This window comes from Oncorhynchus mykiss, chromosome 12, assembly GCF_013265735.2.
Source record: "Oncorhynchus mykiss isolate Arlee chromosome 12, USDA_OmykA_1.1, whole genome shotgun sequence".
Classification (NCBI taxonomy): domain Eukaryota; kingdom Metazoa; phylum Chordata; class Actinopteri; order Salmoniformes; family Salmonidae; genus Oncorhynchus; species Oncorhynchus mykiss.
In genome coordinates, this window is record NC_048576.1 from 17,967,426 (window position 1) to 18,039,514 (window position 72,089).

At 41.6% G+C, this 72,089-nt stretch overlaps 2 protein-coding genes and 1 long non-coding RNA gene across 12 annotated transcripts in view; all 3 read left to right on the plus strand.

Annotated features, from left to right (window-relative positions):
- Positions 1–1,160: 1,160 nt before the first annotated feature.
- LOC110539122 lies at positions 1,161–2,083 on the plus strand. The gene is made up of 2 exons (XR_005035292.1): positions 1,161–1,319; positions 1,561–2,083. It is a non-coding gene; the product is annotated as an uncharacterized LOC110539122 (long non-coding RNA).
- A 27,293-nt stretch (positions 2,084–29,376) lies between these two features.
- LOC110537111 (SH3 domain-binding protein 2) lies at positions 29,377–56,394 on the plus strand. 6 transcript variants are annotated; one of them, XM_021622893.2, is made up of 13 exons: positions 29,377–30,305; positions 39,032–39,171; positions 41,171–41,273; positions 44,277–44,394; positions 49,804–49,871; positions 50,153–50,238; positions 50,343–50,414; positions 50,674–51,358; positions 51,523–51,643; positions 53,266–53,321; positions 53,530–53,605; positions 53,947–54,006; positions 54,139–56,394. In XM_021622893.2, exons 2-13 carry the CDS (start codon positions 39,036–39,038, stop codon positions 54,274–54,276), a joined length of 1,719 nt encoding a protein of 572 aa, XP_021478568.2. In that variant the 5' UTR covers positions 29,377–30,305; positions 39,032–39,035; the 3' UTR covers positions 54,277–56,394. The 6 variants fall into 6 exon arrangements, with proteins under 6 accessions (XP_021478568.2, XP_036793000.1, XP_021478569.2 ...); XM_036937105.1 differs by having other exon boundaries at positions 30,292–30,406; XM_021622894.2 differs by lacking the exon at positions 29,377–30,305 and adding an exon at positions 33,443–34,069.
- A 1,769-nt stretch (positions 56,395–58,163) lies between these two features.
- Positions 58,164–72,089, plus strand: part of LOC100136065 (vitellogenin receptor) — a 36,455-nt gene continuing 22,529 nt past the window's right edge. Inside the window, exons 1-2 of one of the 5 annotated variants that reach the window (XM_036936672.1) lie at positions 58,164–58,503; positions 69,480–69,599. In XM_036936672.1, coding sequence (XP_036792567.1) covers positions 58,437–58,503; positions 69,480–69,599 — 187 coding nt within the window. In that variant the 5' untranslated portion in view covers positions 58,164–58,436. 5 annotated transcript variants of the gene reach the window in all.

The following is a 72,089-nucleotide window of genomic DNA, read 5'->3' on the forward strand; positions in this document are numbered from 1 at the left end:
AGTTGATGGAACAGAGTTTCCAAGATGTTTGATATGTTTGACTCCGTTCCATGGATTCCATTCCAGCCATTACAATCAGCCTGTCCTCCTCTAGCTCCTGGCATTTTGGAACATTCTGAATAGGCCTACCACGTGTGCACATTCATGCACTTAAAATGCGAAGAAATAATAGTTTTCTGATCTATTCCATCAGCCTTATGAATTGATACAGCATATGCCTCCACTATACTACTTTGATACACATCAGTGGGGATTAAGAATTGAGTACACAAAATGTCCATTGAAAACAAAGTGGTACACCTGCGTATAGCCTCCATTACACCACTAACTGTACGATTTGAGAAGGGCGCTCCTCCCACACTGCTTTTGCCTTTTCACATCACCTTCCGTAGACCGGTGCACTGCGGTTCAGGTTAGTAGAACTCCCTCATAGGCTGCATTACAAAGGCATCCCAATTCTGATATTTTTTTCACTAATTAGTCTTTTGACCAATCAGCTCTGAAAAAGATCTGATGTGAAAAGATCTGATGTGATTGCTCAAAACACTAATACTTGGAAAAATGATTAGAATTGGGCTCCCTGTGTAACACAGCAATATGTCAGTTTCTACAGCTAAAGTGAGGCAACGCAACAACCAATGGTTGCGTGCCACATCATCAACTGTGTCATCCACTGACATATGATGTGGTTAGTTGATACTTTAAATACCTATCAAGGCGATGTAAGATCTGGCAGACTTCAGCAACATTTAAGCTTTGGAAAGGGTCTGAAGTCTGTTTGGACGCAATCACAAACTACCTCATAGTCTGTTTGGTCCCAGCCACACAGGCTGTGTTTACACAGGCAGCCCAATTCTGACCTTTTGCCCCGCGTTGCTGGCAAAACGACTGACCTGATTGGTGAAAAGACCAATTAGTGGGAAAAAGATCAGAATTTGGCAGCTACAGATGAATGAACATGTATGAAATTGAATATGCGTTCATCAATTGTCTGTTTTTTTGTAAGTTGTTGAACTGAATTTGGTCTCTTTCTTTTGTCGTCCAATTCTCTCTCTGTTGTTCACCATACATCAACGGTTTACTGCACCTAATCGCATTTGGGAAATTGAACCAATGGAAATGAAGTTCATTGACAGCTGACAGCTGTACATAATTAGCCAGCCAGGTTAGAAGGGTCTGGGATTCCTTTATGAGGTGCAACCAAAACAGCTGTTAGAAATAGCAACAGGGATATTCTGGCAGGCTGTCGAGAATTAGTTCTTGAATACTGTTGTGGTTTTGATCACTAATATGGCTGTGACTTTTGGATTCTCTTTGAGGTTAGTTTTTCAATGTTGTTCATCTGGTTGGTTTACCTTGTCTTAAAGTGTTCACTGGTTATTTATGTTTAACTGTCTGACTGTTTTGTAGTGTTTCTTTGATTTGTTGCCTGCTAATTGGAGGGATAACTTGTTTTACACTTAAAGGTGTGTTTTGGTTTACACTAAGGTCAAATCACAGGTCTAGTTCCGATCCAAATTAAGGCTGGCATTTTACCACAATGTTTTCTTTGTTTCCTAGGTAACGCTCATGGGCATCCTGCCTACACTGGACCTGAACCAACTGGATCCTATGCCCAAGCAAGAGTGGTGTCTGGTCCAAATGCTAAAGCTACTGGCCACAATGCCACGTCAGCAGAAGCTACTGGCCACAATGCCACGTCAGCAGAAGCGTCCGGCCCCGGCGCCTCAGCAGAAGCGACAAGCCTTGAACAGACGGCCCGACCACTCAACTAGGGAGATCATCATTTGGTTTGGCCAACTCCTTGTCTTACACCTGTTACTGTGCCTCTTGAAGAAAAGGGTAAAGGTGCCAACTAATGTGCTTGTTTGAAATGAGGATCTCCTTCACATCATCATGCAAATTGTTTACAGGGGTGGACGATACAATGTTATGAATTGTTTTTAAAACCATACGACTAAAATAGACTTCTGATGTAGTGATATTGCTGAGACACTTTCAGGTTCTACGGTTATGCTTTTGATTTAGCCTGGTGTTCCTGCTACTCTTGCATGATTTGCTCAATAAACCATGACTTTCAAAACCTTGTCCTTAAATGATGTTCTCTTCTGCCTACCATGTGTTTGCTGTTTGGTAACAGACTGTGGGCCTGGAGTAAAAGGGACTGTGGTACACAACACTTGTATAAACAGATTTGTTTCTAGTAGTTCAAATTCTAAAGTTCTCTAAATTGTCAGACCTCCCTCATATGTTCATACTTTAACTATCCCTTAGTGTAGGCTGTTTGATTTACAGTAATCTGCCTTACCACCAATGCCTAAAGAATGAATGCAGTTTAACTCATCGTCCCATTACCTGTCACTAACCTGTCCCAGGGACGCTGAAGTTTCTCCTTGGCCTTATTCAGAAACATTTAACCCACTTGGTGGGAATTGTATTGTGGCTCATATAGCGAGGATCGTTACAAATGGTAACATTGTATTTGTGCCGTTGGGAGCAAGCAAAGTTGTTACTTTTGTGTCGTCTGTTATAAGGCTACAGTTTGATCATATGAGCAGAGTACATCCCGATTTAAAAATCATTACATTGTATAAATTTGAGGTTTTATTAGTTCAAATCTTCTCAGGCACCAATCACAATGGGAATATAAAACACCACATGATATGATTGGTAATTGAGTTACAAAAATCGGACCAATAGGAGGCCAGTTTGAAATGCATAAAAGCATCCTTCACTTCTCGATCTGTAACACACCGATGAAGGCTGATGCTGCCAGAGTTGCAGAATGTCCACTTCCTTTTCACAGGTAAGGTGGAAAGGTACAACATACCGACTTTGCTCTGCTGAACGCATTTCCTACTTTTAACAATAAAGAACTTTCAACTTCCACTGTCCTCCAAGAATTGTTGAATTTCCTCTACACTGGAAAGCGAGGTAGCGGCAGACAGTGTTCAGTTCCCTTTGCACCTCACCTGTGAAAACCATTAGCACTTGGCTGTACCCTTAGTCTATTACGACCATCCTGAAGGGTCGCAAGCTTACTTTCTGTTTCGCTACACGTATTTGGTTAGTATAGGAGGCAAACAAACTACTCATTCCATGCATTGAGGTCTGTGCCATCCAGTCAGAGAGCAGATGCAAGTCACATGATCCGTTGACAAACACACATGCGTTCGCGGATCATGTGACTTGTAACTACTCTGTGATTGGATGGTACAGACTGCAGTTTTCATGGTTAGTGTAGTTTTTTGTGATCTTTGCGCCAAAAGCAAATTGTGAATACGCGACTTCTCAATACAGATTTAAACATTCATAACCATTGGGCACTACATCAACGTATTTATTGTTTTGCAATCTCGGGCAGAAATATAAAGTCTACGTCCCACAGTAATATCGCTATAGCTAATGTTTATTATCACAATGGTTGATTGCATTGATAATTCCCTTTCTGGAACCTCTCGTCGGTGCCCCATGTTGTGTGCCGCCTCATTTGTGGATTCGCGGGCCACTTTTTATTTTTTCATAGACCATGTCGTAGGCCGTTTTAAACTGCTCACGGGCGACTAACTAGTTGTTTGGCAACAAACAACCTTGTCCAGTCATATTAGGCTGGTAACAACATGGTAACTTGACGGCACTGGGAGAAATGGGTCTTGCGGAAATTTTTCTGCTGCTAAATACTGTTTGGTGCTCCTAACTTTTTAAAATTGGTACATTAGCACCACCAATAAAAAAAGTGAATGTATTGTATCTGGTGGTTGTAGGGTTAGGAACAGTGTGTGTGTGTGCACTGTGCAGTGGTGGAATCACAGTTGTCTGGGAAGCTCTAATCTTGGTTAACCCAGAACTAAAGTCTCACGTAACTGGTCAGCAGCTCGATTAAGTTCTGCGTCCAGACGTGTCAAGAGAAGAGATTAAGAGATGCTAGAACGAGGAGCGGAACCGAAAGAGGAGCATCACCCTCTGTCTTTGCTAGTTGTCCCCTCCCCTTTGAAATTCAAAAGATGCTAAATAATCTGTGATGAAAAACCCAAACATCGGTGTTGTGTTACTGATGGTTTCGCAGAACTGATGGCTTCTACTGATATCTTCTATGGCTAGATGGAATACAGCTCCATTTAGTTGCCGCATCGGGGACAATCGTAGAGACAGGTTAAATAAGTATTTTTAACCTTGAGACAATTGAGACTGTGTATGTGTGCCATTCAGCTGGGGTGAATGGACAAGACAAAAGATTTAAGTGCCTTTGAATGGGATATTGTTGTAGATGCGAGGCGCACCGGTTTGTGTCAAGAACTGTCACCCTGCTGGGTTTTTCACGCTCAGCAGTTTCTTTCAAGACAACTGGGAACTCTGAAAAAAACGAATCATGATGATGTCAGTGGTCTTCAGGTCGTAGCTCTAGAAAGCGGCCTGAGTTCCCGACTTACAAATCCCAAGTTGGATGACCGTTCAAAACGTATTTTCCCAGTCGGAGCTAGTTTTTTCCCCGAGTTCCCAGCTGTCTTGAGCTCCCTGAAGTCAGATTTCCCATTTCTGAGTTAACAGTTGTTTTGAGCACAGCAGAAATCATGCTGGATTGACAGAATGGCAAATGTTGAATGTTTGTCATTTTAAGCTTGGAAAAGAGACCCTTAAATCCAGACGTGGGACCACACAGCCACTCCACTGAATAGCAGGCTTGTGATTGCTTTACAGTGCTTGCAGTTAGTCACTGATTCCTTCCAAACCACTCATTGTTGAATTTGCGATTTCCAACTTGTTGTGTAATGCAATATCCAATGGCCGATGAGCACCGATACATTATATCTATAATTCCTCTTCATTATTTCTCTTCATATGACAAGGATTAGAAAGGATTTGCCAGTAGATTGTTGACTTGATTCATGATGATGACAGTGCATTTGGAAAGTATTCAGACCCCTTCCCTTTTTACACATTTTGTTACGTTACAGCCTTACTCTAAATTTGATTAAATTAACTTTTTTGCTCGTCAATCTACACATAATATCCCAAAATGATAAAGCAAAATATTTTTGGGGGGAAATTGTTGCTAATTTACAGTGCCTTGCGAAAGTATTCGGCCCCCTTGAACTTTGCGACCTTTTGCCACATTTCAGGCTTCAAACATAAAGATATAAAACTGTATTTTTTTGTGAAGAATCAACAACAAGTGGGACACAATCATGAAGTGGAACGACATTTATTGGATATTTCAAACTTTTTTAACAAATCAAAAACTGAAAAATTGGGCGTGCAAAATTATTCAGCCCCTTTACTTTCAGTGCAGCAAACTCTCTCCAGAAGTTCAGTGAGGATCTCTGAATGATCCAATGTTGACCTAAATGACTAATGATGATAAATACAATCCACCTGTGTGTAATCAAGTCTCCGTATAAATGCACCTGCACTGTGATAGTCTCAGAGGTCCGTTAAAAGCGCAGAGAGCATCATGAAGAACAAGGAACAGCCCAGGCAGGTCCGAGATACTGCTGTGAAGAAGTTTAAAGCTGGATTTGGATACAAAAAGATTTCCCAAGCTTTAAACATCCCAAGGAGCACTGTGCAAGCGATAATATTGAAATGGAAGGAGTATCAGACCACTGCAAATCTACCAAGACCTGGCCGTCCCTCTAAACTTTCAGCTCATACAAGGAGAAGACTGATCAGAGATGCAGCCAAGAGGCCCATGATCACTCTGGATGAACTGCAGAGATCTACAGCTGAGGTGGGAGACTCTGTCCATAGGACAACAATCAGTCGTATATTGCACAAATCTGGCCTTTATGGAAGAGTGGCAAGAAGAAAGCCATTTCTTAAAGATATCCATAAAAAGTGTTGTTTAAAGTTTGCCACAAGCCACCTGGGAGACACACCAAACATGTGGAAGAAGGTGCTCTGGTCAGATGAAACCAAAATTGAACTTTTTGGCAACAATGCAAAACGTTATGTTTGGCGTAAAAGCAACACAGCTCATCACCCTGAACACACCAGCCCCACTGTCAAACATGGTGGTGGCAGCAGGGACAGGGAAGATGGTTAAAATTGATGGGAAGATGGATGGAGCCAAATACAGGACCATTCTGGAAGAAAACCTGATGGAGTCTGCAAAAGACCTGAGACTGGGACGGAGATTTGTCTTCCAACAAGACAATGATCCAAAACATAAAGCAAAATCTACAATGGAATGGTTCAAAAATAAACACATCCAGGTGTTAGAATGGCCAAGTCAAAGTCCAGACCTGAATCCAATCGAGAATCTGTGGAAAGAACTGAAAACTGCTGTTCACAAATGCTCTCCATCCAACCTCACTGAGCTCGAGCTGTTTTGCAAGGAGGAATGGGAAAAAAATTCAGTCTCTCGATGTGCAAAACTGATAGAGACATACCCCAAGCGACTTACAGCTGTAATCGCAGCAAAAGCTGGCGCTACAAAGTATTAACTTAAGGGGGCTGAATAATTTTGCACGCCCAATTTTTCAGTTTTTGATTTGTTAAAAAAGTTTGAAATATCCAATAAATGTCTTTCCACTTCATGATTGTGTCCCACTTGTTGTTGATTCTTCACAAAAAAATACAGTTTTATATCTTTATGTTTGAAGCCTGAAATGTGGCAAAAGGTCCCAAAGTTCAAGGGGGCCGAATACTTTCGCAAGGCACTGTATATGAATAAAAAAACTGAAATACCTTATTTACATAAGGACTCAGACCCTTTGCTATGAGACTCGAAATTGAGCTCAGGTGCATCCTGTTTCCATTGATCATCTTTAAGATGTTTCTACAACTTGATTGGAGTCTACCTGTCGTAAATTCAGTTGATTGGACATGATTTGGAAAGGCACCCACTTGTCTATATAAGGTCCCACAGTTGACAGTGCATGTCAGAGAAAAAAACCAAGCCATGAGGTTGAAGGAATTGTCCGTAGAGCTCAGAGATAGGATTGTGTCGAGGCACAGATCTGGAGAAGGGTAGCAAAAAATGTCTGCCACATTGAAGGCCCACAAGAACACAGTGGCCTCCATCATTCTTAAATGGAAGAAGTTTGGAACCACCAAGAAATGGCCGCCTGGCCAAACTGAGCAATCGGGGGAGAAGGGCTTTGGTCAGGGAGGAGACCAAGAACCCGATGGTCAATCTGACAGAACTCCAGAGTTCCTCTGTGGAGATGTGAGAACCTTCCAGAAGGACAACCATCTCTGCACCGCTCCACCAATCAGGCCTTTATGGTGGAGTTGTCAGATGGAAGCCACTCCTCAGTAAAATGCACATGACAGCCTACTTGGAGTTTGCCAAAACGGACTTAAAGGACTCTCAGACCATGAGAAACAAGATTCTCTTGTCTGATGAAGCCAAGATTGAAACCTTTGACCTGAATGCCAGGCGTCACATTTGGTGGAAAACTGGCACCATCCCTACCGTGAAGCATGGTGGCTGTATCACATCCGGCCGTGATTGGGAGTCCCATAGGGCAGCGCACAATTGGCCCAGTGTTGTCCGGGTAGGTTGTCATTGTGAATAAGAATTTGTTCTTAACTGACTTGCCTAGTTAAATAAAGGTTAAATACAAATCAAATAAATACATGGTGGTGGCAGCATCATGCTGTGGGGATGTTTTTTAGCGGCAGCGACTGGGAGACAATCGCATCACTCTGCACACTGCCCTATCCCGCCTGGACAAGAGGAATACCTATGTAAGAATGCTGTTCATTGACTACAGCTCTGCATTTAAAACCATAGTACCCTCCAAACTCGTCATTAAGCTCGATACCCTGGGTCTCGACCCCGCCCTGTGCAACCGGGTCCTGGACTTTCTGACGGGCCGCCCCCAGGTGGTGAGGGTAGGAAACAACATCTCCACCCCTCTGATCCTCAACACTGGGGCCCCACAAGGGTGTGTTCTCAGCCCACAAGGTTGCGTTCTGTCTCTTGTGCTCCCTGTTCACCCATGACTGCGTGGCCATGCACGCCTCCAACTCAATCATCAAGTTTGCAGACGACACTACAGTGGTAGGCTTGATTACCAACAACGACGAGATGGCCTACAGGGAGGATGTGAGCACCCTCGGAGAGTGGTTTCAGAAAAATAACCTTTCACTCAACGTCAACAAAACAAAGGAGATGATCGTGGACTTCAGGAAACAGCAGAGGGAGCAGCCCCCCATCCACATCGACAGGACAGTAGTGGAGAAGGTGGAAAGTTTTAAGTTCCTCGGCGTACACATCACGGACAAACTGAAATGGTCCACCCACACAGACAGCGTGGTGAAGAAGGCATAACAGCACTACTCACTTTAAATAATGCCACTTTAATAATGTATACATATCCCACATTACTCATCTCATATGTCTGTACTGTATTCTATACCATCTACTGCATCTTACATCCATATATATTCATATGTACATATTCTAATTCCCTTTACATCCCTTTACATTTGTGTGTATAGTCATTGGTAGTCATTGTGAATTTGTTAGATTACTTGTTAGATATTACTGCACTGCCGGAACTAGAAGCACAAGCATTTCGCTACACTCACATGAACATCTGCTAACCATGTGAATGTGATCAATACATTTAGATTTGATTTGATTTGTACAAAACATTAGGAATATATTGCTAATATTTAGTTGCACCTCCCCCTTTTCCACTCAAAACAGCCTCAATTAGTCGGGGCATGAACTCTACAAGGTGTCGAAGCGTTCCACAGGCATGCTGGCCCATGTTGATTCCAATGCTTTCCACAGTTGTGTCAAGTTGGCTGGATGTCCTTTGGGTGGTGGACCATTCTTGGTACACACGGGAAACTGTTGAGCATGAAAAACCTAGCTGCAGTTCTTGACACACTCAAACCGGTGCACCTGGCAGGTGTTGTAATGTTTTGTACACATAGTCTATGGGGGTCTTCACAGGGTTGTTCATTAGGGAAAGTCTGCAGCAACCGTACACAGTAAAACCACATCTACTAGTAGCTAGCTCCATAGAGACCTAGCTCACTCCGCCACGTGCTCCACTCTGCTGCTGGCTCTGGAAATGTTTACTGAGACTGTGGGAAAAGGGGAAGAAACTCTAATGTGTTCAAGGCCTGGGGTCTAAGAAGATGAGTTATAAAACATTATAGCCGCCTCAAAATAGTATTTAAGGTTTATGTGAAAGTAGTGCATACATTAGTTTGTTTATGTGTTTGTGTGCATGCATGTGTATGTGTATGTGTGCATACGTGCACATAAGTGTGTATATTATAAAATCTCAACATCGCTGGAGGCTGAAGTGGGTTTTTTTTCTAAGAAAAATAGGTGACTGCTGCAATAAAAAAAATCAAACACAGCTACTGTCCTTTACCATTTTGTATGTCCACAATAAGCTATCCCCCACAGACATTCTTCTCAAAGCTCATCCCTTAATACCGACCAGATGGCTGAAGAGGATTTATAGTTATGTATGTGGCTACTGGTCGTGCAGTCTCTGCCCAACCACTGCCACAAGGCTACTAATACTACACCATCATTTTATAGAGACACTCCAGGCATGGAATTGCTTTTTGTCTATTTGCATTGTTATACACTGAGAGTACAAAACATTAAGAACACCTTCCTAATATTGAGATGCACGTAGGGCTGTTACGGTTACCATAGATGGTCATTAGTAGCCTACCAAACTAAGTGCCTGGTACTCAGCAACCTATTTATTGACCCTCTAATCACTGACATCAATGCTAATGTAATCAAAAATAAAATAATTAGTTAGCGCCCATGAGCTCAGGTTGCGCAACATTTCTATAGGTTATGCAATTGCGTGAGAAAACAGTTTTGATGGCCTCTATTACAAAGAGGAGAATCCCATCAGCTTTTTATAGGCCTACTATATTTATTTCGCAACTTTCCTAATATTAAGTACATTGCTTCTCTTTACAACAGGAGTATAACCTTCCTCGCTGGCATGAAAATAAACCACGGGAGAAGTGTACTCCATTCGCTATTTAAGTGCATAGATGACATGTATTTTTTTTGCTTCCCCTGTTATGAGACAGGTGCATGATAATGGTCCATTTCAAAACAAATTTCCCACATATATTATTTAGTATATGTAAAGATAAGATTAAATCAAAAAGAGTCTGATGGGTGACAATAATCTGATGAGTGACACTTGTGAATGATATATTATCACTTGTGGATGATTCCCAGTGTAACATAGACAGTGGGAGTCGAGAAGCAGGTCGTAAGTTTAATACAACAAAGACCATGGAACGATGCAAGTAGCATCTTGACATGAAACACAGAAGCGATACTTGGGAAGGAACCTTGTGAGTGCCAGATAAAGGGGAGGTAATAAGTGAGGTAATAATAATAATAATAATAATAAGTGAGGAGTATAGATCTGACTCATGATGAAGCGGAGATGTGCGTAATGTTTGTTGCCAGGTGTGCGTAATGATGGTTGCCAGGACCGGTTGTTAGTAAACCGGCGCTGTTGAACGCTGGAGGTGGGGAGTGGGAGTAGATGTTGTCACGCCCTGGTCTTAGTATGCTGTGTTTTCTTTATTATGTTGGTTAGGCCAGGGTGTGACATGGGTGATTTATGTGTCTTGTTTTGTCTAGGGGTTTTGTAGTCTATGGGGTTGTGTTCAGTTGAGTGTTCTAGGTAAGTCTATGGTTGCCTGGAGTGGTTCTCAATCAGAGGCAGGTGTTTATCGTTGTCTCTGATTGGGAACCATATTTAGGCAGCCATATTCTTTAGGTATGTTGTGGGTGATTGTTCCTGTCTCTGTGTTTTGCACCAGTTAGGACTGTTTCGGTTTTTCCACGGTTTCTTCTTTTTTTTTTTTTATTATAGTGTTTTCATCTTTCATTAAAGATGTTTATAAATAACCACTCTGCATTTTGGTCCTCCTCTCCTTCCCAGGAAGAAAACCGTTACAGATGTGACATGCAACTTGTGTGCAGTAAGGCAAGAAACAGCGCATCTTTTTTTGCGACTTTTCCAAATCATAGTCGCACACCTCATGTAGCCTAGCCCATAGGCCTAAATGCTTTAAGGTTTGTATCACAACTAAAGTGTCCAAATAACTTCTTAAAATTAAGCACATTAATCCGCTTTCCAACAGGGTGTTGGAGTCTAACTGGCATACATACCCAATGGGTGAGTTTCAAGTTTGGGGAAGATCATTTTTGTCACGACTTCCACCGAAGTCGGTTCCTCTCCTTATTCGGGTGGTGTTTGGCGGTTGACGTCACCGACTTTCTAGCCATCTGTCACGATTCCTACCGAAGGTGGCTCCCCTTCCTGTTCGGGTGGCGCTCTGCGCTCGTAGTCACCGGCCTACTAGCTGCCACTGATCCTTTTTCCCCTTTCTGTTTATTGGTTTCACCTGTTTGTGTTTTAGGCTGATTAGTCTGGCTTTATTTACCAGTAGGCCCACCTGCTCTTTGTGCGGGATTGTTTTGTGTAACTTGTGTACACGTCTGTGGGTTACGTGTCTCCCATTTCGTGGGTTTTGCTGGACAGTTTAAGTCCCTGTGTATAGGGGATATGTTTTGTTGTGCGCCCTGTGTTTTCGTGGGGTTGGCTTATGTTCGCCGTTTTGTGTATTAAATATAACACTACCCTGAACTTTCTGCTTCCTGCGTCTGACTTCTCACCCACTACACCAATACGTTACACCATCACTGATCCATTTTTAATTTTCCATTGGTTTTGTCTTCCTTCACACCTGGTTCCAATCCCATCAATTACATGTGTATTTAACCCTCTGTTTCCCATGTTCTTGTCGGAGATTGTTTGATTGTATGTTTTGTGTATTATGTGTCGGTGCGTGATGGGTTCTTGTGCCCACTTTTATTTATTTGTAATTTTGGTTTTAGAGTTTGAAGTCTTATTAAACGACTCAATTTTACCAAGTTCGATTCTCCTGCGCTGCCACCTACACACACCACATTACAATTTTCACCATAAAAATGTGCCTTTAATTAAAGCATTACATGCATAATCCCATTTTGAGGATCACTTTTGAGAATGGTGTTTTCCCACTAATTGATTGCATTTTTGAACGTTTTCTCTCATAGCTTACTGCCATGTGTGCATTGTTGAGCTTATGTGAAGAAATAGCCTAATAGTTTATCAACATTTATGCTAAATGTTCTGATCTGGTGTGTCAGCCTCATTGCTTTTAAAATGTTATTTTTTTAATGCTAGTGGTTAATTTGGGATCTATCACATCACACAACTGTCCCAGACTATTTTTGAAATATTTATTTCTCACACAGAATAGAATTTGGTCAACTTTTGTACTATGGGGTATAGTAGATTGACATAGGCTAGTGCTTTTGCTGCTCGTTAGGTCTACTCATGTTGTTGGCTGACTAAAAGTAAATGTGGCCCGTTTTCCAACATCTTCAATATGCGCCTCAGAATTCAACAAAGACGCACACGGTTGCATCCCCATTGTGTCGGTCTTGTAGCCTGTGGGAAGGACCAGACCCCGTGATAATAATGAAGATATCCGAGAGAGCCATTTGAGTGAGGCGCTTTGGAGCATGCAGCCGGAAGAAGGGAATAATAATTATTATATTCAGCCCAAGCGCACAACTAGGAAATCCAAGGCAGGTAGCCTAGTGGTTAGAGCGTTGGACCAGTAATCAAAAGGTTCGTTTGGAGAAAATCTCCTTTGTATTTTATTCAGCTTTGTTCAATTGTATTCTTCATACTATAAAATAATGCCAAGGAATTCTAAGTAAATCTTATCTGCTAAATTATCTAGTGTAGCCCACAGCCATATGGCACAGCCAGATCAGGACCTAACATAAGGACAACTCAGAGTATGCTTTGCATTTCTTCTGAAAATAGATTTTCTTCATATCATGTTTCTTTATACCTGTCTAAAATAAACTATGGATTTATTGTGATGGTGTAGGCTATATTGCATTTATAAGACTTTTAAGATTTAGAAGTTCCAAAGGTCTGCATCAGTAGCTTGTTGGTGGAAGCCAGGAGATGCTAAATGTGTTTATGTTAATTAAAGGTCAATTACTGTGAGACCGGCAGTTATTTGCTTGACAATCACTGGCTGACAAAATTTCATGACCGCCACAGTCCTAGTTGCAATCCCCCTTTTGCCCTCCGAACAGCCTCGATTTGTCAGTGCATGGACTCCGCAAGTGGCGAAAGTGTTCCACAGGGATGCTGGCCCATGTTGACTCCAATGCTTCCCACAGTTCTGTCAAGTTGTCTGGATGTCTTTTGGGTGGTGGACCATGCTTTATATCATTTTTATTTATTTAACTAGGCAAGTCAGTTAAGAACAAATTCTTATTTACAATGACGGCCTACCCTGGCCAAACCCGGACGACGCTGGGCCAATTGTGCGCCGCCCTATGGGACTCCCAATTACGTCCGGTTTTGATACATCCTGGAATCAAACCAGGGTCTGTAGCGACGCCTCTAGCACTGCGATGCAGTGCCTTAGACTGCTGCGACACTCAGGAATCCTTGATACACACGGGAAACTGTTGAGCGTGACACACAAACTGTTGAGCGTGAAAAACCCAGCCACCTTGCAGTTCTTGACACAAACCGGTGCGCCCGGCACCTACCACCATACCCCGTTTGAGCCTATTCATCCTCTGAATGGCACACATATACAATCCATGTGTCAATTGTCTCAAGGCTTAAAAATCCCTCTTTATCCCGTCTACTCCCCTTCATCTACACTGATTTAAGTGGATTTAACAAGTGACATCAATAAGGGATCTTAGCTCCTCTTTGATTCAGTCTATTGGTCAGTCTATGTCATGGAAAAAGCAGGTGTTCTTAATGTTTTCTACACTCACTATATACTGTTATGTATTTAGACTGGAAGATAAAGAACAGTGTAATTCAAAATAAATGAGTGTGGTGCAGGCATGCATGTCCCAATGCATATCTCAAAACAGTCGTATTTCCATCATTCCTTTTAACAACTAGCTTTAAAGGCTTGGGTGAGAGCTATTGTACTGAAACGGAAAGCCCATGAGATCCAGTATTGTGCCCAAAACAGAACAAAATTAAACATAACAAAACTGAGAACCAGAGTATGTATATAGTTACTTGAAATAAAACCAAAAGGTTTCTATCACTAGGTTGACATTGATGAAGTGAGTTGGTCTTCAGCATCTCAAACACAAATGAGAAGACAGGAACAAACAAGTCTGCTGAAATGTAAGCAAGAAAGTCAGTAACCTATCTACAGGGTGTGGCCATTTAGCTCAGGCTACTCTTTTCTTTGTTGCATCGTCCCCTCCCTCATCCTGTCATAGTCACTGGAGAGGGATTGACCAATGTGGTAATGGTTAGATGCATGGTCTCAGCTACTTCACCACAGACCCCGATGAGACTGCAGATGAAACTGCATTTGAAACATAGACATAGTTAGAGGATGCAACATTTTATCTGTCACATTATGATGGGCAGCGCCATTGAGGCCATCTCCATTTTGAAGTAGTCCATTTTATTCCTCTACTACTTCTGTGAGTTTGTAAACAAACTGAATGGGTGCGTACTGCCACCTGGAGTGTGTTGGTTGAACAGGTAAAAAGTCAAGGTTGGCAATTTACTGCCAACTACAGTTATTTAACGTTGGTCGTAATTGTCTGATCTCTCCTGATAACCTGAATAGAATTTTGTGATCCTTCCTTAACCCATAGGAAGTCCAACCTAGTTGACTGCTTAAAAATGGTGAAAGCCCTTCATGGCGCTCACCATGCTAAAATGGGATTTTGGACACTAGAGTCCTCTATCTATCTCTAAGATTTGAACTGTAGGGCGACCCAGCCCCCGAAGTGACTCTTATCAACACGCTATGCAAAAGGTTTTATTGTCTTCTGAGGAATTCAGCATTCACTGTCTTACCAACCACCATTGTCAAAACTCTGAGAAGCAGAGGTTATGTTGTCTTTACAGATCTCTAGGTATGATATCTGATTGGATGTTAACTTTACAGTGATGCTATTGGTCAACAACTCAGATTTTGAATAAAACCACTCAGATGTTATAAAGGGTCTTACATTTATTGTCTCTTTCTCTTTTTTGTTTATAAACTGAGCTGGTGAGTAATGTTTTTTTGTCTCTCTCAACCTCTCTGATCATGCTTAGATTAATGCCTTGTATTGCTTGTTAATGCTTTGTACGTCAGGATTTTGTTAATGAGGCCCTTTATCTACCTCCCCAGAGTCAGAAGAACATACCATTTTTATGTATTGAAGGAAGCTGCTAACTGGCGTTAGCGCAATGACTGGAAGTCTATGGGTCAAATACATCATGTCTCAAAAGAGCAAACTCCAAGCTAAATCAAGCACACATTTAATACAGTATTTTGCCCAGGTCTGAGAGGCAGAAAGGAGGTCTGGGCAGGAAGTTCCATTTGTATGTGTGTGTGTGTGTGTGTGTGTGTGTGTGTGTGTGTGTGTGTGCGCGAGGCGTGTGTCTGTCCCTGTCCACGCCGGTGCTCTGTGTCTCTGCCCCCACAGGAGCAATTACAGGGGTGAGTCCCAGAGGAGGGTGAGCCTCACAGCAGCCTAACCCAGCACAGAGGCCTTCTCCCTGGGGAGGAGGAACAAGGAAACAGGGAAATGCCCTTACATGGGCAACCCTGGAGAAAGACCAGAACAGTGACCTGGCATAACAGAAAAATGTGTGGGGAAATGTTGATGCTGTTTTGGATTTTCCTTTCTAAACATGTTGTTTAGAGTCTTGTCCTGGACAGTAATTCTATATTTTTCAGGACATCCTCCATGTTTTGCCCTTTACCTCAAACTTTGTAGTGCACATTCATGTGTAGCCTATGATCCTTTCCATATGCATATGCTTATTCGTACTCTGTCACCTTAGTCTTCTAATGGGTGTTGATAGTAGGCTACTGTGCATTACAGATGCTATTTGAGTGCTTCATTCTTTATTTGAGTGCCCAGCTATATCTGTCTGTCTGTCTGTACCTTACTGTGCCAGAGTATGTGAGTGTCTCACCTCACTGTTTTTTCCTCCACCAAACTTGTTCCAAATGACACCTAGAAAGGTCCTCTCAAGTGTTTCAGTTATAGAAACTGCCAAACCCACATAACTTAGTCCAACTGCCAACAATAATATTTTGATAACATACATGCTAGAATGGTTTAGATTGCAGATAAATCATATTTTTATGTAAACAAGTGATTTGATTGGACATTATGTCAGCTTCCTGACTATGTAGTCATATAGAACTTCATACAGAGTCACTGGAAATAATATTTGATACGTGAATATATCAACATTTTATACAATAGGGAATACTACATTTGACCATTATAACTGATATGATTGAGAAGAAACCGTACCAGTGTGTTTCAGCTGTAATATATTGATTGATATATTTCTGTGCATCTATTTATTAAACTTGTTAATACATTACTCATTAAATTCCATATTGTGACATGTACATTTCTGTTTTATAAGTATATTCTTTAATTCTACTAATGTCTTGTCATCCTAAAGTGATGACCCAAAGCATTGCAAGACTTTGTAGAAGGTCCTAATAAATACAATATGCAATTCACCGTTTTTTGGTACGCTGTTACAGTCATAAAAACTAAACTTAGAATGTTAAAGTTCAAGTATTGGAACTTCTGTCCTTTCTTTGGATTTTATAGGTTATGTTGTCTTTTATTTGATGCTATACTGGTTTCACAAAGTAACTATTTTCAATGGCACTGGTTTCGAACAGCATTTTATTCCATTTCCTGACAAGTTTGCGGATCTCATAAAACGTCTGATTCAGAGTGTTTATTAGACTTGAGAGTGGGAGGAAAGAGATGGGGTTTTCAAAAACGACAAAAAAACAGCTGTACAATATAGATTCATTCCCTATTCAATACACTCCATCTTAACTGTTTATATACTGTGGAGTGAAGGTCCTGGTGATTATTTATTGCAGCCCAAAAATTCAATGAAATAGAATTGCACCATTGCACTGTCCACCATTTCACCCCCTCCTTAAAGGGGCAATCTGCATTTGCTACATCCATTTTTGGATTTATAAATTAATGATTTATACCCATTGATTCTTGAAGAATATAGCTCATAAATGCCTCATGAGCTTAGATGAACTGCCATACCTCATCAGAACCCAAAATATAAGCTTGCTTTACTCCGATGTTCGTAAACAATGTAAATGTAAACTAACATTGTATAGCCTCAAATGGTTAGTCATTGCATCCATAGCTCTTTCTATTAATTTGAGAGGGTGGTTACATTTCTCCAGGCCCATCGCTCAGATTTTTACCAAAACATAGCTGGGAGTCCGCTTTGTTATAGTTTCAACTGAGGATTGCCCCAGGAAAAAACACTTTTCATGCACTGTACACAAACAACCATAGAAATGACCCTAAACATGATGTATATTTGACAATACAGTACCACCAAGCAAAAAGACGATAGAACATTGAACATGGTCTGTATCTATGTGGTGACAGTAGCTTTATAACCAATACATCAATGCTGATTGCAAGCTCTGACATGGATTTTAGCTATTACTAGTTCTGTACCATCAGATGTCAACGTTCTTCCCTGTTGCATGCAATGTGCATAGTAGAGTGTATGAAAATTAGGCTGGATGCCATTATTATTTAGCCCCTCTAGAGAGCAGTGTTTGTCCATGTTGTGTGGCTTGGGATTGTTTAGATCCTCTAGAGAGCAGTGTTTGTCCATGTTGTGTGGCTTGGGATTGTTTAGATCCTCTAGAGAGCAGTGTGTGTTCATGTTGTGTGGCTTGGGATTGTTTAGATCCTCTAGAGAGCAGTGTGTGTCCATGTTGTGTGGCTTGGGATTATTTAGCCCCTCTAGAGAGCAGTGTGTGTTCATGTTGTGTGGCTTGGGATTGTTTAGATCCTCTAGAGAGCAGTGTGTGTTCATGTTGTGTGGCTTGGGATTGTTTAGATCCTCTAGAGAGCAGTGTGTGTTCATGTTGTGTGGCTTGGGATTGTTTAGATCCTCTAGAGAGCAGTGTGTGTTCATGTTGTGTGGCTTGGGATTATTTAGATCCTCTAGAGAGCAGTGTGTGTTCATGTTGTGTGGCTTGGGATTGTTTAGATCCTCTAGAGAGCAGTGTGTGTTCATGTTGTGTGGCTTGGGATTGTTTAGATCCTCTAGAGAGCAGTGTGTGTTCATGTTGTGTGGCTTGGGATTGTTTAGATCCTCTAGAGAGCAGTGTGTGTTCATGTTGTGTGGCTTGGGATTGTTTAGCCCCTCTAGAGAGCAGTGTGTGTTCATGTTGTGTGGCTTGGGATTGTTTAGATCCTCTAGAGAGCAGTGTGTGTCCATGTTGTGTGGCTTGGGATTGTTTAGCCCCTCTAGAGAGCAGTGTGTGTTCATGTTGTGTGACTTGGGATTGTTTAGATCCTAAAGAGAGCAGCGTGTGTCCATGTTGTGTGGCTTGGGATTGTTTAGCCCCTCTAGAGAGCAGTGTGTGTCCATGTTGTGTGGCTTGGGATTGTTTAGCCCCTCTAGAGAGCAGTGTGTGTTCATGTTGTGTGGCTTGGGATTGTTTAGATCCTCTAGAGAGCAGTGTGTGTTCATGTTGTGTGGCTTGGGCTTGTTTAGCCCCTCTAGAGAGCAGTGCGTGTTCATGTTGTGGGCCTGTGTCCTTTAACCTTCGCCACTGCCCTTCTAGCCCTCCTATCTGCATGAATACCTTAGAGGTAGAGCTGGGCGATACGGTCAAACATCTATATCACGATAAATTGACAAAATTATCACAATAATTATAAATTGAACGATAAGTTTATAACATAAGTGTGCACCAGTTACTTTTTCATATTACCCTTAAAACTACTACTATTATTTGGAATGTTGTAGCTATCAATTGTCCCATTAGCAGACTTATTTAATATCTAACTCTAATATCTAATAATTCCTATAGTAAAAGCTATTTATCATTATTGTTGATATCAGTAATAAGTTCTCAATAAATGATCAAATCCGTTGGTATCAGTTCAGCCCAGCGCACCCCACACCAACAGGACTGAGCATCAATTGGAAAATAAATATTACTGATGTTACACATCTTGTAGTGATGAAGGCATTTGGCCAACGCAATGTCTCAAAGGTGACCTCTGTAGCCATACTTAAGCTTTCATCTCCTGTGGTGGCATTTCTGAATGACATGAATCATCACAGATCTACATAGCAAAACAAACATAAAGGTCTTTTGATAAACACCTGTTTCTCTTCTTCACACACACATATGCACACACACACACACAATTTGTATTGCTATCCTTGTGGGGACCAAATAATAGATTCCCATCCAAAATCCTATGTTCCCTAACCCCTAAACCTAAATCTAACCCTTAACCTAACCATAAACTGTACCTTAGCCCTAAGCCTAACCTTAACCCCAGGGCCATACTAAACCCTAACTCCTAACCCTAACCTTAATTCTAACCCTAATTGTAACCCTAACCCCTAAGCCTAAAATAGCATTTTTCCTTGAGGGGACCGGAAAAATGTCCCCACTTGTCCAAATTTTCCTTGTTTTACTATCCTTGTGAGGACTTCTGGTACCAACAAGGATAGTTAAACAAGAACACACACACAAACAACAGTTGTTTGATTACAGTTTTTCTCAGTCGCTTTGGTGCATTTTTCACATCATCCCTAACATGTGCGAAATAATAAGTGCATTTCTCAGAACAATTTGTACAAACTGCAATATACAATAGATATGCTTCTAAAGCTAGTCAGTCACTAAAAATCCTTAGTACATCTCTCAAAAGTAAATATTCATGCCAATGATCATGTCAGTGTCATCAGAATGATAAGTCATTGAGTCATTGTTCACAAACAAGGTCGTCAAAATGTTTAGGCATGTTGTCAATGTAACTGTGTACTTTGTCAGTATTACCTGATGTAAACTTAGGCTACAGTTTGGATGACAGTTACTGTATTGAAAATGCACAAGGCTGCACTTCTATGGCATATATCAATTTCAACAGTACTATTTACATATTACTGTATGTGGGTTGTTGATTGAAAGAGACTGGACAACCCAAGGGGCACAAAGGAAAAAAAACTAAATTAGAAAGAAACACAGGAAACCACCCCGAAGGCACAACTTTGCCCGCAGCACTGTTGTGCTGTCTCTACACATCCAGACGTTCCTGTCTGTCAGCCCACATATTCTCATCCACATCACACCAGATATTTCCCTTCCAATGCAACGTGGAAAGAATCTTTTGGAATGCCGTATCCATCCTCTGCAGGCGTCTACTGTGATGTCCTCACATGCTGCATCCATTGCAGCCAGCAGGGTCATCTGTGTGTGTGGCTGACGATCGTACACCTTCCACCTCCATGCTGAAAATAACTCCTCAATTGGGTTAAGGAATGGTGATTAAGGTGGGAGGAATTCTATGAGCATCCTCGGGTGGGTCACAAACCATTGCCTTATGATGTTTGATCGATGGAAACTCACATTATCACAAATTACCACATACTTTGGCAAATCCTCTCTAAACAGACCCCTCTCATCATCAGGGATGAGAGTCCTAAAAAGTTGAGTATGCTTGCCAATTGATTCTTCATGAGATGCACATGTTGTCAACCAGACAACTGGTTGATTGTTGGTTGAACTAACACTTTACATTCCTTCATGAGGGTCAATTTCACCAACATGATTCATCAATTCACATTTTTGTACAAAAGGTCTAATAGAAATGTGTAAAACTATGCTTGACAGTTTCTGACAAATAGTTCAACAATTTTGCATGTAATGGCTTATGCAAGGAACTAATGCCTAGATGTTTTGAGGGGAAAGACTTTTCAACAGAGAACCATCTATATATGTTGATCAACATGACATGAGCAATTGATAATGTGGAAAAAAGCTGACACTTGTACATTATCAATTGCAATTTGTTCAAAGGAATAAGAAATTGCTTTAATGATGTGCACAAGTGACTAGATTATTTGGAATTTGTACAAGTAGTATCAAGAATTGCACTTTTGATCTAAGAAATGCACCAAAGTGACTGAGAGAAACTATAACACCTGTTCCTTTTCTTCTTAGATGTTGCACTTGCAAAGAGAGCCTTATAGGTACAAATTGCAAAGCAGGTTATAAACTACTGATGGAGAGAAGAGATTCCATTTTCTTTTTTTTACTTTCACCGTTTGGTTATTTTGTTGTCTGGTATACAAATCTTGTTCCACTGAAATTTCAGTGTGGCTTTTTCATTGTAGCTATAGTTGCACTTTCCCCACTCTCTGTTACTTTCACACTCATTGCTTGCTGAGGACGGTACTGTGTCAGGCATTGTTTGGTGAAAGTTAGATAAGTCTCCGTAGAAGTGTGGCTTCCGTCTCTATGTGTAAATATAGTCTCTGCTCTCTGAGATGCGGGGGAAGATTGAAGCAGAGTCAGAGTTGCCATCACAACATGTGGGAGTTTCACTGTTAGGGAAGCATCACACCCCCTCCCTATCACAAAACGACATATCACTTTAGCTGAGTGTAAGTATTGCTAAACGTAGTAAGTTCGATAAACTGGGCATGTTTGCTTTAACTTAATTACTTTCAATTAGCAATGCAGAAAAAAAGTTGCAAAAAACTCAAAGGGAAAAAACAAAGAGTATTCAGACAGTTCTATTAATAGACTGATACATGAGATATCTGGTCTGAACGTGTTGAGAGAAACATTGACAGACCACTGCATATATAGCTGACGTGGTCTTTTATTCTAGAGCTAAAAAGGGAACTGAGCAGCTACTGCTGTTGTACACTCAAGCATCTGGGGAAAGGAAACAGACCATAGAGACACTACTGCTTTAGGCAAATGTAACTGTCTATGTATTTCAAGAGCACTGGAAGTACAGTAGACAAAATATTGTAGTATGGTGCATCTTGAAAATGCAGCAGTTTGCCCATTTTGCATGCTCTGGTCACTAAGTAGTAATTTCAGGATTGTCAGTAGCTAGACTTTTCTGTTTAGTTTCTTGGATTTCACTCAACCGAAGCAGTTGGCATAACTTACAGTATGTACAATGTAACAACATTTTAACAGCAGAGATATGGCCCTGTCACAGCCAAATATTTTCCTTACACTTTGGGACTAGTTTATGTTACAAACATTAGCAATGCCTAAGAGATCTGAGCTGAGAGACCTGAGCCAGCCATATAAACTATACAGCTTGAAAGCTTGAATTTGACCTTTGAATGTACAATGTGCAAGTGCTTGTTTGCATGCTTGCATAAACTAACCACAGGGTAATTTACCTTAAAGACAACAGTATGCTTGGGCTCAGAGTCACAGTATGTCACATAGGAAGTGTAAAGGGTGGGTGTCTGTGTCCCATCTGCCCTGGTGGAAACATTTCTGGCTGTGTGACGTCCCCCACCCACCAGAATGATCTTCATTCAGTCTAGTTCAGTTTAAAAATAGGTCATAATTTACCAGCATAACTCTGACAGTGTGTCACTCAGAGTTATGCTGGTAAAATGGCTGAGTGGGATGATGACCACAAAAGCAAACTCTTCACTCATCTTGTGTCATCTTCAGGAAAGGCAAACAAAACATGGAATAACAATACTCAGTTCAGGAGGATCCTCACAATGAAATGAAACTCATGAAGTTGGGCCAGAATGTGCTTATAATAATAGCCTTAGTGTTAAACGAGGTGAGGAAAGATTACATAACTTAATACATTAGTGAGATTGTGATTGTTTGATGAAGAGAGAACATATTTTTGACATAACTTAACAAGTTAAATAGAGAAATCCTATTCTCAAACTCTAAACTTTGAGAGAAACCCAGATATTATTTCAAGACCAGGTTGAGATATGTACAGTATTTAGCTCAGCATGGCGCTTGCAACACCAGGATAGTGGGTTCATATCCCAGGACCACATGTAAAATGTATGCACACATGACTGTAAGTTGCTTTGGATAAAAGCATTTGCTACACGGCATATATTATTATTATTTATTATGTATTATTATTTATTATAATGCGCTGCTTAGAAAAAAGGTTGAAGCTTATTATTTTGTCTGCCTCTATGTAAGAGTAATGTCTGATTACATGTTACAAGGCCTTCTCTGGTTACATCCCACAGGGCAAAAACTGGTTGAATCAACATTGTTTCCACGTCATTTCAACCCCCAAAATCGATGTGATGACATTGAATCAATGTGGAAAACTGATTGGATTTGCAAAAAGTCATCAACAGAAGGGCATTTCAAAATTTTTTCACCCAATTTTTTATCTAAATCCAATGACATGGTGACATTTGAGGTTGATTTCACGTTGAATTCACGTTAGTTGACAACTCAACTAAATGTAAATCAAACTACACCTTGAACTGACGTCTGTGCCCAGTGGGATGTTACAAGGCCCTTCTCATGTATGCCTTTGTGGACATAAGTATGACCCATTTTGGGCCACCACCTCTCTGTAGTCCTCTGGGCCCAGTTTTTCTAAATGTATCTAACAGGATTTTGGCTATCAATTATGATTAAATGCATAGAAATAGAATGAATAGAACAGACAATCATTGACTTGAAAGGGGACTTTCATTCTATTCCTTCTATTTCTATGCATTTAAGCCTATTCAATAGCCCAAAATCCGGATACATGACTTTTGAAAAACTGGGCCCTGATGTTCCAGCTTAATAAGTTACCATTTTAAACATGCTCTTCAAATGCCAACCACAGTGCCCACACAGCCACATTGTTTCCATCATGCATGTCATATTGTGGGCATTTCAGTGAAGGGACAGGCAATGCTTCGCAATGATTGTCATTTATTTGTATCATAGGATACTCTAACGATAAATAAAATGATATGCAGGAGCAATTTATTGAAATAATTTAAGGAGCTGCTGGTACTTTCCTGCTTCCATGTGATGGACTATATATACTAACTGAAACCAGGAACTAAAATAATCATGAAAAACAAACCCTGACGCAAAAGAGATGTTGGTCCCACTCTCTCCCAACCCGCAAGTGGATAGCTAGTGGATACTGTTACTGTTAGAAGTTATAGCATTAGAATTATCAACAGCGAGAATGAATGGTGTTAGTCAAAGAACAATTGAGGCCCGGACAAATATATTTCACTCTGTAAAGAATAGATTGATGTATTTTTTGACGAGTATTGCCTGTCTGATTTGAACCCATTTCACAGATACAAAACGAAAGAACATCAGAATGATGTTAGGAACACTAATATTTACACATGTTGCTAGGGATTGCAAAAAAAGGAATAGTCCAACGGAAGACAGAAGTGAAATATAATACATTTGATCTTACTCTGTCAATTGTAGAACATAAATTAAACAGACTTTCCAAATGTGAGTCTGTTGTAGACCAACTTCCACTCTGCTTACCTCAGAATAAAAGTTAACTTGTGGGGGACTTTTATATTTACATAACGTAAGCATAGAGGAAATAAACTCGTTGAGGAGCTACATGAGTCTACAGACACCCATTTAGAAATCATTTTTAATTCAATCTTCCATTAGATGTTTTTTGTCCTCAAATCCCCCCCTGCATAATGACCAATCCTATAATTTGATTAAAATTCTGGCTTTCGGCAAACTATTCAGTTTTTTTTAAAGCTAATTCCCAGCAATGCTAGTAAATAAATAGTAGCATTGATAAAAGTAGCTAGTAATCTCCCATTGCAATTCAACGGCTCAGACCCGAGAGGTATGTGGCAGGGTCTACAGTCAATCACGGACTACAAAAAGAAAACCAGCCCCGTCACCGACCCGATGTCTTGCTCCCAGACAAGCTAAACAACTTCTTTGCTCACTTTGAGGACAATATAGTGCCACTGACATGGCCCGCTACCAAAACCTGTGGGCTCTCCTTCACTGCAACCAACAAAAAACATTTAAACCTGCAAGGCTGCCGGCCCAGACGGCATCCCTAGCCGCGTCCTCAGAGCATGCGCAGACCAGCTGGCTGGTGTGTTTATGGACATATTCAATCAATCCCTACCTATCCCTGTCTGTTGTCCCCACATGCTTCAAGAGGGCCACCATTGTTCCTGTTCCCAAGAAAGCTAAGATAACTGAGCTAAACGACTACTAAAGTGCTTTGAGAGACTAGTCACGGATCATATCACCTCCACCCTACCCGACACCCTAGACCCACTCCAATTTTCTTACCACCCGAATAGGTCCACAGACGATGCAATCGCAATCACACTGCACACTGCACACTACCCTAACCCATCTGGACAAGAGGAATACCTATGTACGAATACTGTTCATCGACAACAGCTCAGCATTTAACACCATAGTACCATAGTACACCATAGTACAAACTCGTCATTAAGCTTGAGACCCTGGGTCTCGACCCCGCCCTGTGCAACTGGGTCCTGGACTTGCTGACGGGCCGCCCCCAGGTGGTGAGGGTAGGAAACAACATCTCCACCATGCTGATCCTCAACACTGGGGCCCCACAATGGTGCGTTCTCAGCCCTCTCCTGTACTCCCTGTTCACCCTTGACTGCATGGCCATGGACGCCTCCAACTCAATCATCAAATTTGCAGACAACACTACAGTGGTAGGCTTGATAACCAACAACGACGAGACAGCCTACAGGGAGGAGGTGAGGGCCCTTGGAGTGTGGTGTCAGGAAAATAACCTCACACTCAACGTCAACAAAACAAAGGAGATGATCGTGGACTTCAGGAAACTACCTGCCTTCCAGGACACTTACACCACCCAATGTCACAGGAAGGCCATAAAGATCATCAAGGACAACAACCACCCGAGCCACTGCCTGTTCACCCCGCTATCATCCAGAAGGCGAGGTCAGTACAGGTGCATCAAAGCATGGACCAAAAGACTGAAAAGTAGCTTCTATCTCAAGGCCATCAGACTGTTAACATTGAGTGGCTGCCTCCAACGACTCAAATCTCAAGCCACTTTAATAATTAAAAATTGGATGTAACAAATGTATCTCTAGTCACTTTAAACAATGCAACTTTATATAACGTTTACATACCCTACTCATCTCATATGTATATACTGTATTCTATACCATCTACTGCATCTTGCCTATGCCGCACGGCCATCACTCATCCATTTGTTGTTGTGAAATTGTTAGATATTACTGCACAGCCAGAATTAGAAGCACAATCATTTCGCTACACTCGCACTAACATCTGCTGAGACCAATAAAATGTGATTTGATTTGATTTACACCAGAGCAAAGGTCAGTGTTCAGGACTGTAAATAAATGCAGAGTTGCAGACATTGCAATACATTTTTTACTTGGAGATGGTGTGACATGATACATGTACAGTACAACAAGTAAGACATTAATTTGAGACTATATTCAAGTTCTCCATTGTGTGTGTGGCACATGTCGCCCTCCCTAGTTTTCCCCCCAATTGGAGACAAACTTTTTTGTGTGTATCTAATTTTTATTTAGAGTTTGCAGTAACTTTTCATTTAGAAATTGCATGCTTTTTTACTTTGTATGGTTTACCTTGGTTTGCTGTGTTTCTCTTCCTTGTTTGCATTATTTATTTTAGACTCCTCTCCCTTGGCTGGTCTCCTTGGAGACTACGATTGGCCTAAAGAGCTACCTGCTTAGTTAAAGTGGAGCTCCGCTGGGAGTACAGGGCTTAGCATGTCTGTTGAGGAGGTGGAAAGAAGCTTTTTGCTTGGAAAAGTTTCATATTTTTGCAAGTTGGGTAATTGCATATGGGAGAACAATTGGAGGGAAAGAGAGAGGGGGTTGGAAAGACTGAGGGAGGCAGAGGATAGGTTTTGAATCTGTTGAAGCTAGCAATAACAAGGAACAAAGTATGTTGAGGAACATTGGTGTCAAGCTCAAACAGAGTGAGCTGGATGCAAGTTTGAGTTCTTGAGGTGAAATGGAAGGGTTAGAAGGTGTTGAGCTCGGAACCCGAGCCTTGCATTGATGGACATGGTAATGATAAAGAAACGTTTTTGGTCCAGTGGGAGTGAAATTTTGAAGGGGATGTAAACCTGGCCTTTTGGCTGATCCATGGGTGGTTTCAGGTTGGGTGGAAAAGATGGTGGGTGCTGTTGAGGCGGGGAAGGTAACCTGAATTGAACTTGTGATGTTTGTTTCTTCATATCAGAAGGTACACACGCTCTGTGTGATGCAACTTGGGGAAAGAGCTGTATCTTTCTTAGTTACTAGGCACCATTTTGAAGAGTGATCTCTGGGTTAGCGTTTAAGTGTGGAGCAATTTAAGTTGACAATTCCTAGTGTTTGTGACGCTCGCTGTTTGGTGCGACTTTGCACGTTATCTGACAAAGTAATGTTAGGATATGAGTTCTGCTGTTAGAGCGTTTGTGCAGGATACACTGGTGTTATAGGTTTCGTGCAGTGGTGTGTGTAGTACTTTAAAGTATTTTTACTTAAGTAGTTTTTGGGGGTATCTGTAATTTACATATTTTGTACAACTTTTACTTCACTACATTCCTAAAGAAAACAATTTACTCTTTACTCCATATATTTCCCTGACACCTAAGTCCTTGTTACATTTGGAATGTTTAGCAGGACAAGAAAATGGTCCAATTCACACACTTATCAAGAGAACATCCCTGGTCATCTCTACTGCTCCTCCTCTGGTGGACTCACTAAACACAAATTCTTCGGTTGTAAATGATGTTGGAGTGTCGCTGGCTATCCCATGAATACAAATGTAAAAAAATTGTGCTGTCTGGTTTGCTTAATATATGGCATTTGAAGTGATTGTTACTTTGTCATTTTAAATATATTTAAGACTTTTAATCATGTTTTACTGGGTGACTCACTTTTACTTGAGTCATTTTCTATTAAAGTATCTTTCTTTACTCAACTATGACAGTTGGGTGCTTTTCCCACCACCGGTGTCATGTAGGAGGGAGGTTTCAAGATGTGGATGGTGTGAAGGAGGACATGGGACAAAGGAATGTGTCGTTGGGGGAAGAAAAAAATATAGCGTCAACTGTAGGGGTGCCCATGCATGTTACTGGGAATTGGCAGTGTGCGATTTGAGTGGCAGGTTAAGGTGGTCGGAGTAATGCAGACGTCGTATGAGGGTCGATCAAGGGTGAGGGATTGAGAGGATCCCTGTGAGTAGATCTGTCCCAGAACAGAGGGATAGGCTAATGAGTATACTGTATGTTTCAGTAAGGTTTGCTTCGTAGTGTTCATAGCAATGGTTATGAACTGTACTGCAGAGATGGAAAATAGATGTTGTGGTGGCAGCTGCAGCAGGGTACGAGATTTGACTTCAGAAGAGTTACAGGGTGTGTTGAGTGGTAGTGTCCTGTCCTCTCAGGTCGTTGGCCTGGGGTAAGACCGGATAGTGTTAAAGTAGTGGAATAAGGTGCTGGGTTTTAATTAGTATAGGGTTAGTCGGAAGGGTAATTCAAAATGTTATTTTTCCCATTTCCCCTTTTTCCATTTTGTGTCACAAAGTGTAATGGATTTATACTATAGTTTATTTTGGGGCGGTATTGCAACATAATGGATGCCAACCACTGTTAAATTCCACCGAAGAAGACAACTTCTGGACTGCTGCTGAAGGATTAAGTGTTATGTATGGTACAACGTGCACACACCCAAGCAAAGCAGGCAGTCACCAGGCACCAAAGAGCAATAAAACAACGCTTTGACAAGGCACACACAGTGAAGAAGCAGATCATCCAAGTGTCAGACTGGGTCCGAGCCGATCGGCCACAGTGGTCAACAAAATGGCCTCATTCTGGTTGGACCCCCGCCAGCTGCATCAGGAAAGTCACTGCCCCTCATGGAATATAAATGCCCACTCCGTTCTCATGTGCTAGTACAACATAGACATACAGGCCAGAGACATGGTAGACCTCCTCCACCACTACCACCTGTGTCCCAGCCTCTGTGAGCTCCCAAAGGGCCAGAGCCACAAGCAGCGGCAGCAGAAGATCGGCATATGAGGGCACAGACTTGCCCTGCTCATCTGGAAGACTACCTAACCTCCTTTTGTACTTAGGCTCCGTTAGGTGTTTTAGCCCAGGGTTTCCAAAACTCACATCTCTTCCCTTTTACCACATTTTTATACATTACAGCCTTATTCTAAATTATTTCTTTAAAAAAATAAATCATAATCAATCTACACACAATATCCCATTAAAAATGATGGGGTATTGTGTGTAGATTGATGAGGGAAAACAACTATTTAATTACTTTTAGAATAAGGCTGTAACATAACAAAATGTGGAAAAAGTCAAGGGGTCTGAATACTTTCCAAATGCACTGTATGGTACCAGTCCATGGTTTTGGAAAGGGAGGGGTGGGGGGATGCTATGTATGGATGTGCTGTACTTCGTACTGTACGCAATGGAGAGTGTGCTGCTTTACGTACGAATGGGTGATCAGAATGAATGGTGCATGTAATTAAATGTCAGAGTTATGTACAATGTGAACCCGGGCAGATTTGCGTTCTCCTACAGTAGGACTACCGCTGAATTGCTGCCACCACAGCCTCAACCGTCACCTGGATCACGTCACACCCAGCCGCCGATTACCTTGCAGCCAGAGAGGGACCAAACATGTGCGGTTGAATACGTCTGTTCAGAATGGCTCCTTGCTCATACATGTTTTCCTCTCCCCCCTCTGTCGCCTGCACTGGACCGGACCACGGGCTGGGTGTCACAGACGTAATATATATATATGTATATATATATATATATATATATATATATAACGTTTATTTAACTAGGCAAGTACACGCTTGATGACAACGGACGACGAGGAGCGACTGCCAAATGATTCTCAACAAAAGGAGGAACCAACTGGGCAGATGAGCAACCGACAAAGGGTGGTGGCAGTGACTATCTTGGACAATCCTCCAGTAGCATGGATATTATCGCTGGGACTGAGTTTCGTTTGTGATTGTGTACACCTGAGATTTTGGAAGTAAAAACCGCCAACATTTTAAGCCGTGTCTGTGCGGTGGCCTGGGATCTAGAACATGAACTAAAGAGCAATGCAAGTCACTTTCTCTTCCTGCCTGACAGTTAAGAAGAAACATTTTGTTAAGTATTTTGTGTGTGTAGACTGTCTCCCATTATGTTCTTTCTTCCTTATTTCAGTGGCATTTCTGTTTCCCAACTCTCCCCAGTGAGACTTTCAATGTGTCTTGGTGGGCGTGGATGATTAGCTTGTGTGGTTTGATTGTCAGGGGGTGTAAAAAGCCACCAGGAGAAGTCAGTCAGTCAGTGATACACAAACTACACTAGGACGCATCGGCTGTTAGAGACAACACAACCTGGAAGTTGCCCAACTGACAAGGTAGTCCATGTAGTTCCTCTCAGGTCTGTCTGGTGACGTGGTGCACATGAATCTGTTTTCCATGCTAGTACTCCTGTTCTGTTCTAGCGGGAGTCACCATGGTGAGTCTCACCCTCTTTCACTTTCACAAGCAGCTTTCTCTCAGCGTTGTCTCAGACGACTACTAAAAGCAAATGGGGGAGATAGTAACAGCAAAGCTACTGCCATATACAGTGGGTGTCATAAGTATTTTGATCACATTTTGTTGCTCCAAAGTGGGATTTAAATGAATTTAACTGTGATTATTGCACACCTGGATTCTGCAAGATTTGCCCATTATTCTTTTCAAAATTCTTTAAGCTCTGTCAAGGTGTTGGGGATCATGGCTAGACAGCAATTTAAGTCTTGACATAGACTTAAGTCAAAACTGTGACTTGGCCACTCTGGAAATTAGCTGTCTTCTTGGTAAGCAACTCCGGTGTAGATTTGGCCTTGTGTTGTAGTTTATTTTAATTCCTCTCCCAGTGTCTGGTGTAAAGCAGACTGAATCAGGTTTTCTTCTAGGATTTTGCCTGTGCTTGGTGTATCTTTTTATTCTGAAAAACTCCCCAGGCTTTGCCGATGTCAAGCATACTCATACCATGATGCAGCCACCACCATGCTTGAAAATATGGAGGCAGTTACTCAGTGAAGTGTTGTGTTGGATTGCCCCAAATATAAGGCTTTGCATTTAGGCCAAAATGTTTACTTCAGTGCCTTGTTGCATACAGAATGCATGTTTTGGAATATTTTATATATATTTTTTCACTCTGTCATTTAGGTCATTATTGTGGAGTAACTACAATGTTGTTGATCCATCCTCAGTTAATTCCCTTCACAGCCATTGAACTGTAGCTGTTTTAAAATCACCAATGACCTCATGGTGACATTTCTGAGCAGTTTCCTTCCTATTCTGCAACTCAGTTAAGAAGGATGACTGCCTTTGTGGTGTCTGGGTGGTTTAGGACGTCATCCACAGTATCATTATTAATTTGACTATATTCATTGTCTGATTTGTTATTGTTACCCATCTACCAATACTGCCCTTCTTTGAGGCTTTCGAAAAGCTGCCCTAGTTAGCGAGGTAACTTTGGTCAACTCTGAGTAACTCGGGATAACCGGTCATAAGAAAGTGACTGACCTTTTAGACAGATACATTTCTATGGCAACGAATCCTTCAGAACTAACCTGCTCCGGGACAGGCAAACTTACAGCTAACTCCACATACCCTGAATGAAATGACTTGGCCGTGAGTTGAGGACCAATTAAATCAGATTCCAAATATTGCGTCATCATCCCCTTCATTTGAAGTAGACGACTTATTAAATATTTTATTAATCAAATGATGTTTTGTGTTAAAAAATAGTAATGTAAAAATAAATCACACATTTATTAATGACAGAATGCATTTTAAACTTCACACAATGTAAACACGTCTGCTGAATTTGCAAGATAACTTTTCTTTCATTTAGATATCGGCATAAATTAAAATGTGTCACTGACTCGCCCATGGATTGATGTTTCAGCATTGTCTCAATGAAGAGTCAGCGTTCGACTAGCCATGTACGCACAGTTACACGGCTGCTAGAGTTAGCAGCAGGCAGATTAGCAATATCCCCCGTCATAGTACGGATGAAGCCTAACCTGGAATGTGAACTTAACTGAAGTTGGTTAGCTTTAGAAACGCTTTTTGTAGATCTAGCTTGCTTTGCAGGATACCCCTCAGGTCTTTGTAGTTGAATCTGTTGTTGAAATTCAAAACTGAGGTACCTTAACAGATTTTGTATGTATGGGGGACAGAGCAAGGGGTACTCATTCAAAATGGACAGTCAGCCCATGTCACTTATGTGATTTGTTAAGCTAAATGTTACTCCTGAACTAGATTAGGCTTGCCTAAACGAAAGGTTGAATACTTTTGCAACAACTATATTTTAGTTATTACATTTTTATTAATTTGTTAACTTTTGTAGAATTTTCTTTTCACTTTGACATTCAAGTATTTTGTGTAGCTCAATAACAAAAAAATCACAACTTAATCAATTTCAATCACACTTTGTCGCACAAATACTTATTATACCCACTGTATGGGGACAGCTGACTGGTGACATTCTGTTGTTCAGGTTGCTTTCAGTTTTGATTGGACTAGGACATTTTTTTTAGGAATTCAGTCGAGGTCTCAACTTACTGTTGAGAGTTGGAATAGTAGAATTCACAAGATACAATTTTTTTATTTGATTGTGCATCAGCAGTTTTTATCTTGTCAGTCACTGACAGCCCATGTCAGCAATTATTTAATTGATTGGTAAATTAGTCTAGCCAGCTATCTAAACTTGTAGTAATCATGGTGGAATTACCGACCCGGGGGCCCCATTGATTTTGTTAGTCACTCTCACTTAGATATGTTATAAAACAAACTGCAAACATTTCTCTCCACCCTATGGCAAAATGTGTAGGATGGCAGGCTTTAAAACCATTTTTCTCTCCGCCCCATGTCCAAACGAGTGGAACTGCATGAAATAATTCATAAAATTGCTATATCTTCTCTTCGCCCCATGGTAAAATGTGTTGAATTGCTTCCATCTTGCTTTATAAAAGTACAACATTTTCTCTACGCCCCATTGCAAAATGTGTAGAATTTCAGGAAATTCTCTAAAAGGTCCGGCTCTGATTGCATGTGTGGGTATGCAGACCCGCAAGCCACTGCGGCCCCTCATGATGAGTTCACATATTTTGTGGCCCCCGCCCCATCAAAGTTTCCCATCCCTGACTTAGCTAGACTATATCTGTCACGTTCTGACCATAGTTCTGTTATTTTATTATTTGTTTTAGTATGGTCAAGGTGTGAGTTGGGGTGGGTAGTCTATGTTTGTTTTTCTATGTTGGGGTTTTGTGTTCAGCCTAGTATGGTTCTCAATCAGAGGCAGGTGTCGTTAGTTGTAGGTAGCCTGGGTTTCACTTTTGGTTTGTGGGTGTTTGTTTCTGTGTGAGTGTTTGGGCCACACGGTACTGTTTCGATTTTCGTTTTGTTCACATCATTTATTGTTTTGTATTTCAGTTTTCAGTTCGTTTCGAATAAATCATCATGAACATTTACCACGCTGCGCCTTGGTCCGATCCTTCTTCCACCTCTGAATGCCGTTACAATATCTTATCTAATATGAAAAAAGTCGATATATCAAATTAGATAGTTGACTTCAAAGGTCATAGTTGTTTGTGGAGTTTGGTGACAAAAGAACGACCACACCAAATGAACTTGATTGTATAATAAATAATAATACATTTTGTTTACGCCTTTCAAGATACCAAAGGACATAGAATAAAAAGTAACAAACTTAAACATGACATTTCTAAAAGCCAAGTACAATAGAAAAAGTACCATGGCACCCACATTTTATTTTTAATAGCTTAATTAGAGTATAGGCCTGTCACAGCATTTGATTTTTTATCTAATGTATCCAAATGTGGAGCACTTATCTACATTTTAAGAGAAGTTGATACTGTGCGTATTTCTCTTCAATGGCGCATGAAGCTTGGACTAAATTATATTTAGTAAATGATCTAAAGACATGGGCGTGACAAGTTGTTTCAAGTGTTCTGGCTTGTGTATATGCTTAGCCTTCAAGTTGTAAATGGGAGGGTACCAGTGTACTTGATGGTTCTAAATAAGTGCAGGAAGTGGCCTTGTGTTCACTGCAAATCATTGATGTTAAGAAGAGAGAGCAGTTTACTTCTGCAGGACTCAATGGGTAAGCACAATATTCAAATAAACATCATTTAGCTGCTGATGGTGTTAATAGTCTGTTTAATGGATAGATCTATGAACAGGGTTTTTTCTTGTGCTGTATATTTCAAATCTGTGAATTGTTATTGTTTAGTACTCATGGATCACTTATGAGAGGCCATGCTAATACCATACGCTAACCTCCTGTGCTACCAGCTATGTCCTTTAGCAAGCTTTGATATTTGGTCTACACATAGGATGTTGATCAAAGGACACTAGAAAGTAAGAAAGTAGTTTAATGTGGATAGTGGGCCGCGAGACGAGGCCCTCCGGAAATGTGCCGCTGGGTCTCAGCATTCAGGCAGCACCTCAGACGGACAGCCCCACCAGGCTCTACCAGGAGTATCTATCTCTATTTATCAGTATAGTAGCACACTCTGTCTGTCCCTGTCTTCTGTACGTCCGTCTGTCTCCTCAACCTGTCGGAAATAACATGGTAGCGAGGACTGCCTTGCACCACCCATGGCTGTATCAGTGAGAAAAAAGAAGTTTGCCATTGGGAGCAAGCCCAGCGTGAGAATGTGTTGGGAACGGGATTTCATGTAAGTGTGAGGCATAAGACTTTCCTACTTACTCAGTTTTTGTATATTTGGTGATGCAGTGAAAGAGAAAGACTTGAAGTCAGGTGCCAGTGAGATCATTCATGACAAGTAGCCCTACCAGTGTGGAAGAGGATGGCTATCATGGTTTCAACTATCAATCTTTCTCACCAATGACTGTATGATGGTCAACAAACACTGATATGTCATCAATTGAACTGCTGGACAGCTTATTTTATTGGTAGTTATAAAGCAAAGGTGTTTGCAACTGTTTAAATACAGTCATATTGAAAATCCTGTTTACAGGAAACTAATTTGCGCTCAAGGGCACTCCCATTCGTGAACACACACTTTTACTTGATCACTGTGTTACTCTCTGATTGTGATGAACATATTCAGGAAACTAAAAGGGACGCATCCCCTAAACTAAAGCTCTTAGTCCTGAATCTAAACTAAAGCTCTTAGTCCTAAATCTAAACTAAAGCTCTTAGTCCTAAATCTAAACTAAAGCTCTTAGTCCTAAATCTAAACTAAAGCTCTTAGTCCTGAATCTAAACTAAAGCTCTTAGTCCTGAATCTAAACTAAAGCTCTTAGTCCTAAATCTAAACTAAAGCTCTTAGTCCTAAATCTAAACTAAAGCTCTTAGTCCTAAATCTAAACTAAAGCTCTTAGTCCTAAATCTAAACTAAAGCTCTTAGTCCTGAATCTAAACTAAAGCTCTTAGTCCTGAATCTAAACTAAAGCTCTTAGTCCTAAATCTAAACTAAAGCTCTTAGTCCTGAATCTAAACTAAAGCTCTTAGTCCTAAATCTAAACTAAAGCTCTTAGTCCTGAATCTAAACTAAAGCTCTTAGTCCTAAATCTAAACTAAAGCTCTTAGTCCTAAATCTAAACTAAAGCTCTTAGTCCTAAATCTAAACTAAAGCTCTTAGTCCTGAATCTCTAATGAGAGGAGCTGGTGCTTGTTTTGTCATGTTGGTGCTTTTCTACAGTATTTATTATTCTGGGCACGCACTGCCTCCCTCTTTCTTTCCTCATATTATTCAACTGTGTGAAGTCCTGTCTACTTCCTGTAGAGAGGCCATGCTCATATTAGGTGACAGGAAGTGATGCGGGGGAAAGCCAAGCTCCCCCAAAAAGCAGAATGAGGTTGTTGCTGCTACAGGATGGCCTACCATGAGTGAATGCTGAAAGAAATGCACATACTATGTTTAGTCGGAAACTTTGTTGACCAGGGGAACAGAAACCCATTCATCTGTGAATTTTTTTTATTTTTAAAGGCCCAGTGTTGTCAATGTAATTGTCCTTTGTTTTATATATATTTCCACACTATGAGGTTGGAATAATACTGTGAAAATGATGATAATGCCCTTTTAGTGTAAGACCTGTTTTGAAAAGACCGCCTGAAAGTTCAACCTGTTTTGGTGGGATGGAATTTCAGGCCTGCCTGGTGTCCTCACCAATAAGAAAGAGTTACACACCTCTCTGCCAATAACAGCAGTTTTCCCCTCCCCACTCAGAACATTCCCAGACGGTCCTAGGAATATAATTGTTTCTATTTTAGTTTCTTTTTGACCAATTTATTTGAAAACAATCACAGTGAGGTACTTAATAATTACCCAGAAATTATTTGCTATTGAGATAAAAACAGCTTCATTGGATCCTTCAGAACAGAAACTCATCATGTTCCCTACATGGCCTTGCTTACTCCACTTCCTCTGTGGAGAAGGCCTACACCTTTAGACTGTCCAACAGCTGTGAGTGTTGTACACCTGTGAGACTATGCTCATCAACGTTCTTCCGACTGTGGTGGAACCAGCTGCTATTAGTTTTTTCACTAACAACTGAGCAGACATCTGCAAAACAAGAGATATAATCATGAGGTTGAACTTGGCAATATTGTGATGGGAAATGTATGTCAAAGGTTATGATACAGTTAATGATGCTGATCTTTCGCTCGCTGTCCCTGTTATGCTGAGTAGTCATTCAGAGAATGTGTTTTCCCAACACCTTTGTGGTTGTTTCCATTTTAATGTGTAGATCAGGAAGGAAGGAGTAGTGTAAAGTCTACCAAACACTTTCGTGAAAAGGGCAAAATCATAGTTGCATGGGTGAGAGCACACTGTGAATCGTTCACACTGTATTTTTGAAAAACAGTTTCATTTAGTTTTTCCTCTAGAAACATGGGTTGTGATGAGTAGTTTGCCGGTAGATTGTTCCAGGCAGCAGTAGGAAGTAGGTTTGAATAATTACCTGGTATTTTATACTTGCCACTCCTGTTTACATCTGAGTTCCTGGCAAAAAAAGAGTTTTCTAATCCTAATTAACATCTGTCTCACTAAGCAGTGAGGTTAGAGAGTTCAGAACCCATTCAAGGTGACTGTGGATTTGGACCCTATAAAATGATACTTTGAGATTTTTCCCCAGAGTCAGATGAACTTGTGGATACCATTTTTATGTATCTGTGTCCAGTATGAATGAAGTCAAAGGTAGTTTTGCGAGCTAATGCTTACTAGCGTTAGCGCATTGACTGGAAGTCTATGGGTATCTGCTAGCATGCTAAAGTATCCCTTTTATTAAGTTTGCTTTGTTGATTATTACTGACGACAAATACATCTGAATATTGTAATACGCCATAGCTCTGATAATGCATTTCTCTCACTTATTATATATAAGATGTGGTTAACTGCAATGAGTTAGCTGTAATGGAAATGATTCACACAAAGAGACCATTCTGTTCATGCAGTCCTCCATTGTTAATCAGAGAGTAAAGTTCCTAATTTAATCTCTCTTTCCCCTTTACAACCACAAGTATCCCAACACCAAAAATAGCCAGAACATGCAGTTAGGTTGGTGGAATGAATCAGTCCGTAGGTCCCATGCCTTTTGAACAGAGGTTATTGCTTCCCAGTGGAAACAACACAAACATCAAAAGGTGGCTGCAGGACAGATAAATGCTGCCGTTGTCCTTTCAAGTCCCCTTGAAGCAGAGGCCACAAACAGGTCAGAAATTACCAAGCCACCCAACTGAGTCCACCCAACTGAGTCCACCCAACTGAGTCCAACGTCAATCTGCTTGCCTCGTCACAGTTCAATGTAGATGCTTAAGATACGTTGCATAAACACATTTAAACATGAAAGCAGTTGCAGAAATAGTTCATACTTTTCTGTAATCCACGAATCAGACTAAACTACATTCCTGCATCCTTATTGAATCTCCCTGCCTGGCTGTTTCCTCCTGTAGAGAGTTAAATTACCCCCGACTGACTCTGGGGAGAGATGCAGATTACCCCTGACTGACTCTGGGGAGAGATGCAGATTCCCCATGCCTCATTTCCATCCTTATCTAACAGTCAGATCTTGCACCCCTGCACCCGTCCCTTGGATGTCAACGGAAGCCCCTCTCCCCTCCTCTGGTGCTTCCTTGCTAGTATATTTGTCCTTGTGGGTCTGGAGGCTGCTGGTTTCCCTGTACTCCCTCTCAGAAGGCAGGCAGCCATCGTCAGGGCAAGGAAAGGCAAGGCAGGCACAGTGGGCGGCAAGGCAGGAAGCACACAACACAGGGTGCAATCAACAGCTCTGAAAGGGCATGAGGCACATTCCAGGGGAAACGTCTAGTTTCCTGTCCGCTTGTCCGGTTCAGGGTTAAGATTTGAGACTGCAGGTTTTCTGTCTGTATTAGGGTTTTAGAGATTTAGAGGAGAGTGTGGTGTGTGTCTCTCTGAGTCTGCCTTAGCGCGCCCTCTCTGTGTCTCAGTCTGATTTAAAAGTTAACAGAGTCAGAGTGGTGTGGTTCTCTCATTGGGTTTATTCATGGAACTCCTCAGGGAGAGCTCAGCAGTTCAGACCCTCAGGAGGCGAATGAGCAGGAGGTAAGCGGCTGATGGGGCACGTTTCCCAGGCATTATGACTATGGTTTAGATTGGGTGGCAGACCTATTGGCTGGGGTGCTTGTTTCTTTGTTTCTATATCTATGTAGGATTGATGTGGTGTCATGGTTGATGGAACTTAATGAATACAAATTGCAGTGAAATGTTTGCTGTCTTGTGAGTTTGAAGTGGAGAGAAAGTTGCTGGGTCAGGATATGTAAGATGTTTTCTAGGACTGAGCCGTTATGATATGTTTATTTTATTATGTTGATATGGTCTGAATCCTCAAGTCTTCAAGTGCTTCTTGCTCATGATGTGTTGCTGTTTTTGTACAGTCAGATTCAGAGTTCACTGTGGTCTTATTGAACAATGCAGCTGCTGAGAGAATAATTTAGCGTTGCATCTCAGAAATGTCAATTTAAATGAACATATACGAACCCATACGTTCAGCCCACTACCAGCTCTGGGATATGTACTGTGGTATATGATGTGTTATTTCTCCCTCTTTGTACCCTCAGAAACATGACTTCAGCAGAGATCTCCTGGCCCATCCCCATGAGGGCCATCGGGGCCCAGAACCTGCTCACCATGCCAGGGGGTGTGTGCCACTCTGGGTATGTGCACAAGAAAGGAGGGAGCCAGTTCAGCCTTATGAAGTGTGAGTAGCCCTACAGTACATAACATTACATACATGCATACAAACATTACATACATGCATACATGCAAACATACATACATACATACATACATACATACATACATACATACATACATACATACATACATACATACATACATACATACATACATACAAACAGTGCCTTGCGAAAGTATTCGGCCCCCTTGAACTTTGCGACCTTTTGCCACATTTCAGGCTTCAAACATAAAGATATAAAACTTTTTAACAAATCAAAAACTGAAAAATTGGGCGTGCAAAACTATTCAGCCCCTTTACTTTCAGTGCAGCAAACTCTCTCCAGAAGTTCAGTGAGGATCTCTGAATGATCCAATGTTGACCTAAATGACTAATGATGATAAATACAATCCACCTGTGTGTAATCAAGTCTCCGTATAAATGCACCTGCACTGTGATAGTCTCAGAGGTCCGTTAAAAGCGCAGAGAGCATCATGAAGAACAAGGAACACACCAGGCAGGTCCGAGATACTGTTGTGAAGAAGTTTAAAGCCGGATTTGGATACAAAAAGATTTCCCAAGCTTTAAACATCCCAAGGAGCACTGTGCAAGCGATAATATTGAAATGGAAGGAGTATCAGACCACTGCAAATCTACCAAGACCTGGCCGTCCCTCTAAACTTTCAGCTCATACAAGGAGAAGACTGATCAGAGATGCAGCCAAGAGGCCCATGATCACTCTGGATGAACTGCAGAGATCTACAGCTGAGGTGGGAGACTCTGTCCATAGGACAACAATCAGTCGTATATTGCACAAATCTGGCCTTTATGGAAGAGCGGCAAGAAGAAAGCCATTTCTTAAAGATATCCATAAAAAGTGTCGTTTAAAGTTTGCCACAAGCCACCTGGGAGACACACCAAACATGTGGAAGAAGGTGCTCTGGTCAGTTGAAACCAAAATTGAACTTTTTGGCAACAATGCAAAACGTTATGTTTGGCATAAAAGCAACACAGCTCATCACCCTGAACACACCATCCCCACTGTCAAACATGGTGGTGGCAGCATCATGGTTTGGGCCTGCTTTTCTTCAGCAGGGACAGGGAAGATGGTTAAAATTGATGGGAAGATGGATGGAGCCAAATACAGGACCATTCTGGAAGAAAACCTGATGGAGTCTGCAAAAGACCTGAGACTGGGACGGAGATTGGTCTTCCAACAAGACAATGATCCAAAACATAAAGCAAAATCTACAATGGAATGGTTCAAAAATAAACATATCCAGGTGTTAGAATGGCCAAGTCAAAGTCCAGACCTGAATCCAATCGAGAATCTGTGGAAAGAACTGAAAACTGCTGTTCACAAATGCTCTCCATCCAACCTCACTGAGCTCGAGCTGTTTTGCAAGGAGGAATGGGAAAAAATGTCAGTCTCTCGATGTGCAAAACTGATAGAGACATACCCCAAGCAACTTACAGCTGTAATCGCAGCAAAAGGTGGCGCTACAAAGTATTAACTTAAGGGGGCTGAATAATTTTGCACGCCCAATTTTTCAGTTTTTGATTTATTAAAAAGGTTTGACATATCCAATAAATGTCGTTCCACTTCATGATTGTGTCCCACTTGTTGTTGATTCTTCACAAAAAAATACAGTTTTATATCTTTATGTTTGAAGCCTGAAATGTGGCAAAAGGTCGCAAAGTTCAAAGGGGCCGAATACTTTCGCAAGGCACTGTACATACATACATACATACATACATGCATACAAACATTACATACATGCATACATACATACATGCATACATACATACATTACATGGCTCATTAATGTTTACTGTACCAAGGGATTCTGACAAAGGTCTGAGATGAGTGGCATTGCATACTTCCATCTCAACACAACGTTTATTTCACCAGTCCTGGAGCAGGGTTGGAGAGTCATCAAATTAGGAAGAACATATTTGCTTTTACGCCTGGCTTATTTGTGAGACCTTTCTTTGTGTTTTCTTTCGTTCTGCAATCTTACAGGGCCTCTTCGCTACTTAATCATCCACAAGGGATGTGTGTATTACTTCAAGAGCAGCACCAGTCCTGCACCGCAAGGAGCTTTCTCTCTCAATGGCTACAACAGGTCAGTGTTCACTATTGTGTCCTTCTTTATGCACAGAAGTACATGAATTTGAATAGGCTCGGCAAAACATGTTGGCATTCTCACATAGGCCTACATATGATTATTAATGTTTAAATACAGCTGGTATTGTCAGTTGCAATTAGTTTGTTATGCTGAGAAATCCTGATGAGATGAGAAAGTCTGCTGACAATGAAAGCATTTCTCAATGTGCTGTTCTTTCCCACCTGGACAAAAGGAACACCTACGTGAGAATGCTGTTCATTGATTATAGCTCAGCATTCAATATCATAGTGCCCTCCAAGCTCATAACTAAGCGAAGGACCCTGTGACTGAACACCTCCCTCTGCCACTGGATCCTGGACTTCATGACAGGCCGACACCCCAGGTGGTGAGGGTAAGCAACAACACATCCGCAACGCTGGCCCTCAACACGGGGGCCCCCCAAGGGTGCGTGCTTAGTCCTCTCCTGTACTCCCTGTTTACCCTTTGACTGCGTGGCTACGCACAACTCCAAAACCATCATTAAGTTTGCAGAGGACACAACGGTGGTAGGCCTGATCACCGACGACGATGAGACAGCCTATAGGGAGGAGGTCAGAGACTTGGCAGTGGTGCCAGGACAACAACCTCCCCCTCAACGTCAGCAAGACAAAGGAGCTGATCGTGAACTAGGGGCCGAGCATGTCCCCATTCACATCGATAGGGCTGTAGTGGAGCGGGCCGAGAGCTTCAAGTTCTTCGGTGTCCACATCACTAAGGTCCTATCATGGTCCAAACGCACCAACACAGTCGCGAAAAGGGCACGACAACACCTCTTCCCCCTCAAGAGGCTGAAAAGATTTGGAATGGGTCCTCAGATCCTACAAAAGTTCTACAGCTGCACCATTGAGAGCATCTTGACTGGCTGCATCACTGCTTGGTATGGCAACTGCTTGGCATCAGAACTCAAGGCGCTACAGAGGCGCTACATCACTGGGCTCCCTGCCATCCAGGACCTCTATACAAGGCGGTGTCAGAGGAAGGCCCTAAGAATTTTAAAAGACTGCAGCCACCCAGGTCATAGACTGGAGCACCATGTCTGGGACCAAAAGGTTCCTGAACAGCTTCTACCCCCAAGCCATAAGACTGCTGAACAGTAAATCACATGGTTACCCTGAGTATTTGCATTGACCCCCTTTTTATTTGCACTGACTCTGTTGCACCAGCGCTATGCACACTTACTGGACTCTACCCACATACTCACTGGACTCTACCCACACACTCACTGGACTCTACCCACACACTTACTGGACTCTACTTACACACTCACTGGACTCTACCCACACACTTACTGGACTCTACCCACACACTCACTGCACTCTACCCACACACTCACTGCACTCTACCCACACACTCACTGGACTCTACCCACACACTTACTGGACTCTACCCACATACTCACTGGACTCTACCCACACACTCACTGGACTCTACCCACACACTTACTGGACTCTACCCACACACTTACTGGACTCTACCCACACACTCACTGGACTCTACCCACACACTCACTGGACTCTACTTACACACTCACTGGACTCTACCCACCCACTCACTGGACTCTACCCACCCACTCACTGGACTCTACCCACATACTCACTGGACTCTACGCACATACTCACTGGACTCTACCCACACACTCACTGGACTCTACCCACACACTTACTGGACTCTACCCACACACTTACTGGACTCTACCCACATACTCACTGGACTCTACTTACACACTCACTGGACTCTACCCACACACTTACTGGACTCTACCCACACACTTACTGGACTCTACCCACACACTTACTGGACTCTACCCACACACTCACTGGACTCTACCCACACACTCACTGGACTCTACCCACACACTCACTGGACTCTTGATGTGCCACTTCCTGCTGAATGAGATCATCTCTATAAAGGTTTTAGAGGTTTTGCTTACGATTACCAAACACTCGTCATATCAATTCGTCAAGTCACAAGCCAATAATGGAGACGGCAATGTTCAACCATCTCTTTTCCATATTTGTTTGACATTTGGAAAGTTAAAGTGGCTATTGAAGTAGGCTCTATCATACCCTGTGGTGTTTTCATTGAGTTCCTCCCTCTAACGAGTCCTTCCCTATAGAGGTATGCTGCAATTCCATGGTGGTAACTGTGTAATTACATGTCTGGAATCTCCTCTCCCTGCTGAGGCTGAGTATAAATAGAGCTTTAATACAGCTGTGCAGCTCTAGCACACTGAAACATGGCCAGGCCTATTCAGCTCACACAGCATACTGTATGTGGCATAGGAGGCATGATATGTTATTACAGCAATTATGTGATGAAAACGGTAATACATTAATAAACCAATGACACAGTTGCCAGAAGGTTTCACCGACAAAATGTGAAATTGGATTGGTCAGAGTGAGGGGGCTTGTACTTTATGTATATACCCTGAGTGTACAAAACATTAAGAACACCTTTCTAATGTTGAGTTGCAGCCCCCCCACTCCGATGCGTCCCACAGTTGTCAAGTTTGCTGGATGCCCTTTGGGTGGTGAGCCATTATTTATACACACGGGAAACTATTGAACATGAAAAATGGAGCAGCATTGCAGTTCTTTGCACAAACAGGGTGGCACCTACTACCATACCTCATTCAAAGGCACTTAAATATGTTGTCTTGCCCATTCACTCTGTGAACGGCACACTTACACGATCCATGTCTCAGTTGTCTCAAGGCTTAAGAAACCATCTTAAACCTGTCTCTTCCCCTTCATCTACACTGATTGAAGTGGATTTAACAAATGACATCAATAAGAGATCATAGCTTTCACCTGGATTCACCTGGTCAGTCTGTCATGGAAAGAGCAGGTGTTCTTAATGTTTTGTGCACTCAGTGTATACTGTATTTGTTTCATAAATGTAAGCTACTTATGTAGTGTTCTTTTAATGTGTGGTTTCAGTTTCTATTCCTCTCGTTGGCAGGGTGATGAGGGCAGCAGAAGAGACCACCTCCAGTAACGTGTTTCCCTTCAAAATTGTCCACTTCAGTAAGAAGCACCGTACCTGGTACTTCTCAGCAGCCAGTGAGGATGAGAGAAGGGTGAGGGGCACTACATACAGATTAAGAACCTCTCACATTCCTAGTAACAGTACATATATAATTAATGATTTACATATATATATATATATGTGTGTGTGTGTACCAGTCAAAAGTTTGGACACACCTACTCATTCAAGGGTTTTCTTTATTTGTATTATTTTCTACATTGTAGAATAATAGTGAAGACATCAAAACTATGAAATACAGTGCCTTGCGAAAGTATTCGGCACCCTTGAACTTTGCGACCTTTTGCCACATTTCAGGCTTCAAACATAAAGATATAAAACTGTATTTTTTTGTGAAGAATCAACAACAAGTGGGACACAATCATGAAGTGGAACGACATTTATTGGATATTTCAAACTTTTTTAACAAATCAAAAACTGAAAAATTGGGCGTGCAAAATTATTCAGCCCCTTTACTTTCAGTGCAGCAAACTCTCTCCAGAAGTTCAGTGAGGATCTCTGAATGATCCAATGTTGACCTAAATGACTAATGATGATAAATACAATCCACCTGTGTGTAATCAAGTCTCCGTATAAATGCACCTGCACTGTGATAGTCTCAGAGGTCCGTTAAAAGCGCAGAGAGCATCATGAAGAACAAGGAACACACCAGGCAGGTCCGAGATACTGTTGTGAAGAAGTTTAAAGCCGGATTTGGATACAAAAAGATTTCCCAAGCTTTAAACATCCCAAGGAGCACTGTGCAAGCGATAATATTGAAATGGAAGGAGTATCAGACCACTGCAAATCTACCAAGACCTGGCCGTCCCTCTAAACTTTCAGCTCATACAAGGAGAAGACTGATCAGAGATGCAGCCAAGAGGCCCGTGATCACTCTGGATGAACTGCAGAGATCTACAGCTGAGGTGGGAGACTCTGTCCATGGGACAACAATCAGTCGTATATTGCACAAATCTGGCCTTTATGGAAGAGTGGCAAGAAGAAAGCAATTTCTTAAAGATATCCATAAAAAGTGTCGTTTAAAGTTTGCCACAAGCCACCTGGGAGACACACCAAACATGTGGAAGAAGGTGCTCTGGTCAGATGAAACCAAAATTGAACTTTTTGACAACAATGCAAAACGTTATGTTTGGCGTAAAAGCAACACAGCTGAACACACCATCCCCACTGTCAAACATGGTGGTGGCAGCATCATGGTTTGGGCCTGCTTTTCTTCAGCAGGGACAGGGAAGATGGTTAAAATTGATGGGAAGATGGATGGAGCCAAATACAGGACCATTCTGGAAGAACCTGATGGAGTCTGCAAAATACCTGAGACTGGGATGGAGATTGGTCTTCCAACAAGACAATCATCCAAAACATAAAGCAAAATCTACAATGGAATGGTTCAAAAATAAACATATTTTATATTTATATTATACATCCAAGTGTTAGAATGGCCAAGTCAAAGTCCAGACCTGAATCCAATCGAGAATCTGTGGAAAGAACTGAAAACTGCTGTTCACAAATGCTCTCCATCCAACCTCACTGAGCTCGAGCTGTTTTGCAAGGAGGAATGGGAAAAAATGTCAGTCTCTCGATGTGCAAAACTGATAGAGACATACCCCAAGCGACTTACAGCTGTAATCGCAGCAAAAGGTGGCGCTACAAAGTATTAACTTAAGGGGGCTGAATAATTTTGCACGCCCAATTTTTCAGTTTTTGATTTGTTAAAAAAGTTTGAAATAACCAATAAATGTCGTTCCACTTCATGATTGTGTCCCACTTGTTGTTGATTCTTCACAAAAAAATACAGTTTTATATCTTTATGTTTGAAGCCTGAAATGTGGCAAAAGGTCGCAAAGTTCAAGGGGGCCGAATACTTTGGCAAGGCACTGTAACACATGGAATCATATAGTAACCAAAAAAGTGTTAAACAAATCAAAATATATTTGAGATTTGAGATTCTTCAAAATAGACACCCTTTGCCTTGATGACAGCTTTCACACTCTTGGCATTCTCTCAACCAGCTTCACGAGGTAGTCACCTGGAATGCATTTAAATTAGCAGGTGTGCCTCATTAAAAGTTCATTTGTGGAATTTTCTTTCCTTCTTAATGCTTTGGAGCCAATCAGTTGTGTTGTGACAAGGTAGGGGTGGTATACAGAAGACAGCCCCATTTGGTAAAAGACCAAGTACATATTATGTCAAAAACAGCTCAAATAAGCAACGAGAAACAACATCATTACTTTAAGACATGAAGGTCAGTCAATCGGGAGAATGTCAAGAACTTTGAAAGTTTCTTCAAGTGCAGTCGCGAAAACCATCAAGCACTATGATGAAACTGGCTCTCATGAGGACCGCCACAGGAATGGAAGACCCAGAGTTACCTCTGCTGTAGAGAATAAGTTCATTAGAGTTAACTGCACCTCAGATTGCAGCCCAAATAAATACTTCACAGAGTTCAAGTAACAGGCACATCGCAACATCAAATGTTCAGAGGAGACTGCGAGAATCAGGCCTTCATGGTGGAATTGCTGCAAATTTTGGTTACAACTGCCATGTACTTTGAAGAATCTAAAATATATTTTGATTTGTTTAACGCTTTTTTGCTTTCTACATGATTCCATATGTGTTATTTCATAGTTTTGAGGTCTTCACTATTATTCTACAATCTAGAGAAGAGTAAAAATGAGACTTAAAAGCTTTGAATAAGTAGATGTGTTCAAACTTTTGACTGGTACTGTGTGTGTGTGTGTGTGTGTGTGTGTGTGTGTGTGTGTGTGTGTGTGTGTGTGTGTGTGTGTGTGTGTGTATATATATATACAGTGGGGAGAACAAGTATTTGATACACTGCCGATTTTGCAGGTTTTCCTACTTACAAAGCATGTAGAGGTCTGTAATTTTAATTATAGGTACACTTCAACTGTGAGAGACGGAATCTAAAACAAAAGTCCAGAAAATCACATTTTATGATTTTTAAGTAATTCATTTGCATTTTATTGCATGACATAACTATTTGATCACCTACCAACCAGTAAGAATCTCACAGACCTGTTAGTTTTTCTTTAAGAAGCCCTCCTGTTCTCCACTCGTTACCTGTATCAACTGCACCTGTTTGAACTCGTTACTTGTATAAAATACACCTGTCCACATACTCAATCAAACAGACTCCAACCTCTCCACAATGGCCAAGACCAGAGAGCTGTGTAAGGACATCAGGGATAAAATTGTAGACCTGCACAAGGCTGGGATGGGCTACAGGACAATAGGCAAGCAGCTTGGTGAGAATTCAACAACTGTTGGCGCAAATATTAGAAAATGGAAGAAGTTCAAGATGACGGTCAATCACCCTCGGTCTGGGGCTCCATGCAAGATCTCACCTCGTGGGGCATCAATGATCATGAGGAAGGTGAGGGATCAGCTCAGAACTACACGGCAGGACCTGGTCAATGACCTGAAGAGAGCTGGGACCACAGTCTCAAAGAAAACAATTTGTAACACACTACGCCGTCATGGATTAAAATCCTGCAGCGCACGCAAGGCCCCCCTGCTCAAGCCAGCGCATGTCCAGGCCCGTCTGAAGTTTGCCAATGACCATCTGCATGATCCAGAGGAGGAATGGGAGAAGGTCATGTGGTCTGATGAGACAAAAATAGAGCTTTTTGGTCTAAATTCCACTCGCCGTGTTTGGAGGAAGAAGAAGGATGAGTACAACCCCAAGAACACCATCCCAACCGTGAAGCATGGAAACATCATTCTTTGGGGATGCTTTTCTGCAAAGGGGACAGGACGACTGCACCGTATTGAGGGGAGGATGGATGGGGCCATGTATCGCGAGATCTTGGCCAACAACCTCCTTCCCTCAGTAAGAGCATTGAAGATGGGTCGTGGCTGGGTCTTCCAGCATGACAACGACCCGAAACACACAGCCAGGGCAACTAAGGAGTGGCTCCGTAAGAAGCATCTCAAGGTCCTGGAGTGGCCTAGCCAGTCTCCAGACCTGAACCCAATAGAAAATCTTTGGAGGGAGCTGAAAGTCCGTATTGCCCAGCGACAGCCCCGAAACCTGAAGGATCTGGAGAAGGTCTGTATGGAGGAGTAGGCCAAAATCACTGCTGCAGTGTGTGCAAACCTGGTCAAGAACTACAGGAAACGTATGATCTCTGTAATTGCAAACAGGTTTCTGTACCAAATATTAAGGTCTGCTTTTCTGATGTATCAAATAGTTATGTCATGCAATAAAATGCAAATTAATTACTAAAAAATACAATGTGATTTTCTGGATTTTTGTTTTAGATTCCGTCTCTCACAGTTGAAGTGTACCTATGATAAAAATGACAGACCTCTACATGCTTTGTAAGTAGGAAACACTGCCGATTTTGCAGGTTATCAAATACTTGTTCTCCCCACTGTATATACACACTACATGACCAAAAGTATGTGGACAGCTGCTAGTCGAACATCTCATTCCAAATAATGGGCAGTAATATGGAGTTGGTCCCCCCTTCAATGGGGTTGAGGTAAGTTATTTATTCATCAGGCAAGTCAAGTTATTCATCACTGATCTCAACAAACCATTTCTGTATGGACCTCGAATTGTGCACGTGGCCATTGTCATGCTGAAACAGGAAAGGGCCTTCCCCAAACTGTTGCCACAAAGTTGGAATCGCAGAATTGTTTTGAATGTCATTGTACCCTGTAGCGTAAAGATTTCCTAGCCTGAACCATAAACAGCCCCAGACCATTATTCCTCCTCCACCAAACTTTATAGTTGGCACTATGCATTGGGGTATGTAGCGTTCTCCTGGCATCCGCCAAACACAGATTTGTCCGTTGGCTTGCCAGATGGTGAAGCGTGAGTCATCACTATATATATTCCATGGCTGCTTGGCCATGGAAACCCATTTCATGAAGCTCCCAAAGAACAGTTGTGCTGACGCTGCTTCCAGAGGCAGTTTGGAACCCAGTAGTGAGTGTTACAACCAAGGACAGGTTGAGCTTGTGTGAGCTTGTGGCCTACCACTTTGCGGCTGAGCCGTTGTTGCTCCTAGATGTTTCCACTTCACAATAACAGCACTTACAGTTGTCCGGGGGGCAGCTCTAGCAGTTCAGAAATTAGATGAACTGAGGTGGCATCTAATGATGGTGCCACATTGAAAGTCACTGAGCTCTTCAGCGAGGCTATTCTAATGCCAATGTTTGTCTATGGAGATTGCATGGCTGTGTGCTCGATTTTATACACCTTTCAGCAACTGATCTGGCTGAAATAGCCGAATCCACTCATTTGAAGGGGTGTCCACATACTTTTGATTATATAGTGTATATACACACATAGTGAAATGTATGCACTCACTACTTACTGTAAGTTGCTCTGGATAAGAGCATCTGTGAAATGAATAAAATGTCAAATGTAAATGTATTAATCACAATGTAATACTGATTTATTTTTGTCTACTGAAAGAAATGGATGCGAAATCTGCGGAAAGAAATTGATCACTACAATGACAGAAGGGATTCACATGTTTCAAGGTAAGTCAACACAACCCTTCCTTCACACAATCATATCATCTGTGGTTACTTCCTTTTTCTGATAAATAGTAGACAGTTTGGCTGCATGCATGCTCTGATTGACTTTCTGAGCCTGTAGGTTTTATCTTCTAGATTAATATACAGTGTAAGCTCTTGCTGTTTTATAACAAGTATGCATGGGAGTCAATGAATACATGATTAGTGAATTTATTAAATACAAGGTGATTAATTTAGTCCTCTCTTTGTCCTTAGTAGACAATAACAATACTCTGTTGCCATAGTGACTCCGAATCTGATGCAGACAGCTTCTATGGATCGATCGAGCGCCCCATGGACATAACCCATACCATAGATGACCCAGAAGGCAGTAAGACATACTACTCACTTCTGAAGCAATATGGCTCAGTTTCACAACACTTGTTTCATACAATTAACTCTGTGCACTAACAATGATGTAATTTTCATGTCTAGATTACATGTTAGAGGATGAAGACGACGATGAGGATGACTATGAAAAACCAGATAGCCCACCAACACCTACAGGTAGGCCTACAGAATAGTAAATGTCTTTGAGTTTGATGCTGTCTTTGATGTGGCTGGTGCTATAACTGTGATAAACTGCCCTTGATGGGATTGGCATGTCATCACAATTCAAACTAATGGCCCCATCTTTTATGGCTAAATGATAACTATGCTGAAATAATTTAGAATCATATATTTTTGTCAGTGATTTACTGTATTACAAATGCCCGTTTTCCTGTTATTTTCTGTCTCTGACTATCGTATTATGCTGCTATTGAAGGAAGGCCAACCGTTCCACCACCATCCTACCCACCTCCTCCAGTCCCATGCCAGTTCATACATGAGTCCATGTCAGGATTCTGCAAAGGTCTCCCCCCTCCTGTGCTTGGCCCCATCAGGAGCCCCACCAGCCCCCTTCCAAAGAAACCGCCAGCGCCCTTACCTCCCCCCAAGCTCGGTGAGGTCAGCCACAACCACCATGGACACAAGAACATCCCAAATAAGGGCCCCCCTCAACCTCCTCCCATCCACCTCAAGCCTAGCCCAGAGAGGAGTGCATGGAGTCCTAAGAGCCCGATCCCCCCTCCCCCTCCCATGGCCAACCTAAAGAAGCAGGCAATGATGGGGCAGATGTCAATCTCCACCATAGCTGGGGGGAAGCATAAAGACAGGATGCCCCCTGTTCCAGTGACCATGCAGTCTCCCGCCACCCTGATCATCAGCAGCGACCTGGAAAGGAAAATGGTGCTGCACTCCAGCCCTAGTCCACCGGGTTTTCGTGGCAACAAACCCAGCCACATTCCGGGCATGCCAAACTACTGCCTCAGCTCCAGACCAGCTCCAGATCTCCCACCACAGGCCTTGCCAGCACTGAACCACACCAAGCCTGGACTGTACAAACCACCCCTGGTACCCAAACTTCCATGTCCTGCGGCCAAGCCTAAACCACCTGGAGGGTCAGCACAGTAAGTGTCTCCTTTCAGTTTCCTACAGATACAGGTAATCCCTGTTTCCTTTCATAGAAGAAAACTTGACTTTTTGCTCTGTTGAACTATAATTTGATTTCAAGATTGTTATATTTTACAACACACAAATGCAGCACAGTTTAAAACCCTCTCTTTCTTCTCAGAAGATCTTCTCCAGATGGACAAAGCTTCCGGACCCCAGTGGACGAGGTGCCTGTCTCTTTAAGAAAGAGCAGGGATCCATCCAAGGACACTGACTATGACTCTGATGAAGACTATGAGAATGTAAGCACCCTCTATATTCTCATTTACATTTTTGCATACAAGTAATTTAGTAGACACTTTTAACCAGAACGACTAGGGTTAAGTACATTGCTCAAGGGCACAGACACATTTTTCACCCAGTCGATTCGAACCAGCGACCTTTCAATTACTGGCCCAACGCTCTTAACCATGCCACTTTTGTTTACATACCCTACATTACTCATCTCATGTGTATATACTGTACTCGATACAATCTACTGCATCTTGCCTATGCCGTTCTGTACCATCACTCATTCATAAATCTTTATGTACATATTCTTTATCCCTTTACACTTGTGTGTATAAGGTAGTGGTTTTGGAATTGTTAGGTTAGATTACTCATTGGTTATTACTGCATTGTCAGAACTAGAAGCACAAGCATTTCGCTACACTCCCATTAACATCTGCTAACCATGTGTATGTGACAAATAAATTTGATTTGATTTGATTTAACCGCTAGACTACCTGCCACCAGGTTCTCCATCGAATACAACTCTAGTTTACACAGGCTATGAGAAAAACACCTGCGTTATCTGGTGTGGTTTTGTGTTTATATTGTTTTGTTGTCAAATTTACTCAGTTTACTCAATTCCATAGTCTCATTAAACAATCATGTTCAGTTTACTATAGATTAGTCTCATTGATCAGTGTACTATAGATTAGTCTCATTGATCAGTGGACTACAGATTAGTCTCATTGATCAGTGTACTATAGATTAGTCTCATTGATCAGTGGACTACAGATTAGTCTCATTGATCAGTTTACTATAGATTAGTCTCATTGATCCGTTTACTATAGATTAGACTCATTGATCAGTGGACTACAGATTAGTCTCATTGATCAGAATACTATAGATTAGTCTCATCAATCAGTTTACTATAGATTAGCTCATTGATCAGTGCACTATAGATTAGTCTCATTGATCCGTTTACTATAGATTAGCTCATTGATCAGTGTACTATAGATTAGTCTCATTGATCAGTGTACTACAGATTCGTCTCATTGATCAGTGGACTACAGATTAGTCTCATTGATTAGTGTACTATAGATTAGTCTCATTGATCCGTTTACTATAGATTAGTCTCATTGATCCGTTTACTATAGATTAGACTCATTGATCAGTGGACTACAGATTAGTCTCATTGATCAGAATACTATAGATTAGTCTCATCAATCAGTTTACTATAGATTAGCTCATTGATCAGTGCACTATAGATTAGTCTCATTGATCCGTTTACTATAGATTAGCTCATTGATCAGTGTACTATAGATTAGTCTCATTGATCAGTGTACTACAGATTCGTCTCATTGATCAGTGGACTACAGATTAGTCTCATTGATTAGTGTACTATAGATTAGTCTCATTGATCCGTTTACTATAGATTAGCTTATTGATCAGTGTATTATAGATTAGTCTCATTGATCAGTTTACAATAGATTAGTCTCATTGATCAGTTTACAATAGATTAGTCTCATTGATCAGTTTACAATAGATTAGTCTCATTGATCAGTGTACTATAGAATAGTTTTGCCCTGCTGACGCAATTCTATCCTTCTAATGTGTCTGTTGTTGTTTTCTTTTCACACATTGTTCCTGACCTCAGATGCAATTACCAGATTCTGTGTTCCTGGACACAACAGAAACAAGCAGTGTTGAAAAGTAAGACACACTTAGTTATTTCTGTACTGAATTTTTGTTGAACACCCTGTTCATTTTTGTGTAATGGTCTTAAGCGCCCACTAGTGTTTCATCACAGTGTGCTCGACCACTTCCTGAAAATCAGGTCTCTGTTTTCTCATGAGAGAAGAGCAGAACACATGTCTGACTGCAGTCAGACTGATGTATTATTAATGTGCTTTAATTGCAGGTTATTTAAGGAAAGCTCCAGAACACCGCAGGACGGTCTCTACTGCTTCAGGAACTCAGGAACAAAAACATCAAAGGTACACCATGCATTTCCATTTCCATTTGAGTCATTTAGCAGTAGCTCTTATCCCGAGTGACTTACTGTTAGTGCATTCATCTTAAGGTAGCTAGGTGGGACAGCTACATATCACAGGCATAGTGAATACACTTTCCTCAATAATGTAGCTATCAGCAAAGTCCGGGGTGTTGTGGTGAGGAGGGGATTGTTTCGATACTCTTTGAAGTGGTAGGATTTCAGGTGCTTTTCGCACCAACACATGCTGTGATGCATGAACAATGCATTCACCACACATCACACAGTGATAATTGAAAGAGAACTGGTTTAGTGAATAATGTACATTTGTTCTCATTGAATCAGGTGCTGGTGGTGTGGGATGTGAGTGTGTGCAAGGCCAGAAACTACAGGCTCTTTGAGGAGGTCAGAACCACTGTCTTTACCTTCTCTGTCTACCAGGTCTATTGTCTGACAAAATCAATATTACAATGGAGGATTCCAGTACTATCTCTGTCTTGTTTGATGTTCATTTCATTGTGTTTGTTTATGGTTTAGGACTCCCGGCTGTTCCTGGAGTTAGAGATGACATTTCCCTCCCTGTCAGCCCTAGTGGAGCACTACCATAGCCACCCACTACCCAATCACGGCTCTCTGTGTCTGCAGAAGCCATATGGTTACATCGTGCCAAGGTGACCTTGCCATGACCCCGTCCTGAGGTCACGGCCTCATCTGCTCATATGAAGTCTCTCCTCTTTGGAGTCTACCATGGTTCTGCCACTGTAATGAACTACAGTAGAAACTTACTACGGCTGAAACACAACCACAGTGCCCACTGTAAAGCAAGGCAGATTGTTGCATCTCTGTAACCGAGCCTGAGTAAATGTTGGAGCGGTTCTGGTGAATATCCTGGCATGGGCAGAGGCGCAACGAGTGCAGATGGTTGCAGTTGTTGAAGAAAATATGGCATATGTGACAATGAGGGCAATGAGCTGTATAGGTCTTCCTGTATGCTCAACTGGAGTGCCACAGGTTTACAGAACACAGTTGTACTATGTGAGGACTACTGCAGGAATAGTGCTATAAAGGTCTGTCATTACACTTGATAGCAGCAGGCAGGTGAACTGCTGTTGTGTGAAGAATACATGTTGGAGCAAGCAAATGTTAAGATTTGTGGGTTGAATGCACATGAATGTCAGAATATTAAGCACTGCTTATGTATCATGCATTGAGGACCAACTTATTCTACAAATCAAGTTGATGAAACGTATCATATTATCTTCAGAAAAAAAATATTATTCAGACCACAACACAAACGCTCTACCTCCATATTTACTCTTTTACCTCTCTGTCTGTCTCTTTCTCTCTACCTGTCTCTGTCCCTTAATCTTTCTCTCTTTACTTCACCATCTCTCTCTCCCTCTCCCTCCCTCCCTCCTCTCCCCTCCCTCCCTCCCTCCCTCCCTCCCTCCCATGCTTACATAATGATAACTGTGACATATGGTGCACAAAACCAGTGCTATCTATGATCATGTAATCACACTTTAAATGAAACTGCCCACACGTGTAGTATTGCACTGTATAGAATTGTATGTATTGTAAAAATAATTTTGTAAAGTTGTAAATATATTATTTCTGATTATAAGAAAAATATTTTAGAATGGATAACAGCAGAAGGCAGATACATATTCCATTGGGTGGCGCTGTTTGGTGACGCACCATTTAACCATGCCCATGCAATAGTCTTGAGTGTGACTGCATTTATGTTGAAGATGCACTATGTTATTTATCTTTACCATAAACAAAAATATTGTATTTGAAGCTGGTGTACAAAACCAAAAGTACAAGATGCAAAAACGGAACTTAAGAACGGGAAGCATAGAGATAGTGCACATAGAACAGCTTTACCGCTTCTTAGGCTTGCTTTCAATGAGAATGAAAGATCTATGACTCTCATGTCTATGTGAATTTGGTCAGTCACCCAAAAAGTTACATATTGTAGCTTTAAGTCACAAAAAATAATGAACTGAAATGACATCCACATAATTACAATCAGACTTTTTTCAGTAGAGAGTATTTTAGGGGAAATCATGGCTACTATATATTTCTATGTTGTAATCTTGCCTCATCTGTGTGTTATTCTCCAGCCATGAGGACAAGTGCAACAGAATCACACACTGGACACTCACTGATAGTGATGGGCAGATATTAGCTCAGATAAAATCGAATCCACCATTTTTCACCCTCATTTTCATTACCTCCAGCACAATACCAGTGTCTACACATGTGAAAACGGTGCATTTCTACGTTTTGTAGAAACAAATATATAAAGTAAAAAAATGATCACTCTGGCTAGAGACATGTTTTTCTAACTTTTAAACCTACCCTGTGATGTCATAGACAACCGTCTAAAAAAATATATAGCAATACATTTATTTTGTATAGCGCTTTTCATTAGTGTTACCACAAAGCTCTACATAGGCAAAAATAATTATAATAAAATAAATACAATATAAACATCATACATTTAGAATCAAGGCAGGAAATAGCAATTATAAATCCTAAAAAGATGAAGAAAGAGGGACTATAAGAAAGATGTGTTTTAAGGCCCATTTTATAAGTTCAAATTTTAGTACCTTATCATTTTAACCACAGGTCATAGAAACACACTGTTTTAATATATATAGACACTGGTTTGGTGCAGAGATGATGAATATGAGGTTGAAAAGTGGCAGAATTGCACTTTAAGGAATGCTACAGCAGCAACACAAGCATCAGAGGAGCTGGTTCATTAAACATGCATACTAAATAAATCATAATGATATCGTAATTAATATTCAATGTTTTCACATCTTACTCAGTGAGGAGAATTGAGATAATATGACATCTTTTTCAGACCTTGACAAGGAAGCCAGAACAAATAGTGCTCTAAATCACTTCTTATGTCTGTCTCTCCTTCTCTCTACCTCCCCTCTCCTCCTCTACTTTGCCACAGCCATATCACCACCAGCATCACCACGTTAGCAGCACAGGATATTAGTGCACTGTTCTTTAACTAGTTCATTAAATGGGAGACAGCAAAGACGAAAACCAATGCAAATGAGAATTTCTGAAGGCAGGATTACTAAGATCCATCATTGTGAATTAATTAACACAGTCTAGAGACAAAACTGCCAGAATTATAGTATCTAATATGTCAAAATCCATTAAATTGAACATTTTTAAAGCAATTTGACAGTGGTAAATTACTCAATAAAATGATATTCGATGTTGAAACTACAGATCTTTTGGTTATGTCTCATAATTCTCTGGTAAAAAAATATATATCACTGTTAGGGTTAGGTGATCATTAACTTGATTAAGAATTGTGCACACAACCATTTCAGTTTATTCAATCTTAGTTAGTACATCCTTTTCCAATCCATACTATTATAGTACTAAACCTGAGTTTACTTGTTTGCTACATTGTAAATATATGTGTTGACATGTAAACATCAAAGTCTGCAAACAACACTAAATCCTGGGTTTACGTTTGTAAACTGCTCTAAATTATGAATTTGTCATTATAGAGAGAGACCCCATGACGATGCACAGTTGTACAGTTAAGTTTTGGGGTGCCTGCAGAATCTAGGACTGAAAGGCTGCATTTACACAGGCAAACCAATTCTGATCTTATCCCCTCTAATTGGTCTTTAGACCAAAGCACATGAGATCTTTTCACAACAGATATTTTTCAGAGCTGACCTGATTGGTCAACAGACAAAATGTGTGAAAAAAATACCAGAATTGGGCTGCCTGTCTAAACGCAGCCAAAGTGCCTCCAGCAGTCTTACCAGTACAGCACTACTAGGTCACTAAAGAGCAGGCAAGGTGAAGGAAGATTACTCAGTAGCACACATTTGAGATTTTAGCAGACTATCTTATGCAGAGGGACTTACAGTAACAATTGAGGTTAAGTGCCTTGCTCAAGGGCACATTTTCCACCTAGTCGGCTTGGGGATCCAAACCAGCAACCTTTCGGTTACTGACCCTTAACTGCTAGGCTACTTGCCGCCCACTACTCATGTTAATAAGCAGATGGATAAGAAGCCTAAACTTGCAGCCTAAACACAAGCAGTATAATAGAAGTTGGTCCACATTGACCCCTGTAATGGCTTTCTTTGCACCCTTTCCCTACAGTATGTTCAATTGATCTGTTAATTAACTAATTATGTAAATATTGACATGTCGTCAACATTGTCATTGGAAACACTAGTGACCTGAAATTTCTGCAATTATGTCCTATAATTTGTTAGATTTTATATCCACAGTCCCATGAAGTCTGGCCGGTGAAATGTCCCACTCACATTATATTGACAGAGTAATCAAACAATTAACCAAATAGTATAATACACGTAGTATAATATATATGTTAATCAATCACTCAGCCAATCATCACCAGTTTGACACTTGACAATCACATGAACATACGTTTTCATATTTGTTACAGTTATGAAATGTTATATGAAACAAAACACTTCCCATCAGAATAGCATTACACATACATAGCCTAACGTTACTGGTGGACAAGGAAAGGGTTTGTATGAAATTACATATTGAAAGCGAAAAAGCTGAGAAGCGCACACACAACTCTGCTGGCGCGGTTATTTGGTGCACGTTCACAGTAAATTAGGACATGGTTTGCAGCTCGATGGCCAGTTTGAGAGGAGGGAGAGCGTGAATTGTGTTGCCTAAATGAGATTAAAAAAGCGGGTGGCTTCTGTTTGTTACAAAAAGGCGTCGTATCGGCACTGACAGCAGTGTGAATATCGGCGCAGAACGACGAGGCCAACTCTCACGCTCAGCTACACCGCGAAATGTTGACGTCTATTCTGGAGATTCTTATCCTACGGATATGTCTTCAACAGTGCGGTTTTGTACACGGTAAGTAGCCTAATTTGAGGGCAAAGGTTTATCGTGGCATATCTCAACGTGACGGTACAACAATGCGTTATGACCATTGCACCTGCCTATATGTTGTCTTTACACAGGAATGAACGCGGTAATGCCTTGCTTTCGTTCAATGAAAATGGTCCAAGACGGACACTCGGGCAGCCTGTTTTGCATAGTGCGCTCACCGTATTTATTATTTCAGCAGTTGCCTATAAACGCCTACGTCTGAGTGAAAGAAACGCTATAATAATTGCGTTTAGCCTTTAGAGGAGTCGGTCATAAATGCAGCCAGGCAAAAGGCCCTCGCCTGTGTTTTGTGTAGCCTACGCCATCGTTTATATGAAAAAGATTGCATACTATTTTTAACTGGTCAGTTTGGGTCATTGGTTTGGTTACAATGAACCTGAAATTGATATGCCTGTGTAGGGCAAGTGTTTATTTGTGAACTTCTCCTCTCCGACATTCGCTCTCAGTACAGGATTGTCCCCCAGTGATTTTATTTATTCCTGAACAAGCTTTCAGTGGGTTGATATGGTGTCTACAACGCTGGGGCGGCGTAGCAAAACTGCATTCTCTGCTGGGGTGGTTACGTCCGTGATTTATTTGGGGGGGTCAAAGATTCGGACATGTTGCAGTATAAGGGAGATCCCACGACGTGAGAAATGTGCATGAGGGCATAGTCTGAGGGATTGTACAGTTGAGATATAAAGTACTGTGGGGGCGCACAAGCAGCTGGGGATACGAAGTACCCTGCGAGAGAGACGGGTTGAGTTTCCTATGCTGAGGCAGTGAAGAGAGCAGATCTCCCAAGGGTGAGTGAGTCCCCCCCCCTAGAGTGGATGAGTTGAATTAAGGTGGATTTTTTGCAATTATGGCCACGGTGATCAACTTCACTGATGGAGCGGAAATCACAGAAGAGGTTGTGGTAGTTGCAGCAGCAGAAAAATATTTGGATGTAAGATTTTAGTACAGAAGATATACAGGAAGTTTAAGGGGTTCGTTCTGTTATCTCAGGCCGGTGGCCTGGTGTAGGGTCGGTCGTTTATGGCCAAAGTGGGATGGGGTGGTGTTTTTTTTGGGATAGTCTATAGGTGCAGGTTTAGATGGTGGTGCAATTTAAGATTTTCCCATTACCCTTTAGTTTTGTGGCAATGTGCTATCCGCACTCCGTCCTGCAAACAGTCTAGTCTGCCAGCGTTCAAAAGACGAAGGCCATGCAGGCCATGCAGACCGAAATGCGTCAGTTGTCAGTTTTTAATATTTCCATTGAACATGCCATACAAATAAAGACATTTTAATTAATTATATTAAGTTCCTTGGTCCTGCTTATTGACAGCTTCTAGTCTACTGCAGTCACACACATAATATTTATTTGGGGATTCCTGTTGGATTGTGGTGAAGGGCAGTTAACTGCTCTGCTATATTACCCTATCCAGGACTTAACCCATTTGAAGTGTTTTCAGAGGTTTGTTATTGACCTTGAAGGGGATAGATTTTTGCCCTAGCCCCTAGTATCTTCTGACTGGGGGAGTTAATTAAGAGCCCCGACACTGATCATTAATACGCATTGCTTGCGGCACGTTTTTGGAAACATAAAGAACATGTCTTTTAATATCAGTCAGAAATTGTATTTATATTACTACACACTAGAGGTCGACCGATTTATGATTTTTCAACACCGATACCTATTATTGGAGGACCAAAAAAGCCGATACCGATTTAATCGGCCGATTTAATTACAACAATACTGAATGAACACTTATTTTAACTTAATATAATACATAAATAAAATCAATTTAGCCTCAAGTAAATAATGAAACATGTTCAATTTGGTTTAAATAATGCAAAGCGAGTGACGTTTGAAACGCTATTAGCGCTAGCTAGCCATTTCACTTCGGTTACACCAGCCTCATCTCGGGAGTTGATAGGCTTGAAGTCATAAACAGCGCTTCTGCCTACCACCGCTCAGTCAGATACTTGTGTGCTCAGTCAGATTATATGCAACGCAGGACATGCTAGATAATATCTAGTAATATCATCAACCATGTGTAGTTAACTAGTGATTATGATTGATTGTTTTTTTTAATAAGATAAGTTGCTAGCTAGCATTAAACTTATCTTGGCTTACTGCATTCGCGTAACAGGCAGTCTCCTTGTGGAGTGCAATGAGAGAGAGGCAGGTCGTTATTGCGTTGGACTAGTTAACTGTAAGGTTGCAAGATTGGATCCCACGAGCTGACAAGGTGAAAATCTGTCGTTCTGCTCCTGAACGAGGCAGAACCCACCGTTCCTAGGCCGTCATTGAAAATAAGAATGTGTTCTTAACTGACTTACCTAGTTAAATAAAGGTATACAAATATATATATTTTTAAAAATCGGCAAATCGGCACCCAAAAATACAGATTTCCGATTGTTATGAAAACTTGAAATCGGCCCTAATTAAATCAGCCATTCCGATTAATCGGTCGACCTCTACTACACACCTATTTATTATATGGTTAGTGTTCACACATGGCCATATCTCCACGTTACATCGCTTGTTTATGGAAGACAAAGGCGGCCACCTGTGCTAATTAGCTATCAAACTGTTACACTGTACCCAAACCGGCCGCACGCCATCGTGCGCAAATTGATAAGCAGGTTGAAATATCAAAACAAACTCTGAACCAATTATATTAATTTGGGGACAGGTCGAAAAGCATTAAACATTTATGGCAATTTAGCTAGCTAGCTTTCAGTTGCTAGCTAATTTGTCCTATTTAGTTAGCTTGCTGTTGCTAGCTAATTTGTCCTGGGATATAAATGTTATTTTACCTGAAATGCACAAGGTCCTCTACTCTGACAATTAATCCACACAAAACGGTCAACCAAATCGTTTTTTTGTCATCTATTCTCCTTCCTGGCTTTTTCTTCTTTGGACTTTATATGGCAATTGGCATCTAACTTTTGTCATGACATTGGCCTGGGGGGTAGGTTTATGACAGTCATAAATACCTCTTCCCCCCTTTTTTCCTCTCTCTACCCTACTGAGGTTACACTTGCAAAACCCTTGGTTAACATAGAGATTCTGGGAACGTCAGAAGGTGGGGGGAAAGGAACTATATTCTGGTAATCCGACCAATGGAACATATGCAGTGGTACTTAATGAATATGATGTCAGTTCGGTTGTCATCTGAGACATTCTCATCAATGATAAGATGACATAAACTCTACAGTGGAAAGTCTACACATCAGAGTTATTGGATTCACATGGAATTGTTGTTCAATTTAAATGTTTGAATATGAAATTGTTTGTGATGGGATGAAATGTGATTTTAGCTTCTAAAATGTGAGATTTGGGTTTTCATAAGATAGGGCTCTACTCAATCAGTGGCCTGCCCCTGTGAAGAGACATGGGCTATAAAACTTTTCAAACACGCCTTTCCTATATAAGCCGTTGACGACAATATAACCATCTGTTCCGAGGATGTAGGACGACGGTCCTATGTCAGAATGGTTCAGATAATAACTACAGAACGAAGCCAACATCAGCGTGAGCTTTGGTTGCGAATGGTATGAACTTTGAACTCTTATTCACTACAGAAGTGATACCTCCTAGCCGTTGAGTTAGCAACAGCAGATGCAACGAGGGTTATGATGCAACGAGACATTCTTCAAAGGACTCAACACGGCCTTCCATCTACCACCAACCTAGCGCAGCTCAGAGTAAATATTTATTGCATTTTCCTTTTCCAAATGGGCGGTAATTTAGAATGCATCAGATACTGTATTTACGATAGCACAGCTTCTCCCTGTGTCCCTCAGTCTTCCTGCTCTTTCACTCAAACCCAGCCCTTTTCCTTTGCATAACAAGCTGTCATATCTGTTCCGCCCGCTAGGGATGTTTTCCTGTATGATGTAATCAAGTTAAGATTTAATTATGTGTATGTGTAATTCTGTGTGATTAGTTAGGTATTTAGTAAATAAACAATTAAACCCAATTTTTGTATTGCTGATTCAAATTGTTAGCCAGCGTTCGTGCAGATAACTAGGAATTTACAACTTTCAGATGAGACTGAATTAAGATGAGGATTAATATTGACTGCGATTGATGTAAAATATTACTAGGTCTTTAAGAGTTTATTTGGAAGATAACAGCTCTATAAATATTATTTTGTGGTGCCCGACTCTTTAGTTAATTACATTTACATGATTAGCTCATTCAGGTGATATTAATTACGGATAAATTATTTTATAGAATAGCATGTCATATCACTTAATCCGGCATAGCCAAAGACACAACACTTTCATTGGTGTATTACTACAACAGACCAAACCGAAGTTCCTTTCTATCACCCACGTGGGTATAACCAATGAGGAGATGGCACGTGGGTATCTGCTTCTATAAACAATGAGGAGATGGGAGACTTGCACAGCGTCACAAATAGAACTGACTTCTATTTTTGCGCTTGGCAATGCAGATGCTCTTTGGTGTGCGTGAGCAGTGTGGGTGAAATGTACGCGAATGGTGTGGTCAGCGTGCGCCCAACTTGTGTGTAAATGTAACTGGGGAGGAAATAGTTCTTCAACTGGAGGCGCACAGCTTCTGGATCTATGCACAACCGCTACAGTAAGTGTATATTTATTTGAAAGATTATTTCTCACCGATGAAAGGGAAGGGGCCTATCCACATGTATTTTGAAAACCGGTTTGAGGGGGCGATGATTAACTTTTCTAAACTTTAAGACTGTTGGATTTGTAGTTCACATGAAGACAAATGTGGGCGAATGTAATTGCTGAAAACCCTACATACGGATAAGGGTTTTTGAGAGCTGATTTTGAACCACAGTGAAAATGACATTTGTTAGTGTCAGCTGAGGGGCTTTTGTTGCGTTTCACACAGATTGTTTAATTTCTTTGTATTGAGTGAGACTGTATGCAAATTAGAGATTGGTTCGTTGACCTAATTAAAATGGAGATATATCAGGTTATATTCTCCCTGTTTATTTTGATAATGAGACCAATGGTGCTCAAAGGCACGTTGTCACCTGGCTGCCACAGAGGGTGGGGCTACAGACAGGAAATTAGTATTGTCATGGACAGACCGATCAAATCTAGGCTTCAACCATTTAGATATGCAAAATGGGATTGATACACATTTTTCAAATGTTTTTTTTATTACTAAAAAAAAAGCAGTCTATGCCTGAAGCATATTTTAATTTCAATATTTGCTCTAGTTTTCATTATGGAAACAGGTTTGTTCAGTATTTAACAATGAATTGAGTCATCTGATTTCACAACATCCATCTGAGACACAACATATTTTCTTGGAGTGTTTCTCAGGCTTACACAATTGCAAACACTTGATGAGAAGCCTACAATTCATGTAAAACTGGTGGTATGAGACAGGTGATCAAAAAAAAATGCCAATAGGATTCAATAGGCCTACTTCAAAGTTTGGTTGGTAGGTGAATCCCCTAACGCACATATGTCAGAGTCAAGGCCCGCGGGCCACATCCGGCCCGCAAGAAGGTTTTTTACGGCCCCTGGGATGATCTTGATTTATTATTAGAACCGGCCCGCAGCAAGCCGGCAGCCCGCAGATCTTTTACACGCACCAATACTACATTTCCCACAATGCAAAGGTGACGCACCGAGCAGTAGGCTGCTTCATTTCAATATTTATTGGCACAGCAGTCGTCAGCATCACAGTAAAATTAACTTTCAGATACCCATCAAAAATGGCAAAACGGAAGGTGGATACTGAGAACCGGGGGTTTCAAACAAGGTGGGAGTCGGAGTATATGTTCACGAAGGTAGCTGGAAAACCTGTGTGTCTTCTGTGTGGAGAAAGTGTGGCGGTACTGAAAGAGTATAATCTGAGACGACATTATGAAACGAAACACGCGGACAAAAACAAGAATATGGACATGGAACAAAGGCTACAAAAGGCCAGTTTTATTTTGGCAGAAGAGATCGCTAAATCAGCCCGGCCATTTACGGAGGGGGATTTCATCAAAAACTGCATGATTAAAGTTTGTGACGAAGTTTGCCCAGAAAAAAGGCAACTCTTTTTAAATGTGAGTCTGAGCAGAAACACCATTGCCGAGAGAGTAGACCAGTTGTCCATCAATCTAAAAGAGCAGCTTGTGAAAAAGGGAAAAGATTTTATTGCATATTCCTTGGCTGTGGATGAGAGCACCGACATTTCTGACATTGCCCAGTTGTCAATTTTCATCCGCGGAGTGGACTCCAACCTAAGCGTGACAGAGGAGTTTTTGGCTTTACGTCCTATGCATGGCACAACTACGGGGCATGATTTGTATGAAGAGGTGTCAAGATGTGTAAATGAGATGGAGCTGCCTTGGGAAAAACTCGTGGGTTTGACAACCGACGGAGCACCTGCGATGTGTGGACACAGGAGCGGACTGGTGGCGAAGATACGGGAAAAGATGCAAGAGGAAAACGCGACAGGTGAGCTGACAGCTTATCATTGTATCATACACCAGGAAGCGTTGTGCGGTAAAGCCTTGAAAATGGAGCATGTAATGAGCATCATCACGCGCACAGTTAACTTTATCAGAGCCAAAGGTTTGAATCACCGCCAGTTCAAGGCATTTCTGACGGAGTTAGAAACGGAGCATGGTGATTTGCCTTATCACACAGAGGTGCGATGGCTAAGCCAGGGAAAGGTGCTTCAAAGATGTTTCGAGCTTCGTGAGGAGATTTGTCTGTTCTTGGACAGCAAAGGGAAAGACACAACACAACTCCGAGACGAAATGTTTCTGTGTGAAATGGCTTTTCTGTGTGACATTACGAGTCATCTGAATGCAATAAACTTGCAGCTGCAGGGTCGGGATCGTGTCATCTCTGATATGTACAGTACAGTGAAGGCATTTAAAACCAAACTGACTCTGTGGGAGACGCAGATGCGGAAAGAAAATTTGAGCCACTTTCCCAGCTGCCAGACCATGAAAGAGAAGCTCTCTACCAGTGCGTTCCCGAGCACACAGTTGGCTGATAAAATAGGTATGCTTGCCGCTGACTTTCGACGCCGATTTGCTGACTTTGAAGCACAAAAAAGCAGGTTGGAACTGCTCGGTAACCCATTTGCTGTTGACGTGGAAAGCTCACCACCAAACCTCCAAATGGAGTTGATTGACCTCCAATGCAATGATGCACTGAGGGCAAAATATGCGGCAGTGGGTGCTGCGGAGTTCGCCCGTTTCCTCCCCGGCACAATGCCCCAGCTGCGCATCCAGGCTGCTCAAACGTTGTCTATGTTTGGCAGCACATACCTGTGTGAACAACTGTTTTCTTTGATGAACCTGAACAAAACATCACACAGAAGTCGACTTACTGCTGAACACCTCCACTCAATTCTGAGGATTTCTTCAGCTCAGAGCCTTACCCCGAACATTGATGAACTTGTGGAAAAGATGGGACACCACCAAGTATCACCCTCAACCTCAAACAAGTGAACATTACTGTGCAATCACATATTTAGAGTTTTTACTCAGTTCATTTGTTTTCACTGCATGTTACTTCTCCTTAAACAAAGTGTTGTTTTTGATTAATAGATTTTTGCACTTTATTTTTTTGTATTTCAATCCAATTATATTTTAAAAATATTTCAGTTGAGTGGATGATAGAAAATTGCTATTATTGTTTTTTCTTTGAAGTAAATTTAGCCCACTTTTGCTAAAATAGAAAATATAGTCTACTGATGGTGCCTTGAATACCGGTTTCTTTCATTTAATGTTCATGTTATGGGGATATTTATATAAAGGAAATTTGTCTTTTGTGTCTGTTGAAAATTAAAGATTACTGACAGAGCCATAAGAAAATATTGCTTTATTTATCTGATCATATTGTAATATATTTGTTAGGTTTTCAGTAGGTTCAATTAGGTTCACTAGACTATATGCGTCATTTAAAAAATTTTCAACGAACATTCGAACAGTCCGGCCCTCGTCTTGTAGCTGATTTTTTTATTTGGCCCTCCGTCCATTTGACTTTGACACCCCTGCCCTAACGTATACTTAACAGAAATATAAACGCAGCATGTAAAGTGTTGGTCCCATGTTTCGTGAGCTGAAATAAAATATCCAATAATTTTTCACATGCACAAAATGCTTTTCTCTCACTTTGTGCACAAATATGATTACATCCTGGTTAGTGAGCATTTCTCCTTTGCCAAGATAATCCATCCACCAGACAGGTGTTGGAATCAAGAAGCTGATTTAAACAGCATGAGCATTACACAGGTGCACCTTGTGCTTGGGACAATAAAAGACAACTCTAAAATGTGTTTTGTCACAACGCAATGCCACAGATGTCTCAAGTTTTGAGGGAGCATGCAATAGGCATGCTGATTGCAGGAACGTCCACTAGAACTGAATTGACTGATTTCCTTATGAACTCTAACTCAGTAAAATCATTCATTGTTGCACTTATTTTTGTTCAGTTATATCCTATTTTTATTAACACTAGGTAAGCACAAACCCGCTGCCCCAGGCTCGCTAGCATGTTCACTTTTTAGTGAAGCAACCTCAGCACAAAATGTGGTGCAGTAGCAGAGACATCTGATGAGTTTACTCCTGGTGAACTTTGCTTGCTCCGTATAACAGATGAGCAATAGTACCTATACAGTTGACAGTTGTATTCACATGATTCAGCCTCATTGTGTGTATGTGTAACCAGTGTGAAATGGCTAGCTAGTTAGCGGTGCATGCTAGTAGCATTTCAATCGGTGACTTCACTCGCTCTAAGCCCTTAGTAGTTTCCCATGTTCTGCAAGGGCAGCGGCTTTATTGGATCGATGGGTAACGATGCTTCGAGGGTGACTGTAGTCAATATTCAGGTCTCTTGGTCAAGCCCAGGTTGGGGCAAGGAAAGCGATGGAAGCAACGCTGTTTACATATGATTATACTAGTCTCCATTCATTTTGTTAAATGGTCCCCCTGCCCCCTCAGGACATGCCTTATTATTCTGGAGATGGTTTGGAGGTCATAGGTTAAGCTCTAATGTAATCCACTCCAGTATCACTGCTGCTGCGCACCGGTCCTTACCTTTAGCCTTGAACTATTACTGGAACTTCAGGAAACAGCAGAGGGAACACCCCCCTATCCACATCGATGGAACAGTAGTGGAGAGGGTAGCAAGTTTTAAGTTCCTCGGCATACACATCACAGACAAACTGAATTGGTCCACTCACACAGACAGCATCGTGAAGAAGGCGCAGCAGCGCCTCTTCAACCTCAGGAGGCTGAAGAAATTTGGTTTGTCACCAAAAGCACTCACAAACTTCTACAGATGCACAATCGAGAGCATCCTGGCGGGCTGTATCACCGCCTGGTACGGCAACTGCTCCGCCCACAACCGTAAGGCTCTCCAGAGGGTAGTGAGGTCTGCACAACGCATCACCGGGGGCAAACTACCTGCCCTCCAGGACACCTACACCACCCGATGTTACAGGAAGGCCATAAAAATCATCAAGGACATCAACCACCCGAGCCACTGCCTGTTCACCCCGCTATCATCCAGAAGGCGAGGTCAGTACAGGTGCATCAAAGCTGGGACCGAGAGACTGAAAAACAGCTTCTATCTTAAGGCCATCAGACTGTTAAACAGCCACCACTAACATTGAGTGGCTGCTGCCAACACACTGACACTGACTCAACCCCAGCCACTTTAAAAATGGGAATTGATGGGAAATGATGTAAATATATCACTAGCCACTTTAAACAATGCTACCTTATATAATGTTACTTACCCTACATTATTCATCTCATATGCTTACGTATATACTGTGCTCTATATCATCGACTGCATCCTTATGTAATACATGTATCACTAGCCACTTTAACTATGCCACTTTGTTTACATACTCACCTCATGTATATACTGTACTCGATACCATCTACTGTATCCTGCCTATGCTGCTCTGTACCATCACTCATTCATATATCCTTATGTACATATTCTTTATCCCCTTACACTGTGTATAAGACAGTAGTTTTGGAATTGTTAGTTAGATTACTTGTTGGTTATTACTGCATTGTCGGAACTAGAAGCACAAGCATTTCGCTACACTCGCATTAACATCTGCTAACCATGTGTATGTGACAAATAAAATTTGATTTGATTTGAAGGTTTTGGCATGAGTGGCATTGAGTAATGCAATCTGTAGACTGTGTAGGCCTGCAGCCATATCAGCGTCTTGTTTGGTAGTACTGCTGAGACTTATGCAAATGTCCACACTGCAAAGACTTTGTTTTATATGATCCTCTTGATTGTTCTTTGGCATTTTACCTCATCTGTTTGCGCCTGATCTGTTGGCTTGTTTAACAATGTCTATCAGAAATGGCACCTTATTTCTTATGTAGTGCCCTACTTTTGACTAGAACTTATGGGGCTCTGTTCAAAACAAGTAATGCACCATTTAGGGAATAGGATGGCATGTCGGACTTATAATATGACCATTGTCCAGGACAATTAGCACTGTCCCAGGCAGACGATTGTGCTGGCGGTGTTGGCCTCCCAGCACGAGGTCTGTTAGTTCCCTGCTGCAGAAGGATCCAATGCTGAGGGGATGATCACTGAGGAGCAGGGGTTATTGGACATGGTCTGGCTGTACTTTCTCCTCTCTGCACTGGCTAGTGGCTTGCTGACGAGTTTCACTGTGGCGGGCTGGTAACAACCCTAAGCAAGTGTACCTTCAGCACAGCGTGTCATCGGTGTTGTCAAATTAACCAATTGACGGTCATTTAGAATTGAACTCTTCTTGGCTGAACGTGTCTGTATATTAATTGCTTTTTTTGTTTTCTGTGCCCTACAAACACCACCCAGGTTCGAGGCCTTTCAATTCAGTGACAAACCAGATGGAACATATTTGCATTCCTTGAGGCCTGGAGACATGTACACTAGTTATGCATGATGATGGTTTTGAGTTATCCAATCTTTAGTTTATTTTTCCTTTCTTCCAGGATCAAAGACAGAATGTGAGCCCAGTCAGTTCCAGTGTGGGAACGGTCGCTGCATCCCGTCTGTCTGGCAGTGTGACGGGGATGAGGACTGCTCGGACGGGAGTGACGAGAACACCTGCGGTGAGGGTGACACACACACACACACACGCTCTCTCTCTCTGTTCCGCAAAATTAAGTCAGATTGGTGACAAATCGGTGACACAGCCTACTGCGTTAGAAAACAAACCTTGCTATTTTTTTTTATTTAACTAGGCAAGTCAGTTAAGAACAAATTCTTAATGACACTGATGGCCTACCCGTTTTATAAGGGATATAATGAATCACCGATAAGTTTTGGGCCACTATTCAGATGTTTAAAGCTGCTACTTTTGTAATGTGAATTATAGATCTGTCATTCTCATTGAAAGCAAGTCTCTAAGAAGTGGTAGATCTGTTCTATGTGCACTATTTCTATGCTTCCAGTTAAGTTTCATTTTTGCGTCTTTTACTTTTGGTTTTGTACATAATCTTCAAACAGGGAGCTGACTGCTTGACGACTGATGCTGCAGACCTAATGGGGCAGAGAACCTTTGGCCCTCAGTCTACTGCTCCGCCAGGCTGACTAGAACTGGAAACAGCGAAAACTAGAACGTCTTAAGGCTCGGAGCCTAGTGCTGATAACTCTGGAACTGAAAGGGAGAAACTGGTTCCATTGAGCCTAGCGGGGCAGGAACCTGATGACCCACCTGGGCTAGGGACTGAGGGCTGACAAATGCTGGAGACAACAGACCTAGTGCAGCTGGAGACCAATGACCTAGTGCTAGGGACTGAGGGCAGACTAGGGCTTGACTAGCAGAGTATCCCAACTGGGAGGAGAGGATGACTCCGCAACCAGAACAGGCTATAACAGGCAGATATGACACCTGTTGAATAGATGGGCCACCTCTGGGTGGTACCTCTGACCCTCTGGCAGATATGACACAGGCTCCAGCTGGGCGGGCCTGGAGCAATGAAGATCTGTTGAATAGATGGGCCACCTCGGGACATAGTGGGTCGTCCCATGGAGGTGGCGAAAACTCAGGCCTGGAGTAGTCTCTCAGGAGAGTAGCCGGGCTGACTCGGGGAGGACCGGCAGTGATGGCGCTCCTGTGACGATGGCGCTCCTGTGACGATGGTTCTAGCCGTGGAGGCCTAGAGTGGTGGTGGTCAGGAGAGTAGTGGCGTCACTAGTGCTCCCGCTGCGTTGACTTAGGCCGGGAGGTCCTAGAGTACGCCCTCTTGATCTCTTGCTGGTAGTCACGCAGGTACTCATATTCTCTCATCAGCTCCCAACTGGTGAGGGTGTGGTCACTCCCTGACCACTGAGGAGGCCTGGAGCAACTCATCTTCCTCAGGGGCATGACGGCTTCGTGTGGGCTGAGGTGGGTAGTGACAGGCGTCTCATACATAACTGGTCTGCATCCTGGGGTGTTTAAACAACTCCTTTTCTGGGTACTCCAACATCTCAACTATAGCAGATCAGAATCTGGTGATACGAAGGACCATGTAAAAAAAAAAAACTATTGGTCGCTAAATCCAGAGAATTGACGGACTATGGGGAGAATTAAAAAATGTAAAATGTTGGTCACTATAGGACCATGTAAAAACGGTCGGCTGTGAATGCCCTCACCCGCTTGGTTCTGGTTTGGTTCTGCCCTTTTTTATACTGCTGTCCAGTTAGAACATGATGTTGAGGCACATCACTACTCTTCATAGTCACCACCACACAGACACAGCTGTATCATTTGAAGATGTTTATGATTTTAGTAATCCAAATGACTTCATCTTATTGAAAAATATGGGTTTATTAATAAAAATAAAAAGGGATAACTTAGGTGCTGGATTTTAGGCCGCAGCAACTGCCACAGGGGGTCCGTTCAGAACACGAGGAAGCAGTAGTTCCAGTTCACGGATTTAATGAAGATCCACATGGATTTAATGAAGATCCACACAGATTTAATGAAGATCCACACACATACACCACTCTCTGATACTAATTGTGTGGTATGTAGCTGCACGCACAATAATATCAGAAAGAAAAGTAATTTATTTTAAGGAGGTAAAATAAGCAGGAGAGAAACAGATTGATCATAAGAATGGAAACTACAGACTGCCTGAGGTCTTGCCTGGTCGGGTTTTACCCTAAATCCCGGATAAGAAGGCTGCTTATTGGCTAATAAATTGATGATTGCCGTTAATTTATTCCACTCGGAAAACCAAAAGAAAGTTAGGGAAAGGAGGTAGATGAGCTGGCTGTTTTTACTCTTATTGTTGTGGTCATTTCGATGCACGCACAACATTCAGACATTCATGTTACTGTCGACAATAGAAAGTCCTCTCACTTCGGATGATGACAACTCTGACCTGAGTGGGCGGGTGCAGTGCCCAGATGCGCATTTCCAAGCACTCTGACTGTTTGGGAATGGCAGGGGTATGATTGGTGAGGGATAATATAGGTAGACTGAGCAGCCAAACTAAAGGGACTTAAGGAAAACTGAAGGGACTATGAGGGGAAGTTGGGCAGAGAGGAGCAGGATGGCCTTTTTTACACTCATTGAGCTACAAGTAATTTTGCATGCTGAACACCCCAAG

Excerpts from the sequence above, each read along its gene's own strand:
- LOC110537111 (XM_021622890.2), top strand. The coding sequence starts at position 34,567 with ATGGCTGTATCAGTGAGAAAAAAGAAGTTTGCCATTGGGAGCAAGCCC. Across the intron at positions 39,172-41,170 it reads CCAGTTCAGCCTTATGAAGT|GGCCTCTTCGCTACTTAATC; the intron begins GTGAGTAGCCCT and ends GCAATCTTACAG. Across the intron at positions 50,415-50,673 it reads TAGCCCACCAACACCTACAG|GAAGGCCAACCGTTCCACCA; the intron begins GTAGGCCTACAG and ends CTGCTATTGAAG.